This window comes from Pinus tabuliformis, chromosome 3_2 (assembly GCF_031772625.1).
Source record: "Pinus tabuliformis cultivar Carrire ecotype Pingquan chromosome 3_2, CPIR1, whole genome shotgun sequence".
NCBI classification, from domain to species: domain Eukaryota; kingdom Viridiplantae; phylum Streptophyta; class Pinopsida; order Pinales; family Pinaceae; genus Pinus; species Pinus tabuliformis.
In genome coordinates, this window is record NC_142302.1 from 248,085,474 (window position 1) to 248,157,562 (window position 72,089).

The following is a 72,089-nucleotide window of genomic DNA, read 5'->3' on the forward strand; positions in this document are numbered from 1 at the left end:
CAAACAGGGATGTGAAGTTCACTTCCAAGTTTATGAAGGAGCTATTTGCAAGTTTGGGTACATAGTTGGCCTTCAGTACAGGCTATCATCCGTAGACATATGGATAGACAAAGAGGGTCAACAAGATCTTGGAGGATATGTTGAGGATGTACGTGATGCACCAACATAAGAGATGAGATGATTATCTTCCATTGGTTGAGTTTTCATACAACAACAGTTATCAAGAGTCATTGTGGATGAGTCCTTTCAAGGCAGAGTTGTAATACTCCCATCAACTAGAGTGATCGAGTGAATAGGGTACTTATTGGACCGGATATGTTGGCAGACATGGAATAGGAAATGTAAGCTATAAAGAAGAATCTAAAGGTAGAATAGGATAGACAAAAGAGTTATGCAGACCAGCACAAGGAATGCAAGGAGTTTCATTTTGATGAGAATGTGTATTTTCACATCAATCCCAAGAAGAGCTCTTTCAAGATTAGATCATGTGCCAAGTTGGCACCACGGTATTGCGGGCCTTTTGATATCCTTGAGAAAAATGCCTATGCAGGACGATCCTATCCACCTAAGGTGTGACAGTGCCTTAGCAATAAACAGAGACAGCTATGCTGGTTTCTTCCTTTATGAAATGTGAAAGAAGAGAGATAAATAGACTTACCGGTGTCTTCCGTTTGTCCCTCGATCCGGTCTCTCTTCTCTTTGGGAGTTCACAGCTACTTTCCTTCTCACTCGCCCAGCTTCAACAGGTTCATGCAAGATCACAAGAGAACAGCTACTTGCCTTCTTGCTTGTCCAGCTTCAACGAGTTCCTGCAAGATCACAAGAGAACAACTACTTGCGACAAGAGAAGAACACTACACAAAGACAGATATTCACATTCATAACTAGTTTAGGATTAGAAATAAACCAAATACACTAATGCAATCATACATCAAAGACACATCAGTATATAGGAGAAACCAAGATAGCTTTATTGATGAATAATAAGGTTCAGGAAGAGATACAACCCAGAGGGCTCCAATCCAGCATCTCCTTCCCAGCAAATGGAATTCCTATCTTCACCCCCCTTCAAAGCATTAAGCACCCAATGATTCCAATCTCAAACCAACAGCAATTCTTTGCAATAACAAAATTCCAGCCTCTCGATCTCATGGAGGAGAGATCCATATATAGATGTTTGGAGAGAGGATGAGTCAGCTTGAGATCTGACTAGTGTCCTCTCCCTCTATCAGTTCTTGATTCCACTTGGAGATTTGGAACCTCTTACTCATCACCAGTCGAATTCCCTGAGGCAAGTGTCATTTTGGAAGCTTCTTGGGTTTGGACACCTTGAGAAATGAGCTTGCCACATGTCCACTCTCGTTCAGCGCAGGTAGCCAGTGTTCCTTTTTACATTCAACGCAGGTAGCCAGTGTTGGCTTTGACATTCAGCGCAAACAGCTAGTGTAGCCACTGAAATGATCCTGAATTGACTTGTTTTTGAGCAGTTTCTGGTGGAGAACTTCTGTGAATTGCTGTGGTTTGTTAGCCTTGTTCCTCTAGGGGTAGGAACAACATGTTTAGGGACTTTGGATCCCTTAGATTATGTACATTTCATGCTCAATGCTGTAAGGCACAAAAATGTCTATAACAGTTGCCCCCTAAAGTATGAGGCTGTTTATCGGGTGAAATGCTTTATCAGGGGGATCGGAAGTTCATCCAATGCTGAGAGGAGACATGTAATAAGATACAATACAATACATTATTTTTCATACTGCTTTCATGATCTAGCTGAGGCGGGCATTCCCATGCTCAGCTTTATAAATTCATTTTTCTGTACATAGAACAGACAATCGTCTGGTGATAGACTGATAATTTTGATGAAATTATCATCCTTTGAGTAGGATGATTATATGCTGCAATGATGTACATGTCAATGTCTTTATCTTTCCTGAATATATATCGCAGCCCGGATGGATGAAACTAGATCCGGGGTCTTCAGACTCGTTCGATCTTCACTCTAAGTACAAGTCGATCCATGTGAGAAATGTTCTGAAGTCGAACATGGAAAGACACCGCTTGATTACCGGTCAATGATGTAAACCGTTAACAAGCGCGAGAGGAATCACCGATAATGATAATGACCCTCAAGTTACTGCAGTACAATTCACGTGGTGTGAATAAAGGACTTGGCGTCGAACACCACGCAAAATCTTTCGGTCGAAGGTCATTGATGTATACCTGTCGCCGGAAGTGAGAAACTTTCCATTGAGGCATGCAAGCTTCAAAGTACTGAACGTGTTGTTCTTAGATCGACTTCTTGGATAATGAGCTGATGTCGACAAGAAGAGATCCGTCAAAGGAGGGCCTTAATGAATCCCACATCAGTGACACGGAACGGAGCTAAGGATTTTAATGGAGGTGAAAATGATCTGTGACATATGATTCAGGGTGGCGGTCATGAAAGGATGAAGGATAATGTATGGCAGTGGATGGGACACGGTTGACTTTTCTGAACGACTTCTCTTGAACATATGGCGACACTGATGCGATGGATTGGTAGCATTACCCCGAATATGGATGGTATGGCGAGACCATGGATGTGACCGGTGAATGAAACAACCCAACCCGATTGTGGTACGGAGGAAAAGTGTAATGTTCAAGAGCGACTTGCTACCATCAAAGTTTTCTTGAGTTTCTCCCAATTTTTCCCCAGTCATTGCTGACCAGTACCTCTTTATTTTTGTCAAGCTTGAGGAGGATAACATATGCTTGTTCTATAACCTGCCCTTTGGGCAAGCCCATCGCTATGTTTTAACGAGCTTAGCGATAGTGAAACTCGTTCTCGTCTAAAGACAAGTTTGTCGCTATTTAATGATTTTAACGAGTCTAACGACAAGGATGACTCGGTCCTTTTCATTTTTAAAGAGTCTGAAAAGGTACATAAAGTTAACTCTAAAAGTCCTTTTTCGTCATCTAATCCCTTAAGTCCGAAAAAGTATAAAACAATACAGAAGGGATGAGTTTTCGATAGTTTTAACGAGCCGAATAACACAAGCGCTCGATCTTTTTGTGCAATAATCCCTTAGGTCCAAAAAGATTAAAATCTAGAGGAGGGATAGCTCTTCCTGTACCTTTAACGAGCTGGAAGGCCAAGGACTCGGCAATCTTTTCATATTTTACGAGTCAGTTGAAAAGAGCTTAAAGAAGACTCGTCTTTTGAGGAACGAGTGATAAATAGGGTTAGCAGCTGATTCCAGGTACAGGTTGGAATTTTCCAATCACGGCAGTGTCACAAGGATGGCTAGGTGAAATAACTCTTCGCAGTTGTTCCTCAAAATGGGTAAACAATCATATGGAGGTGAACGATCGGCCAAATGAAAAGTGGAGGTGACGGTGCAAACACGACCAAGGCTTTAATGGCTGATGATATTACATTCACTGTGGTTATTTACCGGGATAGTTCATTTTTTAACGAGCTTAAACGCGGGTGGAAACATTTGCTCGATCTTATGTTTATTTTTTAACGAGCATGAACTATGCACTAAAACTGCTCGGATCTTGCGTTTATTTTTTAACAAGCATGAACTGTGTGCTAAAACTGCTCGATTATACCAGTCATATGATAAGAGTGTCTCATTGAGATTCTATTTTTTATGGAGCTTCATCTCACAAAGCTTTGCCCCGCATCCTTTCTTTATGCAAGTTTGGAAACGACTAATCCTACGAGTTTAAAGGGTTAGAGGTCCTAAAAATTTAAAAAAATAAATAGCCGCCCCTTGCTTGCACTCCAAAAGGTTTGCATGCCCCCAGGTATAAAGTACAATTTCAAGGTTACCTCTACTTCTTTTCCTTCAAAACAATTGTTTTAAAGAGAGAGGCTTACCTCTTTCAGGTTACCCAAAGATTGTCTCGTTAATCTTTCAAACAAAACACTTCCTCAGCAATGTCTACCGAAATAGACAAAGGTGAGCGACGATGCCCGCCAACTCACATAACTTTGACAAAAGAATCTTATTCTAGAATAACCCTCTTCCAGCATGGGCGGGGTACAGACTAGTCATATTCTCCAACGGAAACCTACCCTATACCCAAAGTTTTTCTGCCGAAGCAGACCAGGACGCATGCCCCCTGGGTTCCAGTCATATCCTCCTGGATTACTCGCGCTCATCAGGAGGACGGACCGTGGGTTGAGACACTTCTTGCGTGAATAGACCATTTAGGGATGGTATGTGACTATTTGCGATGCGTGATCCGGGAAATGAAAGTTGGTCCACGAGCTTGACCACTCTTCCTCCATGCGGAAAACACATTACTCTAAAGAGTGAGGAGACGATGGCTCCCATGCAATATATATAGTCTCATCCAAGGAGTAGGTTATAATCCAAGGGTCCTTGAACGACCATCACGTTCATTTGAACGGTCTTCCCTTTCAATGTTATGTGCACATTGGGGAGGATCCCTAAAGGTCGACTGGTTCCTTTATCAAAGCCTGATAGATTTCTCATTTCAGGCAAAAGCGCTGGCGAACCAAGCGCTTTCCAAGCAATAGAGGAAAGGATACTCACAGATGCCCCCTCATCAATGATAGTGCCAGCCATTACCATTCTGTATATTTGAACGATAATCCTGAATGGTATGCTTGCTGGCAACCGGGGTCTGCCTAGTTTGTTCCAGTCGAACGAGACAACTAGGTTGCTTGGTGGTGGGACCGAATAGACGGCCGGGTATGACTCTGACGAAGTTCCTTCCTGCGATAAAGGAATGGGCAAATTTCCCCCTTGTTCATCGGAGTCTGTGTTGATGAAGAGAATTTGGACAGTGTCGTCTTTATTCTCCTCTGTGATGGTATCATTCGAAGATAGAGCCTATGAAGGCAAAACCGGGTCAACTGCCGCCTCAACCTTTTGACTTTCGTCAGGCATGGATCCATACGGTTCATCTTCAATGATAGATGCTTCGGCTGACCACCTGGGTGGGCCAGCCAGGTTCTCAACTAGTGAAGGACTTGGCAGGAGTTTTTGATATCCAGGAGGAAGTTGCGCTCGTAAAATCGGGCGATCTTCCAGAACTCTTTTAGCCTCGTCTAAGAAGGGACAACGGTGGATGGCATGGTCGCCTTCACACAGTTTACAGGGAAATCTAGCTTTCCCTCTCTGTCCTGGGACTTCACTTTCACTAGTCGACGGTGAGCAGTCAACATGGCTATCAGAGGTTGATGCTACCGAATTGTGCAAACGGGGAGACCAGTCCCTTAGTATCCGAGGGATGCAGGGAAAATCTCTGTGGAAGTGGTCTCCCTTGCATATGACACATGGTGATTTAGGCCTGGTCAGTGCTGTGTGTGGATTTTTGTCAGACGACACACGTTTTCCCCCAGTCACTTTTGGCTCCTTCTTCTTCTTCTCTTTCTTCTTCTTTTCCTTCTTGTCCTTAGGAATTTGGTTTTTTGTTTTACCAGTTCCGTCAAGTGAAGAGGAAGGAGGAGAGGAAGAATTAGATGAAGTAGAAGGCTGGTGGGTGACTCTGGTCTGGTCTAACTGTTGACTCGACTGTTCAGGAATGGTGGTGTTCTGAACGACATTGGTTGAAAAGAGCCAGACTGGCAGGCCAATTGTCAGTCCTGGAAGCGACAATGTGGCCATATGAGGCGCACCAACATCTCCCCAAGAGGAGAAGGGACTAGGATTTCCATCAAGGGGAATTCCTTGGTTGGTGTGCTCCATTTTTTCAACCTAAAGATCAACGCAGGAATAAGGGTGATTGTTCCATTTAAAATAAATTTTTTAACGACGCTTAGACACAACTTGATTTTTCAGTTTTAAAGAGTCGAGAAAAAGCTAAAGTTGACTCTAGTCTCCTTCGATGTTTTAACGAGCCCGAAGTGACAAATGCTCGGATGGACTTTTTCCGTTATAGAGTCTGAAAAAGGCCAAAAGGAACTGCTTTGGAGTTCTAGGCAGAGGGTGTGCAAAACTTTTCGCAAAACCGCAGAATACTTTTTAGGGTACGGGCGGTCGATCTTCCTGAATGCTGTGTTCAGTGCATTACGATCAGTAGGGCGGCCGACACGGCTTCCTAAGGATAAAGGTTTTATGCCTATAGGGGTCTCCCAATATATACGCGACGGTACGTGGGAGCACAATCCGTACTGGCGCTATCGTCCCTCAGGAGGAATCACCCACCATCCACGAGATCGACAGTCACCAGGCTTAACGACGCCGGAACGCGTCTCTAGCCTAGACCTCTATGTTGTGTGTTATGTTGCAAAGCGTTGTTAAGTTCATTCAATTTATTTTAGGTTGGTCTTTTTAGAAGTTTGCCTTTCAAGGTTCACCACGATATGTATGATACAATTCCTAAATGCAGTCTAAATATGATAAGCAAGCTTTATATCTTTTCAACTTTGAAAATCCTAGCTACTAAGGGAAAAGAAAGACACCATCTTTTCTCAAAGAGCAATCAGCACACTCTAATGCACTTTTCCTAAATCAGACATGCAAACTATCAAGATGCAAATGCACAATTGTACAACTTTGAATTTGCTTTTAAATGACTAATACAAACAAGTTTACTTTTTCGAAATCAGAGAGGGTAGAAGAGATTACAACACTTAACGATTTTCAAAATGAATACTTGTTTCGACACTTAAAAGAGACAAACTCAAACCAATAAGCAAGAGTAAATGTATAATCAACTGCAAACAACCAATGAACTCTCTCCTAAGATCAAAATCAATAGATCTGAATCAAGGGCTACAGGATGACTATTTCACTCATGCAAAGGAAAACTATAAATGACGCAAAAACACATAAAAACACTCACAGTCTTTTTGTACAAAAGGAGGCGAAAATTAAGCAGAGAAAAGGAGTTATCAGACTGGTACCTATGCTGGTTACAGGCTGCAAAAATCAGAGATCAAAACAAGGCAAAACAGAGCAGAGAACCCCAGCTGCACAAGGGCAAACTGGTTCAGCGCAACCTCAACACAGGGGTTTTGACATTCAGTGCAGGTAGCCTTCACGGGACCTGTGTTGAAATGCAGAATCCCTTCACTGGGTCTGCGCTAAAGGAGAAACTCTCGTTTCCCACAGGTTCTGGGTCACAGATTGCTATTTAATTCACTGTTTCAGGCCAAATAAAAGCAACAAGCAAGGTGCAATCAAAGGGATGCTTTGAGGGGGTACTAAGATCTATCACAAAGGATCATCAAATCATTTGTGAGTCCATTGTTCAGATCATAGACAAGTACAGTGATTGGATCAAAGCAGCAACTGTCTACTTTGCATTTGGGAATAGCAGATGCAGTTCGATTGTTGTTGTCGAGTCTATGAAACAAACAATGATAGAAGCACAAATAAAATGACTAAACAAATCTCCCCATCGGAGTCGCCAATTAGTTGTGGGGAAAAATGCCTATGCAGGACGATCCTATCCACCTAAGGTGTGACAGTGCCTTAGCAACAAACAGAGATAGCTATGTTGGTTTCTTCCTTTATGAAATGTGAAAGAAGAGAGATAAATAGACTTACCGGTGTCTTCCGTTTGTCCCTCGATCCGGTCTCTCTTCTCTTTGGGAGTTCACATCTACTTGCCTTCTCACTCGCCCAACTTCAACAGGTTCATGCAAGATCACAAGAGAACAACTACTTGCCTTCTTGCTTGTCCAGCTTCAACGGGTTCCTGCAAGATCACAAGAGAACAGCTACTTGCGACAAGAGAAGAACACTACACAAAGACAGATACTCACATTCATAACTAGTTTAGGATTAGAAATAAACCAAATACACTAATGCAATCATACATCAAAGACACATTAGTATATAGGAGAAACCAAGATAGCTTTATTGATGAATAAAAAGGTTCAGGAAGAGATACAACCCAGAGGGCTCCAATCCAGCATCTCCTTCCCAGCAAATGGAATTCCTCTCTTCACCCCCCTTCAAAGCATTAAGCACCCAATGATTCCAATCTCAAACCAACAACAATTCTTTGCAATAACAAAATTCCAGCGTCTCGATCTCATGGAGGAGAGATCCATATATAGATGTTTGGAGAGAGGATGAGTCAGCTTGAGATCTGACTAGTGTCCTCTCCCTCTATCAGTTCTTGATTCCACTTGGAGGTTCTTGCTTCCACTTGGAGATTTGGAACCTCTTACTCATCACCAGTCGAATTCCCTGAGGCAAGTGTCATTTTGGAAGCTTCCTGGGTTTTGACACCTTGAGAAATGAGCTTGCCACATGTCCACTCTCGTTCAGCGCAGGTAGCCAGTGTTCCTTTTGACATTCAACGCAGGTAGCCAGTGTTGGCTTTGACATTCAGCGCAAACAGCTAGTGTAGCCACTGAAATGATCCTGAATTGACTTGTTTTTGAGTAGTTTCTGGTGGAGAACTTCTGTGAATTGCTGTGGTTTGTTAGCCTTGTTCCTCTAGGGGTAGGAACAACATGTTTAGGGACTTTGGATCCCTTAGATTATGGACATTTCATGCTCAATGCTGTAAGGCACAAAAATGTCTATAACAGTACTTATTGGACCGGATATGTTGGCAGACATGGAATAGGAAATGTAAGCTATAAAGAAGAATCTAAAGGTAGAATAGGATAGACAAAAGAGTTATGCAGACCAGCACAAGGAATGCAAGGAGTTTCATTTTGATGAGAATGTGTATTTTCACATCAATCCCAAGAAGAGCTCTTTCAAGATTAGATCATGTGCCAAGTTGGCACCACGGTATTGCAGGCCTTTTGATATCCTTGAGAGGATTGGACCAATGGCCTATCGACTTTCACTGCCTCCAACGGTGAAATTCCATGATGTTTTCCATGTTTCATTACTTAAAAGGTATATAAAAGACATTGACCATGTTATTGATTGGTATGTATTTCAGGTGGAGAAAGAAGGAGAATTCTATTTGAAGCCTCAGTGCATATTACAGTGGAAAAAATGTATGCTCATGAGTAGATCGATAGATCAAATCAAAGTGCAATGGAAGCTACATGGGATATGGCAGGTTAGATGCGGGCCATGTGTCCTTCTTTGTTTGCCGGTGGAAGAAAATAAGTTTTGGTATGATATTTGGTATATGTTTGGCATATGTTTTGCTGATTTTTTGGTATATGTACATATGCATATGGATGTAGATATCACCATGAGATAAGTTATAAAGCTCCAATAAGCGGTATGGTTGTTACCTTGTCATATTTCCATAGATGTTTTTCTTTTGAGCAGGTCATTCCTTGTAAATACTGCAGTATGTTTTCTTTTCAACGGTTTTTTTGAGGTCTTGGTGTGGTTTAACACCTATGACGGTGTTCCCCAAGGGGGAGGGGTCTGTAACAACCCCTGGTTAAAATTTCATGTAATAAAAGTTAATAGGGGAAAAATAAGACCATGATTAAGGGACACTTATTCCAAGTTTAATGTTGGGCAAAGATATCCTACTGGGCATCACTGGATATGTTTATGGCTAAGGGAAATTGGCAAAGGCAATGGCTAAGCCATTATAAAGTTAAAAAGGCATTTTGGCACATTTATTTATGAAAATAAAGGAAAATATGAGAAAAGGAAGGTGAAAGGTCACATGTTGCATGTGAGGAGGAAATTGAAAGTAAATAATGGAAAATGAAGAAAATAGATGCCTCATTGATAAAAAGGCTTATGAGGATCAGTTCAATTTTGGAGCTCTCTCATTATTCTCTCTCTCTCACACTCTTGGACACTTAGATTTTTCTTGGAGCATTCTTGCTTTCGAGCAAGGAAGGGAAAATCAAGAAAACGAAGGACAAGGAAAGAAAAGGAAAGAAAAGATCAAGCAAGGAAGAGCAAGATTAAGCAGCTTCAACAAGAATACTTGTAGGTAACATTTTTCATGTGTGATTTCCTAGCTGGTTTCGACATGCATGGCTTTGCATGTTGGTATATGGTTCTCTTGTCATTAGAGAACATTTGAGGTCTAAAATGGGCCTCCTAAGAAAAGCGTACAACCAAAATGAACTTTATAAGAACCAATAGGATTCAAGATGATGATGTCAACCATGGGGGATGATTCACCATTTTTTGGGGTAAAAAGGTAAAATGATTAATAAATAATAAAATAATAAAACTATTTTTTCAACTTGTATTTTCAACTTATCTCCCTAATGTTTTACTCAAATTTTGAGCGTGAGTACTTGTTGGATGAAAAAATTAATTCCTCATCCAAGGATTACCCATGTTGCATACTTTTGATGGACCACACTACATGAAAAATGATAAATACATGAAAAATCATGATTCCAATCACGTTTTTCATGTATATCTCATTTTTCTTGTAGCAGTGCCCATGGAAAGTATGCAACATGGGTACTCCTTGGACGAGGAATCAAATTATGCATCCAGCGAGTGTTCCCACTTGAAATTTGAGTGAACCCATAAGGATATAAGTTGAAAATACAAGTTTAAAATTTAGTTTTTTCTTTTTTCCCTCTAAAATTTAATGATGTAATGTAATATTATTTTATTATTTTCACGATTATTTTATAATTTCTTTAGGAGGCCCATTTTATACGTCAAAATTGTTGAAAATAGCAACAAGAAATGCTAAAAATAGCACTGCTATAAATAGCAGTTCAACCAGTGTTGAACATAGCAACAAGGAATGAAAAATGGAAGTGCTAAAAACAACATTCTATAAATAGCATTTTGGGATACCTTCATATTTTAGTTAGTCCCTAAACTAAAATAGAGAAGTAAAATTCGAATTTGATCTTAGCCGTTGTTTGTAAATAATTAATTAATTCATCTTGAGTTAATTAGTTAAGGAAAATCAAACATGAAGTCTTTGTGGGGACATGCAACAATTTCTCCATTAATTGAGGAATTTATCCATCAATTAAAGAGATAAGGATGAGTTGTAATATTGAGTTTTAATTAGTTGGCTCAATTAACTGAGTCAAGTCTAGTTAGATTAATTCAAATAGTTTGTTGAATTAATGAGAGTTCAGTTAGTTAATGCTTGCATGCATGTAACTGTTGCACTTCAGATAACTAAATATTCCTTCATAAATAATTCATGCATGTCAGTTCAAATAGAGACCCAGTTGAGATCAGATGGAGGGACAGTGTACTATCAGTTGCTAGAATATTCCATTGTGAATATTCCTTGCATTCAGAAGGAATTCTTTCCTTGAGGATTGCACAATTACTTCTTCAGGTTTTGTGAGTGTGATGAGGCCAATTCACACATGTGGCTTCATTGGACCCCAAGAAAAACCGCACAAGGAAATAGGAGGCTTGGAGGGCTTGAGGAGGACATATACTATGTCTATTCAGTCTGTGAGCTGTATTGTTTGATTGCAGAGAGAGCAGGATAGCTTGAGCGCTAATTCTTTTTGTAACTTGAACAAGATTTTCACTTGTATGATAATACAGAGATTGGAGTTTTAGGCTGAGGCTTTCCCCGGGTTATTTCTTCTATGTTATGTGTGATTGATTTCTCATTCTCGATTATATGTGTTCTCTTGATCTTGCTCAATTCGATTAAGCTTCCGCAAAGTGTTGTAGAAGTAGATCTTGTATTGTGTTTTAGTATATTACATAATATGTTGATCTACAGTGGGAATTTCTACAAAAATTCCCCTAATGTGTCAGTGTCATGATTTTTTTAGGTTATGACAATGGTTTTTTGCCTTCCCTTACCTTTTTCCAGATAGCCATGGTGTGATGGGATTGTTTCTCAGTTTTGAGCTTTGGAATTTTTGGATGGTTTCGAAATTCGGGGTGGAGGTGGTCTTAAGAAAATTCCCAAAGGCTTAGGAATCCCTTGAATGGTTTTGGTGAGATACATGGTAAAGCCTGAGGATGGAGTCTCGATTAGGGCCTAGTGATCCGGTGTGGATTGTGGTAAAACCCATAGACTGGAGTATTGATTAGGGCCTAGTGATTCTATATGGATTGTGGTAAGGCCCAAAGACTGGTGTATTAGTTTATGGCCTATTGATTCGATGTGGATTGCAGTAAATCCTGAGAGACAAGGAGATGGAAAATTACTCAAGGATAGTGATGGAATCCGAATGCATTCCAAGCTCGGTTTAGTTTTATGATCTTGGTGCCAGTTTTGGTGAGATCACGGTTTGGTGAGGGTGGAGGTGGTTTAACCTCTAGATTCCCTTGGTTGTTTTTGGATTGGTTTATCCATGAGATCCAACATTCATGCTTAGAATATGGCACGGGAGTGACTGGCTAAAAGAAAGGCTTGGTTCAACCATGTCTACAGTCGGGTGGTACGTGAAAGTCCTGAACCTGGTTGGCTTTGCCTATGTTTAATAAAAGCTAAGTTCTCTTTCTTTTGCACTTTTTATTATGTGGCCTTAATGGTTGTTACCTCATTTTTATTTACATGGTTTAATGTTGGTTATAAGCTTGGTTATATGACTGGTTATAATCATGGTTATTACATGTATTTACTTGTAACTGAAAGGATAATGGATGCAAGACCTAATTAATGTCAAAACAATTAAGGGAAGAGGGTGGTGATCCTTCTTATCAAGTCCCATATGATTTATGCTATGCTTTTTATTCATTTCTTGTAGATTGCATTGATGTCAAGTGTTTGAAAGAATGTCAGTCTCGGTTGGGGATGGTCAAGCCTAGTACTGGAGTCAATTTTTATTTATAAGTCTTGTCATCATGTAAATTATGGATTTTGAAAGATACAAGGGTTTCTGCTAGTGACCTAGATTATGGGCTTGAAAAGTGGCACAAATATTGGAGTCGTAGGCACACATCTGAGGAGAAAAGTCCCTAGACGCATGCATACCCATGTTGTGCATGCGTCTGGAGCTTTTTAGACACACCTTTGTCCATATCAAGGGATCATCTAGGGGTTTAGTGGTCTAAAATCTCAGTGGGATTGAGGGATTGGTGAGGGGAATGACTGGGATGCATTCTACGAGTCCTGTAGCATATGCAAAAGGTATGGAATGGTGTGTTTCGGTCGATTCCACTTCCTTAACTGAACATAGGGAGTTGAATCATATCATAGTAACTTTTCATCACATGTTTACTACAATTTCCTGATTACTTAGGTAGATGTGGGAGGAGGTGTCTTACAATGTTTAGGTTGCAAGTTCCTTTTGTGCCATGCTTTGTCTTGTTCTTTATTGATATGTTGATGGTAAATGGAGTAAAGTCAATCTCCCTCTAGTTGGTGTAGGTTTTTGAGACATTCCACTTGTACCTTTGTATTATATTTTAATATAGTCAACACGCCTTGTTCATTGTGCAATATGCCCACATAATCAATGGAAATTTATCATCTTAGTCATCTTTGTGGACATTAAAAAAATCATTAAGCCTTTAGGTAGTGTTTTGTTGAATTACTTGACAACACCATTAGCTTGTGGATGATACACAATAGTCTTACGGTGTTTGATCATAAAATTCTTTGTGAATATACTTAGGTTGTACCATTTAAAAAATTTGTTCCCCTATCATTGATAAGAACCAAGGGGAAGTCAAATCATGTTACTATGTTTTCATATATAAATCTAGTTGCTACTTCTTTAGTGAAAGACTCTATTCACTCATCTTCTGCCCACTTCGTTAGATATTCGAATGCAGTTATTATATTTCGCTCCTGTCCTCTTACCTCTTTCAGGATATGGGCCAACAAATTCGATCACCCACATCTCAAACGTTAGTGAAGGGATAACTGAGTACAATGGAATTTGGCATTTCGATAGAGGATGCCTTGTTCTTTGACATATATCACATTTTTGTACATATTGTCATCAATTGCAGAATAGTGTTGGCCACCAGAGTCCTGCTTGCATTATCTTTTGTGCAGTCATTTCTCCTTGGTAGCGTCCTCCGTCTCCCCCTTTGTGTGATTCAAAAATGATTGCTTATATTTCATGTTCTAAAGAACATCTGCAAAGTACTTCGTCAATTCCAAGCTTATACAACTATCCATTTATTAGTGTGTATGGTGTTGCTTTTATGGCAAGTTCCTTTTTCTTATTGCTTGATAAAGTGTTAGTTGTTTTTCTAGTATGTAAAAATTATGCAATTTCTGCAAGTTCTGATGGAACTACTTCAATTTTGAATAGGTTCTCCTTTGTAATGTCATCATCCATATCAATCGATTCCTCTTAAGACTCTAGTAGAGATAGATGGCCAAGACTGAAATTATGTTTTCTTGGTTATACAATAACTTCAAATTCGAATTCTTGGAATAATAATAACCATCAACAAATTTTTCCTTGATGAACTGGTTTGTTTACAATGTATTTTAACGCTTATTGATCAATGTAAAATATGAAAGGGTTTTCCAAGAGACAATGTCAAAATTTTTATAACACAAAAATCATTACTAGAGCTTCGTGTTATATCGTGGAATAGTCCTGTTAAGATTTTTTGAGATTCCAATTGTCGTAGGCATTTGGATGGTCTACCAATTCCTCATTGAGTTGTGCTAGTATTGCTCCAACTGCAACATTTGATGCATCGACATATAAGTGGAATTGTTTGGACTAGTCAGGAATCTTAAGGATTGGCGCTTAAACTAATTTCTTTTTTAACAATTGGGAAGACTAATCACGTTCAGAGTAATGCCTAATGAAATTTCTATAGTATCCTCTATGTCCCAAGAATATTTTGATTTTCTTCTAATTTACAGGAGGCTTCAGATCTAATATTACATTGATTTTTGCCATATCTACTTTAATCCCTTCCTTTGAAACGACATGACCCAACAATATTCCAATAGGTGTTGAAAAGATGCATTATTTATATTCAAAGATAAAAGTGTCTGACGAAATCTCTCAATAATTAGTCTTAGCCATTGAATATGATCTTTCAGTAATGTGTACTCTATTAAATCATCAAAGTATACTGCCATTGCTTTATAGATATACTCTTGGAATTCTTTGAAAATGATCCTTGATAATATTGTTGGAGCATTCTTCAATCCAAAAGGGATTACTGTGTAAGAAAAAGAGCCAAATTCAGTAACAAAAGTTATTTTTTCCAGGTTTTCTTCCACTATAGGTACCTGATTATAGCCCGAGAACTCAATAAAGGAATAACATTCATGTACTGCCATCTCATTTATGATTTCATCAGCAAATGGGGTCTGAAATGGATCAGTAACTGTTAATTTATTTAATCCTTGGTAATTGATGCAAATGCGTAGCCTCATTGGGTCATGCTTCTTTGGATGAATGACCATAGGGATATCCCACTCTAATGTTTCTAAAGTTTAAATAATGTTAGCGGCTAGCATTCATTCAATTTCTTTTTTCACAATGGGTTTATACTTGTGCACAAGGTTATAAGGTATTTTCTTTATTGGTTTAGCTCTTGGAATGAGATTGATTTTCATAACCCATTTTCTTAACCAATCATTTTAGGTCTTTATAATCCCCAAAAAATACATCTTGACATTCCTTAAGTAGATTGATAAATTCTATGATTTGTTTCTCCAACCAATAATCACCAAGTTGGGTGATTTTCAGTCGATCATAATTCGATATTTCCACTTCTCGTATTTTAATTTCAGCATCCATCTAGTCATGTGATTTAGATTCGTCGAGTTGTTGTTCCCTGAATTTTACTTTTTGATATGTTGGTGGAAAGTCTAATTTTTCTGGTTTCTTTTCTTCTTGTTTACTGACTTTATACACTGTTTGAATCCTTTTATAATTTTTAGGATGATTTTTGTTCAAGAAAAACTTTGATCAGTAATAGGTTCTTCTTCCATTTCTAAATGACTAGCCCTATTTTCTCCATAGGTATATGATCTATAATTACAGGTCATTGAGGCATCAATTGATTCTTGATTATTGTTCGGTTTCTCTGTGATAAAATATTTGATTTTCTAAACTGCATCCATTAAGTTTGATTCATCTGATTTGAACTTGAAATCCTTGATGAAGTTTTCCTTTAATTATTTCCATTGAAGTGATTGACCGAGCTTCTTCTAATTTGTACCTCTTATTTGGTAGGTCATCCAAAGTGTTTAGGAACATATGTGGTGAAACTCGCTCATCCTTATAGTTGATCCTTATCCATTATGATTCACATGTTTGAATATGTGCAACAGGATCTTGTATTACATTAAAAGTGGTTAAGTTTGCTTGTGAAAACAACGTTTTCCCTCTAAAGCACTTCATAAAGTATGTTGTTGCAGTCATCCATGTTTGAAGTCGAGATGAATGGGTATCCCACCATCTCATGGATTTTCCTATGAAAGTTTGCACTAGACTCTGCATTTTGCCATGTTTTCCAATGGTCTTGTTACTTGCTCTATATCATTGACAAGAGACACCCTTTCTTTAAATTGAATGATTTTACTAGAATCATTTGTTAGATCAGTTGAAAGTAGAGAAGGCGTTTCTCGACAATTTTTTATTGTACAATTGGTATTACTTTAATATAATAACATGGACGAATTTTTTATGTCAAAATGGCCTGAATTGTCCAACATTATTTTGCTTTGGATTCATAATTTTCAATTTGCCATTCATAAAGCTTTGTGTCAGAATTTTGTCTAATGGAGAGTGGTGAACCTATCAAAATTTCACCATAGGCATTCAATTCAACATTATCATGGTCTTCGTATAGTACTTGATAGATTTTTCTCATTTCAACTTCTTCATTAGAAGCTTCAACCCAAGGATTTCCTTCTCGGGGGTCTAAGGGGATGATAATCTTCTTATTGTTACCTTTTAGCTTAATTCTATCTTTTTCCAATGAAATTGCCACCTTCATTTTTTGCTCCCAAGGTCGACCGACTAATGTCGAGTATGTAGGGATTTCATTGACTAAGTTGATGACCTCAAAATTTATTATCATTGGGATCCCCATTATGGAATTTTGTACATGTCACAACATTCCTATTGGTTCAATAAATTTATGGTCGACTAGTTTAAGATAATTAGTTGTTTTGTGCAAATTCAGTCGACTCATATTAATCCATGTTTCTCTTGGAAGAATGTTTACCTACGAGCTGAAATCCACCAAAAATTGTCTCAACATTCATCCATTTATTTCTAAGTCGAATTGTGGATCGTGATCTTCTAATTGATTTCCTTGTGAGAGTTTTCGACCATTTTTCCATTTTTCTCTGTTCCCAATTTAATTTTTTAGCACATTCAACAATTTTACTAGGCAAGTAATAAAATGTTCTTCCTTTAATAGTTCAAGAAATTATTCAAAATTAGATCCTTATATACTCCTTGTTGTTCAACTTCTTTCATAAATAATTCGAAAACTTTTTTCATTTTATCATTTTGTCCTTGCATATCAGGATACTTCGTCATGTTCTTGATTGGTCAAATCACTTAGGGTCTTGATTGTTTTTATCTCTTCCTTATCCCGACCTTGTGACTACATGACATTTTTTGGAATTTAAAATCTCATGTTTAGGAACTATTTGTAATAAGTTAATTTTATTTTTTTATTTAATATTGTTTTCAATAATTTTAGGTTAATCCTCCAAAGAATGATCACTCAGGCCACACATATTGCAAAAGTGTGTTGTGGAAAATTATTTGTTTAGTTTTATAATTTCAAAATAAAACTAATAGGGAAATTGGTTTCATAAAGTTTAAAGAAAAAATCAAAGAAAATCCTTTTTCGAGATAGTCTTATCAGAGCCTTTTTATAAAATGTTACGAGGTCTTTCCCCTCCGAGACCTAATCTCCCGAGGTTCCGAGATAGTTTACTTATGTTTGAATGTTGGTGTATCAGGATTTTCTTTATCGGGACTTAATTAATTATAACTCTTATTTAAAAGAACTTACGAGATTGCTGTTCTCCAAGTTTCTTTAACATATCGACCCTTTCACACATGAGAGCCCCCACATCTCGGAACATATTATATCAAAAGCTTTCTCATCCCGTCACTCTCCTCTCGAAGCTCTCAATATCGAGAAAATAATATATTGTAACTGTATTTTAAATGTCCCTCTCATGTTTCCGTTCTGATATCCAACATGGCATGATCATGCGATCCCTTTTCCATTCAATTAAGTGATTTAAAATTTTAATTATTAACCTCGAGTGAATTAAAAATTTACATTTAATAAACTTTGGTTTTCGTAATTGATTTTTAAAAGGAATTTTATGCTCTGTTTCCATTTTATGTCATTTGTAAGTGCTGCAAAAACTTTTTGCTAAGTCTTTTCTTCTATCTCCTATAGGAAAGCTCAACTTCTCTATTTACAGAAGAAATGAAGAAATGCACTAGAGGTAAAAAGAAGGCTCCATAGTAGCAATATGTTGGTCCATTTTTGGAAGAGGTATATGATAAAGTTCCAGGAGTGGGGTTATTTGCAGATACTATGTGTACTAGAGATGCTAGAATTCCTTCATGGGAAGAAATTTATCAATAATATTAAAGTGAGAACCCCAGAGTTACTAAAAGAATATTCACAATTGATGATAGCATTTATGTTTTGGAAGCCACTACAAGCTATGATACCAACTCGTTCCTCCATAAAATTTTAGCTAGGCCACAATTACTACCTTTCACGAATATGGTCCATTGGGTGGTGGACAATCTGGACATTTATGATATACATTTTTAGACTAAGAAGGGCACAATAATTGGGTCTTTCACCAGAAAGGATTTGCAAAGCATGTATCATTTTCCAAGTCCTCAATGTACATATAATAAGGAATATTTCGATGCTTTCATTAAAAAGAATGGGTACCCCACTGATCAAATCCAACAATAGAGACACGACCCAAATAAGCATAAAGCGAAGGAAGCCAGTAAGTACTAGTTCGATTCTCTCACTGATCCTTTCTCCCAATTTGCAGCTTTCATGTGTCAATTGCATGCACTCACTAATGTGTCGAAATTCCTCAACAACTAGGTACCTTTGATTGATGGGGCTTCCCAAGGGTATATATTTGACTGGGCTACAATACTTTTTGATAACTTGGCTTCTCATATACTATATTTTTGGCAAGGTAGAATAGTTTTTGAAAATAAGTTTCCTCCTTTTTATATGTCGACCTATGTTATGGATGCTCTGTGTTTTTCTATGGATTTTCCTTATATGGGTTGGAAATGGACTATTCATGATCCTAATATTATCCATATGTACCATGATATCCTATGGGAATCTAAGTATCTTGAACATCTCTACCAGATATGTCACATGGTTATGATTCCAAAAATGAAACCATATTTGAGTCTCGACCACCAGGAATGTCTCAAGAAGCCATGGACAACCTTTGAAGAGTCAACAATTGGTTGAGATAAGAGTTATTTACCTATATCAGAGTCTGGGATAGTCTTGCTCATCCTCATGTTTTGCCTTTATACATTCCCGATAACCTAGTCAATAGAGAAGTAACTTATCATACAAAAGGTTATGGTAGCACTAAATTATTAAGAGAATCCAATACAAGGGCATGGCATATTTTTCCTGTAAAATTTGGTATATTTGAATTGCCCAATTATGGCCACGCCAAGAAAGATATTATTGTTAATCAAGCTCTAAAGTTTCCTATTGTTCACAAACAACAATGTGATCCAAATTCAGTGGTGATGAATTTTACTACATCACAAGGGATTATACATTTCATCCATGAATAGGATCAATTGGATGGTGTATTTGTACAGTCTTCTTCCTATGCTACAGTATTATGAAGAGCAGAAGAAACATTGACTATATAAGAGAAAACTCAATTTTTTCAATATAGAGATTCTCAGATAGCTAACCTTCCATTGAATTTGTTACAGTTACCTCAGGAGAAGTCATCAGTGTCAAGTGCTCGACCTGATAGTTCTACACAGTTGGTAGTTCCTCCCAAAGATCAACCAAAAGTTGTTATAATTTCTTCCCCACCCCAGGTTGAAGAGTTGATTTTTAATCCTAAATTAAATGAAGTTCAGAATGAATTTAGTATGACTATAAATCCTAATACCAAGGTTCAAGCTTCAGCTTCTCAAAGTACCACTTCTTCACAACAAGTGGAGGTTCAGGGTACTATTAAAAATGATGAACAAGAAACCAAGATAGAGGAAGTTGTTGATAAATCTTCCATTCATGGTCAAAATGATATTGAGGTTATTCCTACTTTCCCTACCTTATAGGTTACTCTCAATATAGAGGATATTCCTCCTTTATATATATTTTACGGTCCTCAACATAAGGTGGTGGTCAACAGAGGCATAAAGAAAACGAAGCTCGAGTAATCTCAATCATTAGTTCCTAACAAGATTTCTTCCTTCGAAGTTTTGTGAAAGGGTTCCTCTGTTACACTTTTTTAGGAATTGGGAAAATTGACTCAATTCATAGGACCTTATTCTTCTGCCACAATAGATAAAGTAGTATAAGTCCAAGAGCTTCCAAAAGAAAGAGAAGAAATGATAGCATCATTGGAACAATAACTCAATGCCAAGAAACAGAGAATTACTGAACAATTTCAGAATTAGATGACAGAGTTACAGTGACAATTATATGCATTGAAAATACAACATGATAAGGAGATACAGGTAAAATATGACCAACTTAAAGAGATGTAGAAAAGGATAGATAATTTGAGTGTTAATCCTCAGTGAGAAGAATTTAAAAAGGAAGCCAAAGAGTTAAATACTCTGTTAAAGAACCAGTAGAAGATATTTTGTAACAAACTCTTCTTAATTCAGGATCAATGCAAGATAGGGAATTATATGATGGATTAGTTAAATGACATGATGAACTATTTTGATGAGGTAAATGACCAACTGACTGACTTCATAACTAGCAAGAAAGTAGTGAGGGCGGAGAGGCAAATCTGCCTAAGATTGATGAGGCACAAAATTCAATAGTTTTCCGAGAGTGGGAAATTAAAATGAAAAAAGTTGAAGTTGCAGTTGCAGTCAAAAAGGCCCAAGATATTTCCAGTTCTGTCGTTGAATTATTCAATGATACTCTGTTGCAAGAAAAAATTATTTCTAACTACTCAGAAGATTCACTTCTAGATGTCAAGACCTTGATGAAGACTTGGATGGAATAGGGAAACATAATGGTTGATTGAATCGAGCGGTTATCCAAAATTGACCTTGATAATAATTGGCAGTTTCCTGTCAAGCCCCACAACCAATGGTTGGCACTTCGTTGTTTATCCAGTTTTTATAGAAATATTCTATCACTATTTTCACAAGTCATATGAGAATCAAGCCTAAACATCCTCTGGAACTCACCAGCCTACTAGACATTTACATGTTGCGATAACTCACCATTGGATAGTGGGGTACGGGATGTCGGTCACACGGCGGAGGGTGAACTATGGTGATGGTGAACGAGGACCGTTGGATTGGGAGGAATGGGTAGAGGAGATCAAACGCCAAAGGCTTGAAGTCATGGCAAGAGCAGAATAAGTCCGAGCCGTCAGATCTTAGATGGGTAGATCGAACGGCTATCGAGCAGAGGAGGTGCTCGAAGTATAATGCTCGAGAATGGTTTAATTAGGCGGAAATGGTTTATATCGAGCGGTCATCGAGTGGTAAGCGGTAAAGGTCAGAGCCCGCCCGATTCCATTCATCAGGCGCCATGTAGCAGCGGATGAGAGAGAGGAAACTGCCTCATCGGGCAGGTATCCCTCTTGCTTGTTTCTCGAGTGGTATGCGTGATAGCCGTTAGATCTGGCAGAAATGATCTATTGGTGGTGATTGGTTGAGCGTATAATGTCGGTTGGATGAAGTGCGGACCGTCAGATTAGTGGGAAGATCGACGGCGGGGGACACGAAGGTATGGGACGACCTCGAGAAATGTGCAAAGGGGCGCATATGGATGGAAAGGTAAGGTTTTCTGGGGCTTTCGTGTATTATTTCATGTTTTCATGCGCTCTGAAAATATACCATTTCCCTCCTTTAGTCTTCAAAATAGCAGCACTGCACCTCAGGGCTAACACTGGCTCCTTCTGGGGATGATAGCCTCCCTGTGAGGTTTCAAGAACTGCATACTACTGCATGTCTAGCAACAAATAAAACAAACTTATCTCCTAGTGTTCCATTGGGCATGGAGTTTATTTGCATAGAAAACAAAAACTGAAAAAGCCTATTACAATATTAAGGCCTTAAAGCCTCATATGAAGTAAAGTTTCAAAAACCGCCCATTGACTGGGCAATCAAAAACACCTTCCCCCTCCAAATTGTGCAGAATGAAAGTATTGTTCATTTGAACTTGAGAAATGACAAACGGTCTTGTCCATAAGGCATCGAATTTACCATGGTTTCCCTTCTTTTCCTTCAATGCATCCCATTTGAGAACCCAGTCACCAACCTGAAAGCTATCCATTTTTGCCTTTCTATTAAAGGTTTCTTTGATCTTCTTCTAATGAATACTTGACTTCTCAACCAATTGTTCTTTTATCTATTGTAATTCAACCAAGTTACTCATTCTCCTCGCCATGTCATTCTCTTCATCTTGTTCTTCTTGCAAGAATTTGGCCACAGGGAGAATTAGCTAGATAGGAAAAACAACATCAGCATGATAAACCAGCTTAAATGGACAATTTCCTATGGACTTCTTGTTGCTAACTTTGTCAGCCCACAGTGCAAACTTCAACTTGGAATCGCAGCTCTTTTTGTTGTCCTCCAATAGTTTTTTGATTATCCTTACAAGACTCTTGTTATATGATTCTACCAGGCCATTGCCTTGAGGATAATATGAGGTAGTATGCACCAATTGAATGCCCATGGATTCACACATGTCCACCAATTCTTCTGTCTTGAAAGCTACTACATTATCAGTGACTAGTTTGGTTGGGCAACCAAATCTAGTGAAAATATTCTCATTCAAGAACTTTATGATAACTCGATGATTAGCATTTTTAGTGGGTATAGCCTCAATCCATTTGGTGAAATAATCAGTGACTACCAAGATCCATTTGTGCTAGCCACTAGAATGTGGATTGATCTCACCTATGAATTCCAAGCCCCACTGTTGGAAGGGACCATTGGCGTGTATTGGCTTCAAGGGTAGAGATTTCAGTTGTTGTCTTCCTGCAAACCTTTGACATTTGTCACAAGACTTCACAAAAGAAAACACATCAGAGAACAGAGTAGGCCAATAATACCCAGCTCTCAGGATCTTGTGGGCTGTGGTTTTCCAATAATGATGCCCTAAACAGATGCTAGAGTGGAACTGGTGCATGACTTCCACAAATTGTCCTTTGTCTAGACATCTCAAGAGGATCCCTGATGTGTCTTTCCAATAAACTAGGTTTCTATTAATGTAGAAATTGGTTGATTTGAGCTTAATGGCCCAGGCTTGACTTGAGCTATTCCTTAGAGGGACTTCTAGCTTCTACAAAAAATTAACTACATTGGAATACCATTCGCAGGTGGCTAGATTTTCAGCCAAAGACTGATTCTGCTCTTGCTCTTCTGTTGCTTCCTATGTCCGCTCACCACCTGAATTTGAACCCATGCAATTGACGTCTAACAAACTACAATTTTCCTCAGCCATAATCTTAGCCAAGCCTTGTCCTTTGACAAGCTTTGTGGGCTTCACCTCTATGTTGAAATCTATGAATTTAGCAATCAATTTATCTCTATTTCCATCAATATCTCATTGAGTTAGGACATCTTTTACTGAGGCTGAAGGTACATACGCAACCACTTTGGAATGCAGAATATAAATTCTGAATGCCTTTAAAGATTTTATGAGAGCATAAGCTTGTTTTTCAATAAGGTCATACCTTAGTTAAGCATCCCTTAGAGTTTTGCTAAAAAAGGCCACAGGGTGCTCTACACCTTCATCATTTTTCTGCAATAGAACTGCTGCAAGTGTATCATAAGAGGCAAAAGAGAAGATATAAATTCCCTGGTATAATCTGGACTGATCAGAGTGGGAGCTTCCATGATAGCTTGTTTGATGGCTTCAAAAGAGCTTCTTGCACCATCTGTCCATTTTATTTCTGATCCTTTCTTCAGCATGGAAGTGATGTGCTTCACTAGCTCTGTAAAGTTTGGAATAAACCTCCTGACAAAGTTAATCTTACCCAGGAAAGATTGAATGTCCCTTTTTGACCTTGGGATGGACAATGTCTAAATTGCTTGAACTCTTGCTGGATCAATCTTCACACCTTCAGCAGAAACAATATGTCCCAGAAGTTTTCCTTCTTCTAGAGAAAACTGTGACTTCTTTGGGTTCACAGAAATTCCAAACCGTCTGCACTTTAGAAACACCTTCTTCAAATGCTACAAATGGTCCTTGTGACTACTGGAAAATACTGTTATGTCATCAAGGTAAATAAGGACAAACTTGTCCTTCTCTCCCACAAAGGCTATGTCCGTGGCCCTCTGAAAAGTAGCCCCAGCATTCATCACTCCAAAACGCATCTTGGAGTACATGAAAGTTCCCCAAGGAGTAGTGAAGGCGGTCTTTTCTTGATCTTTTGGATGTACATCGATATCATTGTAACTTGAAAATCCATCTAAGAAAGACATGACTCTAGCCCTTGAAACTTTTTGCAGCAAGTGTTCCATCTTAGGCAGGGGTAGTTGTCTTTTTTAGAGCATTTGTTTAGATTCCTGAAGTCAACACAAAGCCTAATTTCTCCATTCTTGTTTCTTACTACAACAAGGTTAGCTATCCACTTTGAATACCTTAGGGGAAATATGATCTTGGCATCCAATAGCTTCTTGATTTCATTTTCAGTCAAAGGCAATAAGGGAGGGTTGATAGGTCTTAATTTCTGCTTAAAAGGGATGGTGTTCTTCTCCAGTGGAATCTTATGATGGATGATGTTGGTGTCATAGGTCTTAATATCACTGTACTCCCAAGCAAAAATATCAGCAAATTGTTCATCAGGGTGCAATACTGGAACTTTGGGCAGAAGACAAGTGAGTGGATAGATTTATGTACTTTGGATGGGCTGGACTCCCTACATTATGTGTATGAACTGTAAACTCATTTTCCTTTTTGGCAGGTTTATAAGGTACATCATTATGATCAAACAGCTTCTCTAGTAGCACCAATCCTTTTGGTATATGGTTACTAGATAGCTGAACAATGCTATCCTGACCAATCTCGTCTTTTAGCTTGGACTGGTTGCATTCTTCAATGGTTTCGTTTTCTTGGTCAATGTGCATTTCATAAAATTCATTAATGACTTGTAAAAACCTATTAATTTCATCATCATCTTCGAAAACCTTCCAGTATTTGACATTGTCAGGCAGAGATGGTCTATATTTCACTTGAACTTCATAAGTCAATTTAGGAGGCAAAGGAGGAATAAACGTGCTAGCAGACACAGGAAGGGAACCAGCAAGCTAGTTCTTCATTCTAGGGATATAAGAAATGTTGAAACTATTGAAAGAACCTATGAGCTTCCATACCTCATCTCTGTATGCTTTCAGCCTTGGATGCTTTGCTTGGAAAGTTTTGTTCACCAGTTGAATGATAAGGTCTGCATCTCCAAATACCTTTATACCTTTGATGCCCATTTATTTAGCAACATTTAAGCCCAATATCAAGGCTTCGTACTCTGCTATGTTATTTGTGACCTGAAAAGTTAACTTGAAAGATAAATGAATGCATTCTTGTGTGGGGGACATAAGGACTACACCTACCCCTGCAGCTTCCTTAGAGCAAGCTCCATCAAAGAACATATCCCAAATTTGTGGGCCTTCTTCCTCTGTGATCTGGCAAACTGATTTCCTAAGCTGCATGGAGGCCAACTGGGATTCTTCACTCTGGAGAATACAGGCTCCAAAATTAGTGTTGACAACATAGCTGGGATGATTAGTGGGATTCCTTTCATCATTGATGATATAATCCAACTAAGCTTCTCTTTATAATCTCCTACTCTCACCTCCAAAAACTGGGACAATAGCATAGGACTGATCATTTTGCAATGTTCCACCTAATCTCTTAATCCAACCTCTAGAAAGTAACATGCCAAACTTGGGGGGTACATCTACCACCACAATATCCATCATCATGCTCTTCACGGGTAGCTGAGACAAGGCAGTGGCTAGGTCTTTGATTAATCCCAAACATTTCACTTTTCTAGAGTCAAAAGAAAATAGGTCATGATAAGGCTTGGTAATGACAAGACCCAACTCATCCATGATAGCTTTGGGCATTAGATTATGGTTGGCTCCTGTGTCCAGAAGGTAGTTGTGAAGGACTTTGTCATGGATAGTCAAAGAGACATAGAATGATGGGGAGCTATCATCACAGTTTTCAATCATTGGGCTGAGAAGAACAACTAGTTTGTCGTCTTGTAGATTTACATAGTCAATGGAGGCTTGGATGGGTTTAGGCTCAAGGGCCTCTAGGGTAGATCTCTTGAAGGACTCATTCTTCACTAGTTCCATCAGAGGTATAGGTATGCTTAGCTTTTGAATTTCTGATTCAAAACTAAAAGGAGAAGGAGACTTGTTAAGGCCTCTTACCGCGTGAGTTGGAGCTTTGAGGATGATGGGATCAACTAGCGGTCATTTTTTCTTATTAGCTTGCTGTATTGCAGGGACAACAGCTCTCTGAATAGGATTTTCCTTGGCATTATTCATCTTCGACCTCAAACTATATCTGTGTTGATCATTAGTTTGCAGAACAACTCCACCATCCCACTATTGGCTGATCTGGTCATTGTAATGACTTTTCATAGGCAACTAAGGTAAAAAAGGAGGCACTGTCTTTATCTTCCAGACAATGGGTCTCATCATCTTCTTCAAAGTTCTCTTCTTCCATGACTACATTCTGGAAAGGGGTCTTCACCCTTTGGTCTTCATTGGCATCTTTGATTCTTTGCAAAATTTGTAACTACTCATTAGCTCTTCTATATGGATTTGGATTTCTAGGAGCAAAGGCATTAGGAACTCTTCCCTTCCCAGGGTGCTACTCAATCTTTAATTTGGAGACTTTAGAGGCTAATGACTCTATCATCTTGGTCATTTTATTTATCTTGGGATCTAAAGATGATGAAGATTCACCCCTCTGTCTCCTTCTATCAACATTCCCCTTGAGCTTCTCTATAGCCATGAAGTTTGATTCTACTTTCAAAGTTGCATCCTGCATATCAGCCAAGGTAGCACATCGTCTCTCCCTCAACAGTACACAGAAGTCAGAATCAAAGGCACCGGCATAGGTGATTTTAGCAAAGGTAGTGGTGGGTTTTACTTCAGTTGGTATCTTGTTGTACATGCAATTAAACCTCTTATTAAAATCAGACAACAACTCACCATTTTCCCTCTTTAAGTTCCCAAAATCGGTGTGGTAGTAGATCCTTCTTATCCCCCTAATGCTTTAGGAACGTTTCATCTAAAGCCTCAATATCTTCTATAGACCTTGGGGTTAGTTCTCTGAACCATTTTCTAGAATCTCCATCTAGACTTTGGACAAAGACTCTCATCCATACATCATCTTCACTAATGTCCAAGTTATCAGCATAGCTATAGAATGCTTCAAGATGTTTCTCATCTATAACACCTTCAGTCCCATTGAACTTAGGCATATATTTTTGATATTCTTCAGTAGGCATGGCATTCAAAGGAGTGGGTAGTACTAAAGGTCCATACCTAGCAGCTATGATTCTTTCCATTTTGGTAGGTGTTGCCATAGTTGTGGTGGCTATAAGGGTACTGGAAGTCTGAATGACAGAGGGTTGACGAATGACTGATAGGACTAAAGGAGTATGATGGATAGGAGGAGAGGCTTCCTTTGGGCTTACAACAAAAGGAGAACCTAAAGAATAAGGAGCTCTATGAATCTCTAAGATTTTTTCTTCACTGCTAGTATTAGATGCTATAGTCTCAACATGCATTTGTTCTATTACAGGATTTTCTTGAATAGATATAGAATATTGTTTAGAGCTACCTGAACCTGATGCTCCTTTCTGCAATTCCTTTATTTCTTTAATGAATTTTTCAGGGTCAGGTACTGGGTCAGCTCGTGGCTTCTGAGGATTTCTCTGAGTATGCCTCACAAACTAAGCCAGAACTATGGGTTGGAGTCGCCAAGAGGTTCATCCTCCAGTAGAGTCACCAGATAGATGACTAAAATCCAAATAGTGTCCAGACTTTGTCTATCATCAAAGCTAGATCTGTGTCATCCCCCAGGGAAGCTGAGCTTCAGTATCCTCTCCCCGGCAATGGTGCCAATTATGTTAGCACTCCAGGAAACTCTCCTAGGTTGTAACTTGAAGATTCTTGGAAAAATATAAATCTTCAATATTGTTCTCTGAACTATTGGAATGGATTAGGGTTTGGATCAAGTCAAATGACTGTTTCAACTCTGTTTTCACTCAAGACATGCATGAACACCCTTAGCTTGACAAGGCTTTCGACCACTAATGCTCAATAGTTTATAGATTCAATGAATAGATGGAGTATCCTAATTGTACCAATAGATACATACATAAACACATATGAATGGCTAGCTAGAGAAAGTAAATGAAGCTTACAAATCTAATTTATCAATGCAAAGATAAGATGATAGTTATCTGGTGTTCAACACAGAAGAAAACATGAATAACCTATTCAAGTGCAAGCTTAGAACAGAGGAGAAGATGGCGATTGAACATGTAACAGCAAAAGAAGCTTGTATTACTGGAATGAAGATGAGATGCTAGGAGGAACAGAGTATCCACAGTCTCCAAAAGTTGAACCCCTATTCATTTGAACGTTCAGCCATTTATAGGATTTTTACAATACTCTCGAACTCTCTAAGGCTCGAGATATCTTAATCTATCCCCTCTGTCTTCTAACTACTTGATGCCATAACTAGAAAAACATGAGTTCAAAGGGCTCTGTTTCTAACAAACATGGTAATCAAATTCTTTTAATTTCGTCGCGCTGTCAGGTGGCTCACTCGTGCCAGCGATGTTCCATGATTATTTCTATTGGTTCGGCTGCATCATGTTATTGTTTTTTCCCCTTTTGGCCATGTATTTCATTATTTCAGTTCAACTGTCCAACTATCAAAAACACTGACAGAGCCAACAAATCCCCCCCCCCTCCCGGGTGACTGATGGGAAGTGGCGTACGGGGGCACTTGGGCCATTGGATGGTGTGGATCGGTGGTCGGGATGTCAGTGAAGCGGCGGAGGGTGAATTATGGTGATGGTGAACGAGGGCCATTGGATCAGGAGTAATGGGAGGAGGAGATCAATCGCGAATGGCTTGAAGTCGTGGCAGGACTGGAATAAATCTAAGCCGTCAGATCTCAGATGGGTAGATCGAATGGCTATCGGGCGGAGGAGGTGCTTGAAGGATAAGTCCCAGGAGCAGTTTACTTAGGCAAAAATGGTTTATATCGGGCGGTCACTGGGTGGTAAGCGGTAAAGGTCGAAGCCCACCCGATTCCATTCATTGGGTGCCACGTAGCAGCGGAGGAGAGAGAGGAAACCGCCTTATCAGGCGGGTATCCCTCTCACTTGTTTCCCTAGAAATATGTGCGATATCCATTAGATCTGGTGGAAATGATCTAACGGTGGTGATTGGTTGAGCGTATAACGTCGGTCGGATGAAGCACAGACCATCAAATTAGTGGGAAGATCGAGGGTGAGGGACACGAAGGTATGGGATGACCTCAAGAAATGTGAAAAGGGGTGCATATGGATGGAAAGGTAAGGTTTTCGAGGGCTTTCATGCATTAGTGCATGTTTTCATGCACTCTGAAAACATACCATTTCCCTCCTTTAGTCTTCAAAATAGCAGCCCTGCACCTTAGGGCTAACAGAACCATCATCAAAGTCTCCTAGCCTTGTTACAAAATTAGCTAGTCCAACCTCTGAACACATACCACTTCAGAGCAACCTATTGAAGCACTAGAACTTCAAACTCTCATACAAGAATTGGAAGGGATTTCCATTTCTGGAGAACAGCCTGCTCAACCGGAACCTTCTGAGGGTAGTGTTACTTCATCACTAAATTCTACTGGAGTCCTTACCAGATCACAAAGTGAGAAACTTGGAGTCAAACCTTTTGAAATCCATTACCAACTCACAAGAAAAAGAAACATATTTCTGGTGCTGAATCCTCAACTAGTGAGAAAGTTTATTCCTCTCCACCTCATACTCCTACTATTCATCCTACTTCTTCACATCCTTCTTTACCATCCCCGTATCACATTTTGGCATATTGATCCACCCATATCTCTTCCCTCTAACCAACCAACTCTATTATTGTCAGCAGTTTTGTTGGGGAAATTTCTACAATTATTAATACTTCAACAACTCCTTCATCAAGTACATCTACTTATGGATCTTCCTCCTCAACCATTGGTCATATTGTTAATCCCAGGATGGAAAATAGACCATGGAATAATCCAGGATTAGTTGCAATGACTCCTCCTTTACACCCTGTTTCTAAGCATCCAAAGAAATGGTTGCCTAAATAGAATCTAGATGAAGTATTTCATGTCAAAGAACATCTACATAATTTTATGTTATCAATTAATCTTAACGGAGTTTCCAAAGAGGATGTAGTGTGTAGAATATTTCCTTATATGTTTGAGAGATCAACGGTTTCCTAGTATTTTTCATTACCATCTAGATCAATTACTGAATGGGATACATTCAAAGAACAATTCCTAAAGAAATTAAAAGATGGTAGAATAATAACAACATTAATTAATGAATTTTAAAATCTTAAAATCTCACCTAATGAGAAATTTAAATATTCCAATTCAATATTTAATAAGCTTTTGAGTAAGATCCCTACTACATCTAGACCTGATGTTGATGTTCATATTGAATGGTATATCAACGCCCTATAGTCAAATGGCGCATTGTTCGTTGGCAGAGCTCAAAAGGCAGTGTTAAGTTATAATATGAAAGAAGCTATGGTTGTGGAAAAAAGGGTATTATCCCTCGATAAGAAAGTCACCATTGAAGAAAGAAAAAAAGGTGAAAAAGTAAATTTTAAAGAAGAATCTAAAAACAAAACTCCCAAACACCCTTTTGATCTAGAAGGTCTACAAAAGGTTCTCAAAACAATGTCCAATGAAATGGTATAATTAAAGAAGCAAGTGGCTAAAACATCAATGAGAAGACCTTTCAGATCCATAAAAGGGAATCTAACTTTTCAATCTCAACCACCTGCTCAAATATCTAATGCAGATTCAGGTGAAGAAGAGGAAGAAGAAGGAACAATATCAACATAAGAAGTAGAAGGTGAAGAAATAACCGAAGCAAATGTCCTATGGGATTTTATCTTTACTACTTTAGAGACTGAAGAAGAAGAGGAGGCCCTCCCTGTTAGCATACAAAGCAAAGGACCTACATAAACAACACAAAAAAATAAAAACAGTACAAACAACTCATCGAATTAAATAGGTACATCCAAAAAGTATTCTAATCAATTTTGGCAGTCCACATCGAGTACTCCTAAAACATCACCTGCTACCTCTCCTACATCAAAAAAATTAATAGTCTCGGATACCATTGAGTATAACATAGTTGAGGATATGAAGAAAACTAAGGCTAATATTTCCCTATATGAGGTCAGTAAGCTAAAGAAACAACATAAATTATTACTTAATGAGTTAAATGTTGTTCATGTTTCTTCATTACCTTCAGTTGCTATTACCAGTCAAACCTCTAAAGGAAAAAATAAGCCTACTCCTACCCCTTCTGATAAGCTCAATTATTCTGATGCGATTATGACTAGAGAAAGATCTAATTCACATACTCCTCCTTTCCTCTTAACTTTTGAAATTTTCAACAAAAATGTTCAAAATTATCTAGTAGATTATGTGGAATCCTCTAATATTATGAATTATTATGTTGATTTAAAATTGAATGTAAAGCCCTAGAAATCCATTGTACAAATAGTTCAACTAGATTGAACAAAAGTTAAAGTTCTAGGAGAAATGAACGATGTCTTAATTAGATTATCTTCCAATTCGAAGGTGTTTCAAATTATAGACATTTTGGTGGTTGATATCCCTGAATTTTATGGTCTTATTTTAAGTAGGGATTGGTTTGAAAACTTACATGGCTATTTTGCTACAAATTAGTCTCATCTTTGGCTCCCTTATAATGGAAAACCTAATCAAATCAGAGTTGTTCGAGAGAAACATATGAAATATACTGCCACTGATCTTGAGGAAGAAAATGAGCCTGTAGCTTTTACTAATAATATCTTGGGAAATTATTCTTTTGATTCTTTCTTTGCCAATTTTCCTGCTTCATTTTCCCCTTTTCTTGTTGAATCTATATTATCACAGATTGAAAATTTTTCACAAACAAATTCATCAATTTGTGTAAATATTGTTGAATTATCTGTAAATAACTCTCATAATTTATTTTGGACTCTTTATTTTGATGGATCTAAGTTCAATGATGGTGCGGGAGTTGGTTTCATTTTAGTAAAGTCCAAATGGTGAAAATACCATGTTGGCCCGTAGACTTGAGTTTGAATGCACGAATAATGTGGCTAGATATGAATCATTTGTTGATCTAAATATGATCTGAGGTTGTCATTTATGTCAACCCAAGCAACACTAGTGGCTACCCTGATCTTGCAAGGGAATTTTGAGTTGACAACTTACTCTATTTTGAGTCGAGTATCTTCTAGATAGATTCTACTCGTCGAGATGTTTTTGTTGATATATGGCACACCAAGTAATTCTTGATGGTTTGAGAGACATTCACGTTTGAAGTTAGTAACCCCATTTAGTGGGCTAAAACCCTATGGGGTTGTGGCATGGCACTCATAATTGGTTTTGGTCATTGAATAGTCATTAATTAATACTTTTTAAAGCTCCTAAAATCCCTCCAACATTCTCTATAGAAGCCCCTCTCAACTTTATAAAAAGAAATCTCATATATCCTCCAAATGTAGTGATCGTGGAATGTTCGCTATAATTTCATTTATGCGACGTCTTAGATTCTGAAATGAAAACCCATTTTATTTGCAATCCTGATGAACATCGTGACCGAATTTCAGATCTTGGTTCGCTACATTTTTTGAGATATGATCTGTGGAAGTTAGGGTTTTTGCACGCTCCTGAATTTCATCTCAAAGAAGTGACCTTGGGAAAATAGTCATAACTCTCTCTCTGAGAAGAGAATTGGAATTATGTAAAAAGTGGCAAATAGTTCACGAACTGTAGTTTTCTATTTTTCAATTTCAAAGCCAAAGGAGGAAACAGTGACACATGGCGCACCATACAAGTTCGCTCTACTGAATTAGTCCATAATTAGGTCATTGTGAGAGATTGGGTATAACTTTGTCTTGAAGGGTCCAAATCGGGTCAAACCTATGCCATTAGAAAGAAGGCTCAGAGGGATAATACAGGACCGAAGATCACATATTGGGGATCTGAAATCACATAGATACATCAGATTAAATATCGCGATCCTAGAAGGCGAGAAAAAATAGATCAAGTGATGTCAAGGAGCGCAAAGGACCAGACTTTCTAGGGAAGCAAAGAACAAGGTGCAGTAAAATCATGCAGCAGAGGTAAGCTACAGGTAAGTATCTTTTTTATGTGCATTTTCATTTCTTAATTGCATTAGGTTCTTTGTATTCTAATTTGTTGTTTTTGTTTAGCACTGACATATGCTCTACAGGATGAGGTCAGTTTTTCTATTATCATGTCATGGGTATTTCCTTGAATAATTTTTGTAGGTATTATATATTCATCAAGATAAGACTCAATGCATAATCTAATGTTCTGAAGAGTGAGAAATGGTAGCATGACAAGAGTAACAATCAAGGTGCAGAACAACAACAAGAAGTTCACCATGTGAAGTCTTCAAGTGGGAAGCACTGCATACAATCATTGTAAAAGTATAATTGTACAGAGTCATTGTAAAAGTTGCACAAGTGTCTATCTGCCAAGAGTTGAAGAGGTAGTGTTGGGAGGTCTAGCACCATCATTAGGTGGTTTTTTCATAGTTGGGTTTATGGTCTAGTGCGTCTTCTTCTTATACATCATTCTATATCATTATAAAGTGGACCATTTTCCCTAGTACAAGAGTCCATTCTTCTTTTATTCTTCTATAGGGTGGTAGGGTGGTGCTAGGCTGGTGCATGAAGTCACCAACAGGTTCAAGCTTGTGAAAACTTCAGGGTGCTAGGGCGAGTTGTAGCTCATTGGGTGTTGGGGCATCCGTTAAGTTGACTACTAAAGAATCTTGGGCGATGGAGCATCCATCCAGTGGGAGCTGGAGAAGAATGATTTTCTAGAATTCTAGGAAGTTGTTGCTTTCATTTTAGTTGGGGCTGAAGATTAAAGAATTTAATAGAAAAGCGTTCGGTGGTTTTTGACTCGGAGGGGGCTTTCCACCTAAAATATTTGTGTATGCTGGTTCTTTTATTTACTGTTATTACTACATAAACGTTAATAATAATTGAAGATTAACTAATGCTCTGAAAATATTTAAAAGTGCTAATTGCTAAGCAATATTGATTCAACCCCCCCAGTACTTTCCAACAATTGGTATCATAGATTGGTTCCTTCAGTAACAACTTAAACACTGGAAGTCAGTTTTCAAAGCATAGAGATGGGAAAGTCAAAGAAGCAGGTTACCAGGATTTCAAGGGAAGGTACAGGGACAACAAAATCTCAAGAAAGTGAGTATTGTGTATCAACCCCTGATTTTTATGCAGATAATTACTAGATATGGGAATCTAAGATGGAAGTATCTTTGCAGGCACATGGAGTATTAGGATCAATTATTTCTGGAGACACGTCTACCGACGAAGCTAAAAGGTACAATTCAAAGGCCATGAATGTAATTTTGAATGTTTTGCCAAATTTTGTGAAAAAAAAAGTTGGTCAATGTTCAAGAGCTAAAGCTCTTTTGGAAAAGCTTCATAATCTCTATTCAACAAAGAAATCAGGTCAAGATGTTACTGAAAACTCGTATACTTCTGAGTATGATGAAGAAGGGTTCACCATAGAAGAATTTTCTAAGGAGGCAATCAAGCTTATAAAAGAGCTCAAGGCTGAGAAGATCCATTCCAATACTCTTGAAGAACAAGTTCAAGGTCTCAAAATTGAAGTTTAAGAAAACGAATGTATTGAAGAGTCACTTCAAAAGAAGTTGGAAGAAATCAATAATATAGTGACACCAGACCTCAAGAGAGAAGTCCAATAGAAGCAACAAGAACTCAACACAACATTTCTAGAGATTAGCAGGATCACACAACAGACGTAGGAAGCAGAAATTAAAAGGAAGGAATCTTATCAAAGATACATATCCGGCATTTACCAAAATAAAAATGAATTAGAAACATCTTCAATAGAAATAAGTAGGCTCAGGATTGAAAATGAGAAGCAGAAGGAACAGATATAGGTTCTCAATAGAGAAGTAGAGAAGACAACTCTTCTCAAGCTACAGGTTGAGGAGGCAGAAAAAGAAGGAAGATCTTGAAAGATGGTTTCAAGAATATCTTGCTCAAAAGCAAGAAGAACTTGATGCAACTCGTGATGAGATCAACAAACTCAGGGGATCGCAAAAAGAATACTTACAAGATAAGATAGATGAAGAAGCGAAAATGAAGGCATTTAAAGATGGTAAAGCTCCAGTCGATGAAGGTACAAGCTCCACAGCTTTGCAAAATGATTCTAAGAAGGAAGTTGATCAAAGTGAAAAGAAAAATAAGAATGTTTCAACTGCAAAGAACAAGACCAAAGCAATAAAGAACAAAGGACCACAATAAAATACTACACCGTCTCCAAAGAAGAATGAAAAACCTTCCAGGTATGTTCGTTTATTTAATGGTTATTGATTTTTATGTGCTAACTATGGACATTTGGCTAGGGATTGTGAAGTTTTTGATAGGTACAATCATTATCTGCAAAAACCTAGAATCAAGTTTGCAGGATCACGAGACAGGTTCCACGATGATTTTGTCAGAAGAGAATACGTGCTAGATGGGCCAAATACTGAATGTTTCAAATGCCATAACTATGGTCATAGCACTCATGGTTGCAGATATCAGATGGAATCACCTATGGAAAATATTTAATGCTTCAAGTGTCATAACTATGGGCACATGGATCTAGATTACATGAATAAGAAGGTCTGGAAAAGGAAACAAGTATAGGAAGACAAAGCAGATAACAAGGTTTCAGCAGTTATGCTTTCAGGATTTGTAAAACCAAAAGGTCATGATAATTAGTAGTTGTTTCAGATAATGACTCAAGTCAAGATGGCCCGTTAGGTGACTCACTATTTTGAACAATTTGGCTTGTTGACTCCTTAATTGTGAGGATTCTATGCAGTAGTATATGGCACAAGTCTACAATTGACAGGAAGGTAGTTTGAACAAGATGGTAGTTTCATTAAAGTTTCAAGGGAAGCAAAATAGTTGAAGGATTACAGGTTACTAGGAACAAGACAATATTAGCCTGCAAAGGATATGCACAAGTGGAAGGAATTGATTTTGACGAAACATTTGCACCAGTTGCCAGAATGGAATCCATCCATATGTTTCTCGCCTATGCATGTTCAAAAAAAATAAAAGTATACCAAATGGATGTTAAGTCAACATTTCTGAATGGAGAATTAGAAGAAGAAGTTTACATCAAACAACCTGAAGGTTTTTTACTATCAGAAAAACAAGACTATGTTTGCAAGTTTAAAAAGTCTCTCTATGGTCTCAAGTAGGTTCCCAAAGCATGGTATGCTCGTCTTGATGTATATCTACGTTAAAAAGGGTTCAAGAAAGGTGTTATTGATAGCAATCTTTATGTACAAATAAATAAAGATAATTTAACAATTGTTGATGTATATGTGGATGGTATAATCTTTGGTAGCAATGATGATTGACTAAGTAATAACTTTTCTACAAAGATGCAAAGTGAGTTCGAGATGTCTTTACTTGGTGAGTTGACATACTTCGTAGGGCTTCAAATATCTCAGAAAGAGAAAGGAATATTTATATGTCAAGCCAAGTACATCAAGGAAATGCTCAAAAAATTCAAAATGGAAGATTGCAAACCTGTCCTTACTCCGATGGTAACAGGTCACAAATTGAGCATAGAAGACACATCTAAGGATGTGGATTAGAGGTTGTACAGATCTATGATTAGTATTCTTTTATATGTAACCACATCCGAACCAAATGCTATGCAAGTAGTTGGAAAAGTAGCAAGATTCCAAGGAGCACCAAAAGAATCACATATTATTATCATCAAAAGAATTCTTCGATATCTAAATGGCACAATAGAATATGGCTTGTTGTATCCCGGGGGAAAAAATCTCATTATTCAAGCCTTTACAAATGTAGATTGGGCAGGAAGCATTGATGATTGTAAGAGTACTAGTGGAGCAACATTCTATCTAGGTGGTTGTCTCGTATCATGGTTCAGAAAAAAGCAAACCTCAATCTTGTTATCTATAGTGGAATAAGAATACATTGCAGCGGCAGCTTGTTGTACTCAAGTCCTTTGGATGAAACAAATTTTTCAAGATCTTCAAGTATAATTCAGTGAGGCTATTCCCTTCTTCTGTGATAACACTAGTGCCATCAGCATCTCCAAGAATCTTGTCATGCGTTCAAAAACAAAACACATTCTGATAAAATATCATTTTGTTAGAGAACAAATCACTGAAAAGAATATCAAACTTGAATATGTTGGTACAAAAGAATAAATTGTTGATATCTTCTCTAAACCTTTACCTCGTGAAGCATTTTAATATCTTCACGAAAAGCTTGGGATTCTCCCAAGTTCTAATTAGATTTTCCTTATTCAGAAAATAAAGGGGGAGTGGAAGTGTGTATAGGTCCACAGGATGGTTGTGTGTCAGGGGCAGTTACCCTTTGCCATTGATGTCAAAGGGGGAGAGAAGGTAGTAGGAAGAGGTGCCCTGATCGTAGGGGGAGTGCTTGTGTTTCCATCAATGCCAAAGGGGGAGATTGTTGATCTAAATATTATCTGAGGTTGTCATTGATGTCAACCCAAGTAGCACAAGGGCTACCCTGATCTTGCAAGGGAATTTTTACTTGACAACTTACTCTATTTTGAGTCAAGGATCTTCTAGATAGATTCTACTTGTCGAGATGTTTCCGTTGATATATGGCATGCCAAGTAACCTTATGGGGTTGTGGCATGGCACTCATAATTGGTTTTGGTCATTTAATAGTCATTAATTAATAATTTTTTAAGCTTCTAAAATCCCTCCAACATTCTCTATAGAAGCCCCTCTCAACTCTATAAAAAGAAATCTCATATATCCTCCAAATGTAGTGATCGTGGAATTTTCACTATAACTTCATTTATGTGACGTCTTAGATTTTGAAATGAAAACCCATTTTATTCGCAATCCTGATGAATGTCATGATCAAATTTCAGATCTTGGTCTGGTACATGTTCGGAGATATGATCTGTGGAAGTTAGGATTTTTTGCAGGCTCATGAATTTCATCTCAAAGAAGTGACCTTGGGAAAATAGTCATAACTCTCTCTCTGAGAAGAGGATTGGAATTATGTAAAACGTGGAAGATAATGCTTGAACTGTAGTTTTCTATGTATCAATTTCAGAGCCGAAGGATGAAACAGTGACATGTGGCATGCCGTACAAGTTCACTCTACTGAACTAGTCCATAACTAGGTCATTGTGAGAGACTGGTCATAATTTTGTCTTGAAGATTCCAAATCGGGTCAGACCTATGGCATTGGAAAGAAGACTCAGAGGGATAATATAGGATGGAAGATCACATATTGGGGATCTGAAATCACATAGATACATCAAATTAAATATTGTGCTCGTAGAAGGCGAGAAAAACTAGATCAAGTGATGTCAAGGGGTGCAAAGGACCAGATTTTCTAGGGCAGCAAAGAGCAAGGTGCAACAAAATCATGCAGCAGAGGTGAGCTATAGGTAAGTATATTTTGTATATGCATGTTCATTTCTTAATTGAATTAGGTTCTTTGTATTCTAATTTGTTGTTTTTGTTTAGCACTGACATATGCTCTACAGGATGAGGTAAGTTTTGCTATTATCATGTCATGGGTATTTCCTTAAAGACTTTTTGCATGTATTATATATCCATCAAGAGAAGACTCAATGCATAATCTAATGTTCTAAAGAGTGAGAAAGGGTAGCATGACAAGAGTAGCAATCAAGGTGCGGAACAACAACAAGAAGTTCACCATATGAAGTCTTCAAGTGGGAAGCATTGCATATAATCATTGTAAAAGTATCATTGTACAAATTCATTGTAAAAGCATCATTGTAAAAGTTGTACAAGTGTCTATCTACCAAGAGTTGAAGAGGCATTATTGAGAGGTCTAGGATCATCATTAGGTGGTTGTGTCATAGTTGGGGTTATGGTCTAGTGTGTCTTCTTCTTCTACATCATTCTATATCATTCTAAAGTGGACCATTTTCCCTGGTACGGTAGTCCATCCTTCTTTTATTCTTATATAGGGTGGTAGGGTGGTGCTAGTATGGTGCATGAAGTCACCAACAAGTTCAAGCCTATGAAAAATTCAGGGTGGTAGGGTGGTGCTAGGGTGAGTTGTAGCTCATTGGGTGTTGGGGCATCTGTTCAATTGACTACTGAAGAATCTCGGGCATTGGAGCATCCATCCAGTGGGAGTTGGAGAAGAATGCTCTTCTAGAATTCTAGTAAGTTGCTGCTTTCATTTCAGTTGGGGCTGAAGATTAAAGAATTTATTAGAAAAGCGTTTGGTGGTTTTTGACTTGGAGGGGGTTTTCCACCTAAAATTTTTGTGCCTCCTGGGTTCTTTTATTTACTGTTATTACTGCATAAATGTTAATAATAATTGAAGATTAACTAATGCTATAAAAATATTTAAAGTGATAATTTCTAAGGAATATTGATTCACACACCCCCCCCCCCCCCCCCTTAGTACTTTCCAACAATTGGTATTAGAGATTGGTTCCTTCAGTAACAACTTAATTGCTGGAAGTCAATTTTCAGAGCATAGAGATGGGAAAGTCAAACAAGTAGGTTACAAGGATTTCAAAGGAAGGTACGAGTACAACAAAATCTCAAGAAAGTGAGTATTGTGTACCAACCCCTGATTTTTATGCAGATAATTACTAGATATGGTAATCCAAGATGGAAGTATCTTTGCTAGCACATGGAGTATGGGAACCAATTGTTTTTGGAGACACATCTACCAATGAAGATAAAAGGTAGAATTCAAAGGCCATGAATGTAATTTTGAATGTTTTTCCAAATTCTTTGAAAACAAAAGTTGGTCAATGTTCAAGAGCTAAAGCTCTTTCAGAAAAGCTTCATAATCTCTATTCAACAAAGAAATCGGGTCAAGATGTTATTGAAAACTCGGATCCTTTTGAGTATGATGAAGAAGGGTTGACCATAGAAGAATTTTCTAAGGCAATCAAGCTTATAAAAGAGCTCAAGGCTAAGAAGATATGTTCCAATACTCTTAAAGAACAAGTTTAAGGTCTCAAAATTGAAGTTGAAAAACACAAATATATTGAAGCATCACTTCAAAAGAAGTTGGAAGAAATCAATAATACAGTGACACGATACCTCAAGAGAGAAGTCCAACAGAAGCAACAAGAACTCAACATAGCATTTGCAGAGATTAGCAGGATCACACAACAGATGCAAGAAGCAGAAATTGAAAGGAAGAAATCTTATCAAAGATACATATCTGTCGTTTACCAAAATAAAAAGGAATGAGAAACATCTTCAATAGAAATAAGCAGGCTCAGGATTGAAAATGAGAAGCAGAAGGAACAGATATAGGTTCTCAACAGAGAAGTAGAGAAGACCACTCTTCTCAAGCTACAGGTTGAGGAGGCAGAAAAAAGAAGGAAGATCTTGAAAAGATGGTTTCAAGAAGATCTTGCTCAAAATCAAGAAGAACTTGATGCAACTCATGATGAGATCAAAAAACTCAAGGGATCACAAAAATAATAATTACAAGATAAGACAGATTAAGAAGTGAAAATGAAGGAAATTAAAGATGGTAAAGCTCCAGTTGATGAAGGTACAAGCTCCATAGCTTCACAGGATGATTCTAAGAAGGAAGTTGATCAAAGTGAAAAGAAAAATAAGAATGTTACAACTGCAAAGAACAAGACCAAAGCAATGAAGAACAAAGGACCACAATAAAATACAACACCGCCTCCAAAAAAGAATGAAAAAGCTTCCAGTTTATTTAATGGTTATGCTTTTTATGTGCTAACTATGGAAATTTGGCTAGGGATTGTGAATTTTTTGACAAGTACAATCATTATCTACAAAATCCTAGAAGCAAGTTTGCAGGATCACGAGACAAGTTCCACGATGATTTTTTCAGAAGAGAATACATGCTAGATGGGCCAAATATTGAATGTTTCAAATGCCATCACTATGAACATAGCACTCGTGGTTGCAAATATCAGATGGAATCGCCTATGGAAAACATTTAATGCTTCAAGTGTCATAACTATGGGCACATGGCTCGAGATCACAGGAATAAGAAGGTCTAGAAAATGAAACATATATAGGAAGACAAAGCAGATAACAAGGTTTTAGTAGTTATGCTTTCAGGATTTGTAAAAGCAAAAGGTCATGAGGAATTAACAGTTGTTTCAGATAATAACTCAATTCAATATGGCCCATTAGGTGACTCACAATTTTGAACAATCTGACTTGTTGACTCCTTAATGTTTGTATAAGAGAAGTCTATGCAACAATATGCACAAGTCTACGATTGACAGAAAGGTAGTTTCAACAAGATGGTGGTCTCATTAAAGGTTCAGGGGGAGCAAAATAGTTGAAGGATTACAAGTTACCAGGAACAAGACAAGATTAGTCTACAAAGGATATGCACAAGTGGAAGGAATTTATTTCGACAAAACATTTGCACCAGTTGCCAGAATGGAATCCATCTGGATGTTTCTCGCCTATGCATGTTCAAGAGAAATAAAAGTCTACCAAATGGATGTTAAGTCAAAATTTATGAATGGATAATTAGAATAAGAAGTTTACATCGAACAACCTGAAGGTCTTTTAGTATCAGAAAAAGAATACTATGTTTGCAGGTTAAAAAGGCTCTCTATGGTCTCAAGCAAGCTCCCAGAGCATGGTATGCTAATCTTGACGGATATCTATGTCAACAAGGGTTCAAGAAAGGTACTGCTAATAGAAATATTTACGTACAAATAGATAAAGATAATTTAACATTCGTTGATGTATATGTGGATGGTATAATCTTTGGTAGCAATGATGATCGACTAAGTAATAAATTTGCTACAAAGATGCAAAGTAAGTTCGAGATGCCTTTACTTGGTGAGTTGACATACTTCTTAGGGCCTCAAATATCTTAGCAAGAGAAAGGAATATTTATATTTCAAACCAAGTACATCAAGGAAATGCTCAAGAAATTCAAAATGGAAGATTGCAAACCTGTCCTTACTTCGATGGTAACAGGTCGCAAATTGAGCATTGACGACACATCTAAGGATGTGGATCAGAGGTTGTACATATCTATGATTGGTAGTCTTCTATATGTAACAGTCTCCCGACTAGATGTTATGCAAGTAGTTGGACAAGTAGCAAGATTCCAAGCAACACTAAAAGAATCACATATGATTATCGTCAAAAGAATTCTTCGATATCTAAAGGGCACAATAGAATATTGGTTATGGTATCCGAAGGGCAACAATCTCATTATTCAAGCCTTGAAAGATGCAGATTGGGCAGGAAGCATTGATGATCGTAAGAGTACTAGTGGAGCAACATTCTATCTAGGTGGTTGTCTCATATCATGGTTGAGAAAAATGCAAACCTCAATCTCGTTATCTACATTGGAATAAGAATACATTGCAGTGGAAACTTTTTGTACTCAAGTCCTTTGGATGAAAAAAAATTGCAAGATATTCAAGTAAAATTCAGTGAGGCTAGTCCCATCTTCCGTGATAACACCAGTGCCATCAACATCTCCAAGAATCCTATCATGCATTCAAAAACAAAACACATTCTGATAAAATATCATTTTGTTAGATAACAAATCACTGAGAAGAATATCAAACTTAAATATGTTGGTACAAAAGAACAAATCGCTGATATCTTCATGAAGCCTTTACCTCATGAAGCATTTGAATATCTTCGCTAGAAGCTTTGGATTCTCCCAAGTTCTCATTAGATTTTCCTTATTCAGAAAATAAAGGGGGAGTGGAAGTGTGTACAAGTCCGTTGGATGGTTGTGTGTCAGGGGGAGTTACCATTTGCCATTGATGTCAAAGGGGTGAGAAGGCCGTAGGAAGAGGTGCCCTAATCGCAGGGGGAGTACTTGTGTTTCCATCAATGCCAAAGGGGGAGATTATTGATCTAAAGATGATCTGAGGTTGTCATTGATGTCAACCTAAGCAGCAACAGGGGATACCCTGATTTTGCAAGGGAATTTTGACTTGACAACTTAATCTATTTTGAGTCAAGGATATTCTAGATAGATTCTACTTGTCGAGATATTTCTGTTGATATATGGCATGCCAAGTAACCCTATGGGGTTGTGGCATGGCACTCATAATTGGTTTTGGTCATTGAATAGTCATTAATTAATAATTTTTTAAGCTCCTAAAATCCCTTCAACATAATTTCCCTATAGAAGCCCCTCTCAACTCTATTAAAAGAAATCTCATATATCCTCCAAATGTAGCAATCATGGAATTTTCGCTATAACTTAATTTATGCAATGTCTTAGATTCTGAAATGAAAAACAATTTTATTTGCAATCCCGATGAATGTCATGACCAAATTTCAGATCTTGGTTCACTACATTTTTGGAGATGTGATCTGTGGAAGTTGGGGTTTTTGCAGGCTCCCGAATTTCATCTCATGGAAGTGACCTTGGGAAAATAGTCATAACTCTCTCTCTGACAAGAGGATTGGAATTATGTAAAAAGTGGAAAATAGTGCACAAACTGTAGTTTTCGGTGTATCAATTTCAGAGCCAAAGGAAGAAACAGTGACATGTGGCACGCCATACAAGTTCACTCTACTGAACTAGTCCATAATTAGGTCATTGTGAGAGATTGGGCATAACTTTGTCTTGAAGAGTCCAAATCGAGTTAGACCTGTGGCATTGGAAAGAAGACTCAGAGGGACAATACAAGACCAAGTATCACATATTGGGGATTTTGAATCACATAGATACATCAGATTAAATATCATGCTCCTAGAAGGCGAGAAAAAATAGATCAAGTGATGTCAAGGGGTGCAAAGGACCAGACTTTCTAGGGCAGCAAAGAGCAAGGTGCAGCAAAATCATGTAGCATAGGTAAGCTACATGTAAGTATATTTTGTATATGCATGTTCATTGCTTAATTTCATTAGGTTTTTTGTATTCTAATTTGTTGTTTTTGTTTTGTAGGTTTTAACCCTGTACAAAAATTACCTGCATACGAATTCTAAAACACAGAAAATAAATAATGCGAGAGCAGAACACATAAAACACATATACACAGAGATTTTCCCTTGGATCCCAAAACCAGGACTACCAGTTTGATTTTTCATTATTTTCCTTTCAATGTTATAATACATATTTATACATGCTGAAGCATCCAATACCATGGACCGAAAACCATCGCGTCCAAAAAACATGTGTGAAAATCATGCACAAAACCATAGGTGGGTCCGCCCAACCTAACATAGGGTCCAAAACCAAAATTTTCTGGGGCGCTACCCCGAACCCCATAAAGCGGGGTTATGGGCGCCCCTCAAACCCCCTGTTAACTACGTGGAAAGAATATAACACAACCCAACATTCTCCCACTTGTCGTTTTCTTTCCACAGGGGGCCACAAGAGAGCTTAGTCATTTTTTCAGCCCTGAAATGCCCATTGTCTCTCTACACCAAGAGAACTTCTCAGAGCTCACAGATTTTGTTAACGCATCTGCAGTATTCTTCAAAGTGTCCACCTTTACCACCAACACCTTTTTTTCTTCTATCATATCCCTCACAAAGTGATACTGAACATCAATGTGCTTTGTCTTTGAATGATATGCGGGGTTCTTTGCCAAGAAAATTGCACTTTGGCTATCACAGTCTATCCTTATAGCTTCCTGTACTAACCCCATAATTGAACACAATCTCTGCAACCAAACTACTTCCTTTCTTGCATGAATGGCTGCCATTTATTCTACCTCTATAGTTGACACTGCCACTACAGATTGTTTCTTACTCACCCAACTGATTGCACCTCCAAATAGGTTAAACACATACCCACTTGTAGATCTTCTCTTATCCAGATCTCCAACCTAGTCTGCATCAACAAAGCCCTGAATATCCAACACTCTGTCTAATCCTGGTCTTCCTTGGTAGCACAAACCATAATCACTAGTGCCACGGAAATACCTGAAAACCCGCTTCACTGTTGTCCAGTGCTCCTTCCCTGGTTTTGACATAAACCTACACAATACTCCCACTGCATGTGCAATGTCTGGTCTAGTACAGACCATTGCATACATCAGGCTACCGACTGCACTTGCATATGGAACATGGGACATGTCCTCTTCCTCTTCTTGTGTCTTGGGACACTGTTCAGCAGATAACCTCACACCTACAGGAATAGGAACCTTCACCGGTTTACTATCCTGCATATTAAACCTCTGCAATATTGTCTCGACATACTTCCTATGGTTTAACCAGAGCTTCCTCTTTTCCCGATCTTTTTTAATTTCCATGCCCAAAATATAGTTTGTAGCACCAATATCTTTCATGTCGAATTTGGAGGACAGTTGGGTCTTCAAATTCTGGATAACTTCTTTGTCATTTCCAACCAACAACATATCATCCACATACAAGACCAAATAAATAACATGGTCACCAATTAATTTAAAATACACACAGTGATCTACTTTAGTTCTGGTGAACCCAAGTCCCTGTATAAATGTATCAAATTTATGATACCACATCCTTGGTGACTGTTTTAACCCATATAGAGACTTCTTTAACTTACATACCAGTTCTTTCTTACCCTTCACCGCAAAGGCTTTAGGTTACTTCATGTAGATCTCCTCTTCTAGATCCCCATGAAGAAATGTTGTCTTCACATCCATCTGTTCTACCTCAAAATCAAAAGAAACAGCAATAGATAAAAGTAATCTAATAGAAGTTACCTTGGAAACAGGAGAAAAAATATCACCAAAATCAATTCCCGACACCTGGGAATAACCTTTTGCTACCAACCGAGCTTTGTATTTCTCCACTTTTCCTTCTGCATTTGTCTTCTTTTTGAACACCCATTTGCTGCCAATGGGTTTCCTTCCAGCCAGCAACTCCACCAGATCCCAAGCCTCATTTTTGTGCAAAGATACCATTTCATCAACCAAGGCCTCTTTCCAGAGTTTTCCATCCTCTGAATCCACTGCTTCCTTCATAGTTCTCGGATCATCATCAGTAATAGACAAAGCAAAATTTGAACAGAAAGCATATGGACTATACCTTTCTGGCTACCTTCTTTCTCGAACTAATCTTCTCATAGCCGGAGTTTGTGGCTCTTCATATTCTGATTCCTCCTCTGTTGTAGAGTCTAATTCTTCCTCCTTCAGCTCAAACTCTATCTTCTCAAGTTTCTTTGGTTGGACTTCATGTTTAATAACATCTTTCACCTCTCTGAACACCACATCTTGGTTGTACATAACCTTCCTTGTTACTGGATTCCAAAGCTTATAACCCTTTAACCCATCCTTATACCCAATAAAGATGCACCTTTCAAATTTACGATCCAAATTTGTTCTTTTCTCCTTTGGAACATGTACATATGCATCACATACAAATACCCTCAGATGTGGAAGAGAGGGTTTCTTACCAGTCCATACATCTTGTGGAGTCTTGTCCTCCAACGTTGATGAAGGCGACCTGTTGACTAGGTAACATGCAGTATCCATCGCCTCTACCCAGAATTCCTATCCTAACCTGGCACCACTGAGCATGCTTCTTGCGCTTTCCATCAACATCTTGTTCATTCTTTTTGCAACTCCATTTTGCTGAGGTGTATATGGAGTAGTCTTCTGCCGTGCTATACCACACTTCTTGCAGAATTCTTCAAATTCCTTACTGCAAAACTCTCCACCATTATCAGTCCTCAGCACCTTTATCTTCTTCTCTGTCTGGTTTTCCACTAAAGCCTTAAATTCTTTAAACCTATCAAAGACTTCAGATTTCTTCTTAAGGAAATATATCCATGTATTTTTTGAGAAGTCATCTATAAATGATACATAGTACATAGACTTACCCAGTGATGGAACCTTCATAGGTCTGAACACATCACTATGCACAAGCTCTAATATATGTTTCACCCTCTTACCACCAGAGGGGAAACTCACCCGATTCTGCTTCCCGTATACACAATTTTCATAGAAATCAAAATCCAGAGAGCTATTACCCATGCCTTCTACCATACCTTTACCATGAAGTATTCGAAGGCCCTTCTCTCCAATATGTCCAAGCCTTTGATGCCACAACATGGTATTTTCTCTAGAGACCACTAGATTTTTTGCTCCACTTTTAGGAACCACGGAACTGTTGCACCCATCAACAACAATGCTACCTTGCAACTTGTACAAAGTTCCAATCCAAACTCCCTGCATCAATACCAGTGCTCCTCGAACCATCTTGCAGGTATCCTTCTCAAACACTGTTTTTACACCTGCATCATCCAGCTTACTAACAGAAATCAAATTTCTGGCTAATTCAGGAATATGTAGAACACCCGGAAGTGTTCTAACCCTTCCACCTTGCAGCTTCAACTTTACCTTTCCAAAACCAATGATTCTGGCATTCCTGTCATCCCCCAAGAATACATCACCACCATTATATTTCTCATACTCACAGAACCACTCTCTATGGGGAGTGAAGTGAAAGGATGCACCTGAGTCAATCAAACATGCCTCATGATCTACATGTGTACTTGAAGAAGCCAAGTACACATCCCCACCTTCATCTGAGGTGGTTTTTGCCTCTATAGAAGGAGCCTCATCAGATCCCTTTCCTTTGTCAGGAGCTTTAGATTTACAATCCCTTTTGAAGTGGCCTTCCTTTCTGCATTTCCAGCGTACCACCTTTACAGGTTTTCCTTGAGATTTATATCCCTCTCTAGATTTAGATCTCCCACTCGATGACTTATTTTTGTTTCTATTCTGGGACCATCCTCATACAGACAAGGCATCACCACTTTGGCTCTCCATATTTTTCCGTCTCATCTCCTCCGTCAACAAGGCTAAGACTATTTCATCAAACTGCAAGGCAGTTGCACTGCTACCTATTACAATAATAGACTATCCCACAAATCTGGTAGAGAACACAACAAACTCATGCAATTATCTTCATCTGAAATTTTAATATCAACAGATGCTAACTGACTTACCACAGTATTAAATGCTTTTAGATGCTCTGTCACTGAGTCTCCATCTTTCATCCTCGAGTTATACAGCTTCTTCCGCAGGAACAATTTATTCACCAGAGACTTAGATTGGTACAAAGTCCCTAACTTGTCCCACAAAGCCTTTGCTGTAGCTTCCCCTGATACATTCAGCAATACTGAATCTAAGACACACAATCGTATTGTGCTCTTTGCCATCCGACCCAACTTCTTCCATTCTTCATCGGACACTCCCATTGGTTTAGTACCCAGATCTACTGATCCACTGATATTTATCCACCAACAGATCCTCCATCTTGAGTTTCCACAACTCAAAACTCTGACCATTAAATTTCTCGATCTCTATCTTTCCACTGCTCGCCATCTTCTTTCACCACCAGAATCAATCTAGCAGATCTCCCACTAAACAGGGTCTACCACAGGCCCGAGTGAAACCCCTCAGCAACAAAGACGTCCCCTTGAAGCCAAATCTGCTCCGATACCAAATGTAGGTTTTAACCCCATACAGAAATTACCTGCATACAAATTATAAAACATAGAAAATAAATAATGTGAGAGCACAACACATAAAACACATATACATAGAGATTTTCCCCTAGATCCCAAAACCGGGACTACCAGCTTGATTTTTCATTATTTTCCTTTCAATGTTATAATAAATATTTATACATGCCGAAGCATCCAATACCATGGACTGAAGACCATCGCGTCCAATACCATGGGCTAAAAACCATCGCGTCCAAAAAACGTGTGCGAAAATCATGCACAAAACCATAGGTGGGTTCGCCCAACCTAACATAGGATCCAAAACCAAAATTTTCCGGGGTGTTGCCCTAGACCCCATAAAGTGGGGTTATGGGTGCCCCTCAAACCTCCTGTTAACTATGTGGAAAGAATATAACACAACCCAACATGTTTAGCACTAGCATATGCTCTGCAGGATGAAGTAAGTTTTGCTATTATCATGTCATGGGTATTTCCTTAAAGACTTTTTGCATGTATTATATATCCATCAAGAGAAGACTCAATGCATAATCTAATGTTTTGAAGAGTGAGAAAGGGTAGCATGACAAGAGAAGCAATCAAGGTGCAAAACAGCAGCAAGAAGTTCACCATATGAAGTCTTCAAGTGGGAAGCATCGTATACAATCATTGTAAAAGTATCATTGTACAATGTCATTGTAAAAGCATCATTCTAAAAGTTGTACAAGTGTCTATCTGCCAAGAGTTGAAGAGGCAATGTTGGGAGGTCTAGGATCATCATTAGGTGGTTGTGTCATAGTTGGGGTTATGGTCTAGTGTGTCTTCTTCTTCTACATCATTCTATATCATTGTAAAGTGGACCATTTTCCCTGGTATGGGAGTTCATTCTTCTTTTATTCTTCTATAGGGTGGTAGGGTGGTGCTAGGATGGTGCATGAAATCACCAACAGGTTCAAGCCTATGAAAAATTTAGAATGGTAGGGTGGTGCTAGGGTGAGTTGTAGCTCATTGGGTTTTGGGGCATCTGTTCAGTTGACTACTGAATAATCTCGGGCGCTGGAGCGTCCATCCAGTGGGAGCTGGAGAAGAATGATTTTCTAGAATTCTAGGAAGTTGTTGCTTTCATTTCAGTTGAGGCTGAAGATTAAAGAATTTATTAGAAAAGCGTTCGGTGGTTTTTGACCCGGAGGGGGTTTTCCACCTAAAATATTTGTGCCTCCTGGGTTCTTTTATTTACTATTATTATTGCATAAATTTTAATAATAATTGAATATTAACTAATGCTATGAAAATATTTAAAAGTGCTAATTGCTAAGGAACACTAATTCACCCCCCCGCTCAGTATGTTCCAACAATATTGGTCCAAGGATTATAGAAGGTTATAAGCCTTGATGTTAAATTTCTCAAAGTTTTCGGTGATTATGAAATTGTGGTTAAACAGGTACAAATAATATTCATTGTGCCTCAAATCACTTAAAACATTATCAATTTTTTATCCAAGACTTAACTTCTCATTTCTCACCATTTAATATATCTCCTATCCCTAGAATAAAAAATGCCAGTAAGATATAGTAGCCAACATTGCTTCTAAGCTCATGCCTCCTAAGGACTTTAGTCCTAATAGACTTTCCATAGAATTTATTTTTCGACCCTTTATCCTCGATAATATTACTAACTGGAGATTTTTTAATGATGATGTTCATATTTTGAGTTTTCTTACTTCACAAGGAAAATACACAGGACAAATTATTGATGAGGATGGACATGATAGAAATATTAATATGGCCTCAGATGAAAGTTCATTGCCAAAACCTGTGGTGAAGTTGGAAGATTTGTATGAATTGAAAGATAGATTTAAAAAACTATCTAATTGTAAACTCCAAAGAAGTGCCATAAGAATTGAACTCATCAATTTAGGGTCTAAAGAAAAACCCCAAAACATTAATCTAGGACACATACTCTCTCCTGATGAAAGGCTTTATTTTATACATTTATTAAGAAGATACAAAGATGTCTTCGCTCGGAGTTATGATGAATTGAAAACTTATGACACTTTTATCGTTCAACATAAAATACCCATGTTTCTAGATGTAGAACTTCTTCAACAGAAGCTCAACAATATTCATCCCAAACTTGAAGGACAAATTAAAACTGAATTGAATAAATTACTCAATTTTAAAACCATCTTTCTAGCTAGGCATTCCAAATTGGTGTCAAACCTTATTCCGGTTAGGAAAAATAATGGGGATATTAGAATTTGTATAGATTTCAGAAACTTGAATAAAGCATATGAGGAGGACATCTTTCCACTACCTCCTATGGAACAAATATTAAAATTAGTTGCAAGTTCTGAATTAATGTCTTTTTATATGGATTTTATGGATATAACCAAGTTTTGGTTCATCCCACAGACAGGTTAAAAACAATGTTCAAAACCAAATGGGGAACATATGCAGATGAAAAAATGCCTTTTAGTCTGATAAATGCAAGATAAACATTTCAAAGAGCCATGGACATAACTTTCAGAGGTCTAATAAATAAATCAGTAGTGGTTTACTTGGATGATATTACAATTTATTCTAAAAAGAGAAGTAATCATCTTCATGACCTAAAACAAATCTTTGAAAGATGTAGGAAGTTCGAAATACCACTTAATCCAAAAAAATCATTATTTGCCTTGACAGGAGGAAATATTTTATGATTTATTGTTTCTAAAGATGGAATTTCTATAGATCCTAAAAGGCTAAAAGCTTATTATGAGATTATTATGCCTCATAATAAAAATCCAATGCAATCATTTCTTGGACAAATAAATTTTGGTAAACGATTTGTCCTTACTTCTCACAAATTGTTATACCACTTCTGAATATAATTAAAAAAAAGGAAAATTATAAGTGGGGTTAGTCTAAGAAAACATATTTTGAATCCATCAAACAAACTATCATTAATGCTACTTCATTTTCTTCTCCTGGTGTTTCCAGAGAATTTATTTTATATACTTTTGTCTTTGATCACTCTTATGCAACAATGTTGAATCAAAATAATCAAGAACAAGTTGAAGCTCCAATTGATTTTTACAGTTCAACATTACACGGAGTAGAATTAAATTGCTCAGAATTTCAAAAACAAGCATTCACAGTCTTTAAATTGATCAAACACTTTAGGCCTTTTCTCTTGAAATCACATACAAAAGTAATTGTACAATTCCTTGTTGTTAGACAATTACTGATTCAAAGAGAATTAGGTGAAAAATGAGCCAATTGGGTCACAACCTTACAAAAATATGATCTTGAAATTAAGCCTTCTAAAATTATTAGAGGTCAAGGTTTTTGCAGATTCGTAGTTGGTGCATCCGAGGATACTTCTGAAACTAACACAGGTGAAAATACTGAAGTTATAGAGGTATGTCTCATTAATACTAGATCCTAATATGCATATCTCATTTTATATTTGAAAAATGGTTATGCAACAATTGAACTTGATTCCAAAAAGAAAAGAGCATTAATATTGAAATCAAATCAATATCAACTTGTAAATGATATTTTATTTAGAAAGAATTATGATTCTGTCCTGCTTAGATGTCTCAAAAAATCTAAAGTAGAAAATGTTTTTCAGGAAATGCATGATGGACTAGCTGGTGGAAACTATAGTGGAGATATTGTTGCTCATAAAATCCTCCATGCCAGGTATTACTAACCAACCTTATTTAAGGATGCACATGTATATGTCAAATGATGCAAAACCTGTCAAATTGCTTCAGGAAAGGAAAAGAAAGTAGCCTTACCATTACAACCAGTGAATATTGAACAACCGTTCGAACAATGGGTGTTAGATATTATAGGTGAGATTGTTTGTCACTCATATAAGAAACATAAATACATTCTCACTGCTACTGATTACTTCACCAAGTGGGTGGAGGCAGTTCCTTTAAAGATGGTTAATTCTGAGATTGGAGTTGATTTCATTGATCAACATATTATTACTAGGTTTTGCCTTCCCAATGCTCTCGTGTTTGAAAATGCATCTTATTTTTCAAGCAATTTAATCACTGAATTTTCTTTAAAAAGGGGTTTCAAGATTAAATATTTTGCAAATTATTATCCCGGGGGAATGGTTTAGCAGAATCTACAAATAAAAACCTCTTGCGAATAATAAAATGGACCATAGAGGAAAATAAAAAAATGGGCATAAAGCTTTAATATTTGCTCTATGGGCAAACATGATAACTCATAAAGCTTCCTTAGGAACTTCTCCTTACTATTTAGTTTATGGAAAAGAAGTTGTTCTTCCCCCCTAATGTTGTTTTTCCCTCATTAGCCTTAGTTCAATCAATTGAAGAGAAACATTATTCTTCCCTTCAATTGAGATTATCTAAATTACTAAAATTAGAAGAGGGGAGGGATAAAGAAAAACGTACTTATGCTAAATATCAAAACACTTTTAAATCATGGTTCGATGAAAGTTCCACTAGAAACAAAAATTTTGAAATCAGTGATCTTGTACTGAAATGGGACAAAGCCCATGAGGAAAGAGGTAAACATACTAAATTTTAGAAACTCTGGTTAGGACAATTTCAAATTGAGGAGAAACTTGACCCATCTAATTTCATCCTTCAAGGCCTACTGGGAAGGAAGGAATCCCTTCCAGTAAATGGGATCATCCTTAAGAAATACTTTTCTTAAAATTCATGCCATTTTTTTTGTAAATATGTAAATAATCATATGTATAAATCAGTTTATCTTTTGCATATTTTTGTTGAATGTTACTCTTTTGGTTTCGTACTTCGGTGATATGTAATCATTTCTATGAAATTCATTCTTAATAGGACAATAATCAATAAGATCATAATTATGATATTGTTTCAGTATTTTAAAGATATTAAAATATCTGATTCTATCCTTGTTATTTTGTGAACTAATCACAACCTACGGTTTACAAAAGGGTATTTTTTCTCATAATAAGTCATGCCTTTAAACAACTATTGTAATAAGTAAAGAATATGAAAATAGTTTAGATTCGTATAACTCTATATGTCATCCTTGGCTCTTAAGGAGAAGAATTACCTCCCTATCCACTAATTAAATATTTTTAGAGTGTAATTTAGAAACATTAAACTTGAAAGATAAGGGGTCTCATTAAGATCCATCTTACCATGATCATGTGTACTAATGATATTGATATTATCGAATCTGGTCACCAATCCAAGATAATGACTTATAGCCAAAAGTTGTAAGACAAGAGGTCTCATCATGAGCCGACTTGTTCACTATCATTAATACTTGTGAATGGCATTGTCATTATCTGGTCACCAAGCCATGACAATGAATTTCAAGAAAAAAAATAAATAATATAAGTCTGAACTAAAATCCTCTAAAATCTATACATGTGGATGGGATACTGGTTTTTCTTTGGTTAAAAGGTAACCCTGTTGAGGTTATGGATGCCTGCTGGCAGCAGTGGCACTACCTGTGACATCATGAGTTTACCTTAATGCTAAACTTATAAGTAGTCCTTACCTAATCAATATAGATGATTTTAACAACTGGCTATCAGAGATAAATTAAGTTCCTCGTATGAATAGGTAGTGAGGTTTGCAAATAACAAACTTTCGTTTTCCAGAGAGATATTTTTATATAAAATTTGAACTCTATCATTTTGATTTTTTCTTATTTGTTCCTTTTTCCTTTGAATTTTATTAATTTATTTAGAGATAATTGTTTTAACCAGTGCCTCCCCAATTGTTATGGAAAACAACAACACGTGATTTGTTTCCTTTTCTTTAGGTTATAATAAATAATGGGGACCCTTTATTTTTGTTTTAGTTTTATCATTTCAAAATAAAACTAATAGGTAAAATGATTTCATAAAGTTTAAAGAGAAAATAAAAGAAAACCCTTTTCGGGATAATATTATCAAAGCCTTCTTATAGAATGATATGAGTTCTTTCCAATCCGAGACCTGATCTCCCGAGGTTCCGAGATAGTTTACTTATGTTTGAATGTTGGTGTATCGAGCTTTCCTTTTTTCGGATTTAATTCATCTAAACTATTATTTAAAAGAACTTAGGATATTCATGTTCTCTGAGATACTTTAACGTATCAACCCTTTTGGATATCGGAGCCCCCACATCATAACATATTATATCGAAAGATGTCTCATCTCGGTGCTCTCCTCTCAGATCTCTCCATATCGGGAAATAATATATTGTAACTTTAGTCTAAATGTCCCTGTTATTTCCATTCCGATATACAATGTGGCATAATCATGTTGTCCCTTTTCCGTTTGATTAAGTGATTTAACATTTTAATTATAATCCTTGAGTGAATTAAAACTTTATATTTAATAAACTTTGGTTTTCGTAATTGATTTTTAAAAGGACTTTTACGCTCTGTTTCCATTTTACGTCGTTTTGGAGTCTTACAAATATTTTTTTCACTAAATATCTGCTTCTATCTCTTATAGGTAAGCTCGACTTTTCAATTTACAGAAGAAATTAACAAAAGTATTAAAGGTAAAAAGAAGGCTCCACAATAGTAATCTGTTTGTCCATTTCTAGAAGAGGTAGATGATAAATTTCCAGGAGCAAGCTTATTTTAAGATATTATGTGTACCATAAATGTTGAACATATTTCATGGGAAGCAATTTATCAATACTTTGAAAGCCATAACCCTAGAGTTACTAAAAGAATAGTCACAACTAATGACAACATTTCTGTTTTGGAGGCCACAACAAGCGATGTTTCCAAATCTTTCCTCCACAAAATTGCAGCCAGACCAAGATTACTACCTTACACAGATATGGTCCCTTGGGTGGTGGAAAGTTTGGACGTTTATGATAGACATTTTCATACTAAGAAGGCGATAGTAATTGGGCATTCCACTAGCAAGGATTTACAACGAATGTACCATTTGCCAAATCCTTAGTATACATATAATAAATAATATGTCGAGGCATTCATTAAAGAGCATGGGCACCCCGCTGATCAAATCCAAAAATGGAGACATTACCCAAATAATCATAAAGCAGAGGAAAACGGTAAGTACTCGATCAATTCTCTCGTTGCTCCTTTCTCCCAAGTTGTAGCTATGATGTGTCAAATGCATGTACTCCCTAAAGTGTCGAAATTCCCGACACCTTAGTACCTCTGGTTGATGGGGCTTTCGAAGGGTATATATTTGACTAGGCTACCATACTTTCTGATAACTTGGCTTCTCATATACTAGCTTTTCAGAAGGGTAAAATAGTTTTGGAAAAACAAGTTGCCTCCTTTTTACATGTCATCCTATGTTATGGATGCTCTGTGTTTTTCTATGGATTTTACTTCTATGGGTTGGAAATGGACTATTTAGGATCCTAAGCTTATCCATATCTACCATGATATCCCATGATATCCCATGGAAATCCAAGTATCTTGAGCATCTCTACCACATATTTCACAAGGTTATGATTCCAATATATGAAACCATATTTGAGTCTCGACCACCAAGAATGTCTTAAGAAGCCATGGATGACCTTCAGAGAGTCAATAATTGGTTCAAAGAAGATTTATTTACGTACATCAGATTCTAGGGTAGTCTTTGTCATCCTCGTGTTTTCCCTTTATACATTCTCGATAAGCTAGCCAACAGAGAAGTAGCTTATTAGACAGTAGGTTATGGTATCACTAAGGTATTAAGAGAATCCATAAAAGGGCATGATCTGTTTTTTTGGTAAAAGTTGGTATATTTTCTTTGGCCAATTATCACCACGCCAAGAAAGATATTATTACTGTTAAAGCTCTAAAGTTTTCTACTATTCCCAACCGACAATATGACCTAGATTTAGTGGTGAAGAATTTTACTACATCACAAGGGATCAAGCAGTTTATCCATGTAGAGGGTAAATTGGATGATGTATTTGTACAATATTCTTCCCTCACTACAGTGCTGCAAAGAGTGGAAGAACAATTGATTATAGAAGAGAAAACCCAATTTTTTTAATACAAGGATTCTCGAATAGCCAACCTTCCATTAAATTTGTTACAATTGCCTCAGGAGAAGTCATTCGTGTCAATCGCTCATCTTGATAGTTCTGCACAGTCGTTAGATTCCTCCCAAATATTAGCTAGAAGTTGCTATAATTTCTTCCCCACCCCAGGTTGAAGATTTTATTTTTAATCCTGAAGTAAATGAAGCTTGGAATGAATTCAGTACAACTATAAATCCTACGACCAAGGTTCAAGCTTCAGCTTCTCAAACTACCAATTCTTCACAATAAATGGAGGTTCAGGGTATAACTATTAAAATGTTGAACAAGAAACCAAGACAGAGGAAGTTGTTGATAAATATTCCATTCATGGTCAAAAGGATATTGAGGTTATTCCTGCTTTCCCTACCTCAGAGGTTACTCTCAATATAGAGGAGATTCCTCATTTAGATATATTTTACATTCCTCAGCATAAGGAAGTGGTCAAGAGAGGCAGAAATAAAAGGAAGCTCCAGCAATCTCATTCACTAGTTCCTAACAAGCTTTCTTCCTTCAAAGTTTTGTGGAAGGTTTCCCTTGCTACACCTTCTAAGGAATTGGGAAAATTGACTCAATTCACAGGAGAATATGCTTATGCCATAATAGATAAGTTAGTTGAAGTCCAAGAGATTCTAAAAGAAAGAGAAGAAACAATAACATCATTGGAACAAGAACTCAATGTGAGAAACAAAGAATTACTGAACATTGTCATAATCAGATGGCAAAGTTAAAATAGTAATTAGATGCATTGAAAATACCCAATGATAAGAAGATACATGTAAATGATGACCAACTTAAAGAGATGCATAAAATGATAGAGCAGTTGAGTTTTAATCCTCAACTGGCAGAATTTAAAAAGGAAGCCAAAGAGTTAAATACTATGTCAAAGAACCAACATAAGATCTTTTGCAACAAAACCTTGTTAATTCAAGATCAATGCAAGATGGGAATTCTCTAATGGATCACTTAAATGATATGATGAACTATTTTGATGAGGTAAATGATCAGCTGACTGATTTCATAACCTAGAAAGAAATTAGAGAGGGCAGAGAGGAAAATATGTCTAAGATTGATGAAGCACAAAATAAATAATTTTTCGAGAGTGGAAAATTAAAATAAAACAAGTTGAAGTTACAGTCAATGAGGCCAGAGATATTTCCAGTTCTATCATTCAGTCATTCAACGATACTCTGTTGCAATAAAATCTGATTTCTAATTTCCCATAATATTCACTTCTAGATGCCAAGACATTAATGAAGACTTGGATGAAACAGGGCAACATAATGGTTGAAAGAATCGAGCGATTATCCAAAATTGACCTTGAGAATCATTGGTAGTTTCTTGTCAATCCCCACAGCCAATGGTTGGCACTTTATTGTTTATCCAATGTTTCTACACAACTGTTATCATCGTTAAAGTCAAATATTTTTACCATTCACATTAGAATCAAGCCTAAACATGTTCTAGAGCTCACCATCCTGTTGGACATTTACTTGTTGTAGAAACTCACCATTGGATAGTCCTCATCCTAAATTTAAAAGTTGTTGTAACAATTTCTTGTTATGTTTTTACTATTTATTTTTGTTGATATATTTAAGGATAAGTTGTTTTTACTTTATTTGTATTAATACTATAAATTCTCCTCTCCGAGATGGAGATGGGGGTTTTGAATTTTGAAAAGAGAGGACTTGAAATTGCACTATTGTATTTTAAGTTTTTCTTAATATAAGTTGAACCACTTGCAGTTCCAGTATGAGAAAATCTACGATTTATCAGGTACTATTATCCTATGTTGTTGTGTTTTTGCTTTGAAAGGAATTGTTATATGATATTGTTCACATATATATATATATATATATATATATATATATATATATATATATATATATATATATATATATATATATATATATATATATATATATATATATATATATATATATATATATATACTTTCATGGTCACTATGGCATGTTTGATTGAAATTTAATGTTATATTGTGAACAATGAATTTTTTATCATATGTGATGCTTTAATCAAATTAATTTAATTAACTATTTAATTAAATTAATTTTCTTTCATCGAATTAATATCATAATTGCATATTGATCTACATTATTGTATTTATTACAACATCCTTCTAGCACATATGTTATAAGATTTCATGGGTATTATAATAAGTTTTAGTGATATATAACTAGATTAGCGTAATTTATTAGTTTTGCTTAATAAATAAATTATCGCCACCATTTATCCCATTCTACATATTTTAATTAAGGGAAATTGGTCCCATAATTCCAATTAGAGTCACCATTCCAAATGAAAAAAGGTCTAATTGGGACCCTAACTGGGTGGTTTTCCCCCAATGTTGATGAGGTCAGTTTCGACCATCAACAAAGTGTAAATCAATTTTATCTTTCAAGGGGAATTTTGTAGCAATGTGCCCTTCCTTCTAGCAGGTATAGAAATAAAATCTTTGTTGACCTCGAACACAACCACATCCCCTACCATTGTAACCTCTTCATCATCCACGATAGCCACCCCAGCCTCGTCAACTTCTACTGAAAGTTCATGGTTCACTAAATTGGTTGGTAGGCTGAGTATGATAGACATCATGGTAATTGGGTTTAATTTTTCCATTGAGTGGGAATGCACGTTGTCCTCACAGATAGCACACCACTTCGATTTTAAGTTTCATAGGTTGTATTGACTATATTTAGTTGAGTGGTTAGAGGCAACTTGCTAGATATCAAAATATACATCAGGTTGTATTCTTCAAATAACTTGATCAAAAGAATCTACAAACTTACAAGTATATTTCGTATCTACTTCCATGTGATAATTAGTACACAAAAGATGGTTTTTTTGGAGTGCCAATTACATTAGAGAGTTTTTTAAATGGTCTAGTTTGTCTTCAAGTTTTTTGTCAGTCGATGAGATATTCGACTGGCCTTCGTCATCCCACTCAATGTGTTGTGCTAATTTCAGTGCCTCCTCACAATTTGTAACTTCATGCATTCGAAGCAGTCTTCATATGTTTTGAGGTAAACCAACCACTTACCAATGAACTAAAATATTTTTGTCGATGGTATATGGAATATGGCTCAATAAATCTTTGAATCATTTTTCATATTCACGTACAAATTCATTTGGTCTTTTCTTGATTTCCTCTAAATTATGCGTTGTCAAATGCTTTACATCTTGTGCTTTAAAAAATGTAAGAAAACTAGTTTTAATTTTCCTTTTTGACTTAGGTTGTTTCTATGATAGGTTCATAAACCATGTTAATGCACATTTTCTTAAAGCCACAATAAACTACGCCATTCACTTGTCTTCATTGTTAATATCCTTCACAGTACGAATTATTTTTGCTGACAAAACAATGCCTTTTCAGGTCTTCGTCACCTTCATAGATGGGTATGTGGTTCAGACCCATTTTGATTGAATGATGTGTTGACAATCAAGATGTTAGATTATTACTTAAATGGTTTTTATTTTCAGGCTCATCATTGGATTTCATATTCATGTCTTCTTCTTTATCGTTTTTAACTTATGACTATGATTCATCGGTCTAACACACCCTATCTATATATTTTTTGAATCAACTTCCTGAAGGTCATGACTCTTCATCAACCAATTTTGTACTTTTGGTTTCTTCAATGGATACTAGCTACGACAAGGGGGGGAACGATCATGAGATTGATCAATTGGAGAAGTAATTTCTCTAATTCATTATTTTTTTTATTGATCTTGATCTTAATTTTATCTTTCTTGATGATATCTTTTCTCTTGTCCATTATGCCAGACTACAAGTATTTTTGAATAATTTCATGACTATAGAAATTCTCAAATGTTGGGACTTTCTATTGCTATAGTCGGAGTTCTTCTTATTGTTGGACCAGAGTCATCAATTTCCATAATGTATACTTGTTCTCTTGGGGTTATAAGTAGACCATTGTTCTCTATCGATGTGGGAGGTGCTATGCCTCTCGACTCCATTGAGAAGTCCCATGCATCTTCGCTCTCACACTCTCAATTTTGCATTATTTTTCTCTTGTATTCTTACTCTCCAATTTTCTCCCATTTCCATTGTTTTTTGCCCCTTTCCATTTTTCTATGTCAGTTTACTGCTTGTATTCTTGGTCGCTATTAGGTCGGTTGCTCTCTTGTTTTTTCTTCTTGACAGTCGACTTTCTCCCTTCCATTTTTTTTGGTTACATGTAGTTTTCCAACTTTATTTTCTTTCTTTTCATTTTTCTTATTTATTTCTCACGATCTGTTACCCCCCCCCCCCCCCATGCCGACCCTACTTAGTTTCAGTTCGTAGGGAAGTATCTATTGGCCATGATTATTTTCTTAAGAAATAATCCCACACTTCCTTTATATATTTACACTGAGCATCAATAAATTTTTGCCACTTGGTTTGATCTTTCTTCTAATAAATATTGGCTATTATCTGTAATGGTGATCGGTACTCAACAATATGTTTTGCACCTTTTTCAAGAATGAACTTGTGTAAAAAGGTAGGGATTTTGCAAAAGAAGTTGTCATGCAGGTCGTCATAAAATTTGGTCTTAATACGTTCAATTGAAGTCTAGTCTTCTACTGCTTTCTCTTCGCAATAGTATTCAAAAATCAACTCAAGCCATTCATGTAGATTAGTTCAACCACTGTTCGATAGTTTCAATAATAGTTAAGTGTCAATTTCGTTTTGAGGTTTTTTCATGGGGGAAGCGATTGAGGAAATTATTCATTTCGACTGGGGAACCTTCTATGGATTTTTCATGTGCTACTATAAAGAAGTTGGACCTAGCTTCTACAATTGTTAGACGATTTCTACGTGTGTAGTTCTTTAAATAATTATTGATATTTTCCTCCCACCATAATTGTATCTCTTCTAATGTTAATATTTATGCCTGCATAATATGTGACTCAGATTTTTCCTACCAACAATAGAACCAATGTTGTAATCTAGAGAAAATCATGCATTGTTACTAGTATATAGACATCAAGTAATCACATGACAAGCATAGGTAAAGACAAAAAGAGACACACTAATGGAGGACCAATAAAAGACCACAATATATATATATATATATATATATATATATATATATATATATATATATATATATATATATATATATATATATGTATATATGTATATATGTATATATGTATATATGTATGACTATTAACTTGCCTTGGGCTAGTCGACTGAGCCGAATAGCCCTCTTTGCATCAGGCTAGTTAGCTAGACTATTTAGTTCCTCCAACACCTTTGAATATCAATATCCAAGGCCATACCTTTATCCTGTATCACTCATTGGAAACTCAAAAAAAATTGAGCATATTATCAATCAACATCTGAGCAAGAGCTAAACTGTGTGAATGGAAATTACACTGTGTGAGAAAGAAACCTTCAGATAACATAGGAAAATTGCTCTCTTTGACATCAATAACAAGAATACCATTAAATTTTGAGTGAATAAATGGGAAACCAAGAAAGGCACACAAATCAAAAACCTCTAACTAATTGGGTATCTAAGAAAAAGTACACTCCTTCCTTGGAAACATCTTAAAGTAGAAAAGAAGGAAACATCTAGAAAAACTAGGAAAGAAGGAAACATCATAATGTATTTTCTTTACCTAAAAATGTATTTGATTTTTATACAATATATTTTGTAATTACAGAATAAATCAGGGGAATGTTTGGATTGTTTATAAAATTATCATCTCTCCCTCATAATAAGATTGTGATATTGTTTCCATGACTTCCGTGTTATTCTGTTTTCTTGCATCTATATTTTTATGTGATTCTCTAGATCAAATTTAAATCTGCAGGTAGATAAATGCATCAATTGTAGCTTATGCAAACACAAAAAAACTACAACACCCTTTTCCATCAATGAAAACTTTACCAACAATCTCCCCCTTTAGCATTGATGGAAACACTAGCAACGCTAATTAGATCCTCCCCCTTTGGTTTTGAGAATAATTTATCCTTACCTCCCCATTTGACATTAATGGCAAGGGCATCCCAAGTGGAGTCACTAAAACTCAACACAACTCAACACTTATTTTTCCTTACCCTCTTGCCTTATGTGCACATTTGAATGACATTCTTGGTTTAGTATTTGAATGAATAGATCTTGTTGAACTTTTCTTCAGTCCAGTAGTTTCTTCAAAATAGGTGCCAACAATGGTGCTAGCAAAGTTAAAATAGATGTAAGTGTTGACATAAGCTACTACAAGATATATCCATCCAATATTTCATAGGAATGTAATAATTATTTCAAGTAAAATCTGAAAATTGTCCCTTTTTACCACTTGCCAAGTACATAATGTTGTTCTATTATGTCCCTCGTGAAATATTGGCATCACAAGATGATATATCAGTGCTTTATCGGTAGGTATGTATCATGGGAATGTGAATCACAGGCACATATCAACCAACGGGGAATTAGATCTTACTTTCTTAGGCACATAATTTCTTTGAAAATTTTCATCCATACGTTTGTCAACCCATGTAGTGTCATTAGCTACTACTCTAACTATATGATATCTAGTGAAAATTTTCCAATCAAGTAATGGTTGTTGATATTGTTTATTCATAGTTTTTGCACAGTTGGAGGCTTCCTGAAATAATTTGTTATGAATAAAATCTTTCACAAGTAATACATACATGCCACGGTTATTGCTTATGGGGGATAATTTTGTTCCCATCTTCAATATTTTAGAACCAATTACCTTCATGTTGAAGACAATACTCCCATCTAAGTATATTTGAGGCACAAATATTTCACTATCCAAGATCATGAAAAGGGCATCCAACTTGTCAATAGTGGATATTCGAAATTTCCAAACTAGATATTTCATTGGAAATACCGCAATGAACAAGCAACAATGCACCTTCTAGAGAAATAAGTGCAAAAATCCATGCAGAACCAACTATGACACTATGAATATGCATTAGCCAACTGTTGTCTCCAATCACCAAGATAGACATAGATATGCAACTAAAATTACCTCCTCCTCAATTCTATCCACCATTTGTTTGATGCAAGAAATTTCTTATTCTTCTAAAGGCTACATAGCCCCCTCAGATTGTTCTTTCCAAGAATTATAAGATAATATTGATGTAACCTTATACTTGGGTCAAAATGTTTGAACTTGGAAGGCCCACATGTGAACATGTATAGATTCCACGGTCTTGACAGCCTTTAACGCCTTGTCAATTCATTAAAAATTATTCTTATCTATTTAGTTCATGGAAAAAAGCCAAAGAGAATAATTTTCATGTCCTTACCTACAACTTGAAGGAGACATCAAGTGGGAGTTCTATCCCCTTGATGTGAAATAGGAGTTACTCGTACCTATTCACTAAATTTCTCAATAATAGCCAGTGGTTTTGTCCTGAGTGGAATCAACTTCATTGGTCCTTCACTCACAAAAATCAAGTAGAAATTAGTTACTAGTAATATTCCAACAACATCCATTTTCACCAAAATAACACCATGAACTTCTATGATAACATCCTTGGCTGGTAGAAGAAATTTTTCCATTCCATGGGAAAATGTCTTTGGAACTCTCTCGATGGATTCCATTATAGAGAATCCTAGCTACCTTCTCTCCATATTTTGTAATTTTTTTCTAGAAAAAATAATATTAAAAAAAATTAAACAATATATTATGATTCTGGGGGAGCACATAGGGTCTTCATTTTATAGGTGGCTTAAGAGAAAAAAAAATGGGTATAAAAACTAGCTCAATTTAATGCTCCTTTTGATTGGCCACATTTCCTTTCTACAAAGGTTAAAACATTACCACCAATTCACTTAACTTAGATTTCTTATGCTAGGAAATCTTGAATGCATAAAGAGGCTAGGGTTTCTTCCGGCTTGCATATTTCTCTAGTCATTTGTTTGATTCCTTTTAAATGATTCCTCTAACTCTATTAATGGAATGTATATTCATGCTAGTTCCATTAGTAATGTTGTGCGATAAATATCCCACTGCCAGAGTAAATAACATTCATACCGACAGACTGAAAAATTCTCTCACTATCACAACACTCAAGTCTACTTGGCCACAGATGATGAGGATTGCCAGTTTATGTTAAGAAGTAGAGTGTGTAATCATTATCATGTTGGTAACATAGGGAATAATTGATATAATATCTGCAGACCTTAGGTAACTATTATGGCATCCTCTAGTATGTAACGTATGTTGGCACACAACATTCCACACTAGTCTGCTTCAGGTTCTGTCATAACACATCCTTCAGTAACACATGATAGGTAACATTATATTACATCCATTGCTCTAACATGGCATATTTATACATCATATACACCTTCTACACATTCCATCTCCTTTTCTCTCAAACCTTGATTTCGATGAGACAAAGGTTCATCAACATCACCAAATATATCCTGAGCTTCTTGTAAAGTTGAAGATGAAATCCTCGATGCTTTCCTGGGAATTATTTTCTTTATATTCATCCTCCTCATATGTATACCATTTTCATCGACTTCTTCTTCATTGACTATGAAACACTCATCATATTCATAGGTTTCTCATCACTCTTCTTTAACTTCATCATCTTCTTCTCTAGGTTTCTCATCCTTTTCTACAACATCTTCTAGGGACACTCCTTCATAATCAATAAACATGCTACTCTTCATTTTTTCTTCAAAATTCTTTCCAACTTTCTTTAGATGCTTAAATTTCTTGCTACCATATTTAGGGTGGTGTAAGCTAGTCTATCACTTTATGCTCTGGCGAAACTCTTTTCCAGCTTCCTTCCACTGTATTTGCAATAATAAACCCTTGTAATCCCCTTTGATTTCATGGAACAATATTTGTGTGGTAGTGCGTTGATTGATTGATACCTTAGTTGTGTAAAACATATTATCTTTATGGTATTCAAATTTATTTTAATGTTCCTCTATCGATCTTAAAGTTATTTATCTTGATATTTTTCAGGTGTCAACTTCTATGATTAAGGTAATATATATTCATTGATATATCTTATGTTAGGAGAGCTATTTGTTCCAATTTTTGTAAGAAAGAATGTCATCACATCTTCTGGCTTTATGTACATCATTCTGCAGGGATCCATAAGATTGACAAATACTGGCTTTTTGGTACCCTCATAACAAACACTTGTCACTAGCAATATAGCACACCCTCCAACATGCATAAAGAACTGAGACAATGTTTCCAACTCAACAACAACAACAAAAATTAGGGAGATGGTTTTGTTGGAAATGGTAGTGTCAAGTATGAATACAGGTAGTGCATTCCAGTGTTAGCTACACTAAATGTATTAAACGGATCATTAGAGAACAATCTAAATGAACTGGAGCAAGCTTGACTCTAATTAGAACATAATATCATTATGAGAAAAATGTTGTCAATCCTCTTTATTTTTCTTTATGAAAGTCAACCTCACTTTCATGCAACTATGTGTAGCTAATTTTGGCTTCAACTATGTGTTAATTAATGATTCATTGTTTTTATAATTGTAGGGTATCATGCATCAATAGCTAATACAGGCACTAAAAGACACCAATTGCTCTTTCTACATTTTATCATGCAAATTATTGTTAACACTTGTCAATTCTTTTTCTTAAGTTCAGAACATGTTCTTGTCTTTAGATTCAGGATTGCACTTGTATCTTCAAAAATACTGCTGTGACTACTCTCCCCCTAAGTGGTTTTACACCATATGGTTGTTTCTCTAATAATTAGCTGACTAGATTCTTCTTTCTTTCCTTAAGCAACTCCCCCTAAGGACATGCTAACCTCAAATTTTTGTTGAAGTCACTAGTTTTTGTTTCTTCTTATTTTCTCAAACTTTAGTGGGTTTCCTTTCACCATGTGCATCTCCTTCTGCTTTCTTGTATAATTTTATTTTAATGAAATCTTTCATTTGTCAAGTTTTCTTTAAAGAACTGTGCAACTTGCAATCTTTCGTCATGCGGCCAAGATTGTCACATAAGTAGCATTGTGTGTGACTTAGAAAGGGAGGAAGAAACTTATGTCTTCTCATGTTGTTATCCTCATATGAATTTCCCAATGCACTCATATTATTCTTTGGATATGGTTTGCAATTGATGACAGAGGGAAAATCGAAGGTGAATTGAGCTCCAAAACGAAGCGCGGGAAATTTGGCTATAGGTGTTGCGAAATATTTTTGTAGTGCTTCCAGAACTTTGTTTTCATGATTTTAGGGAAGGTGAATTGACTTTCCCTCTGCAAGTTATCTCTCCATAGTCTTAACATGTCTCCCACGCTTAGGGAATGATTTCCTCCTGCCTCTTCTCTTTCTCCCTTATCGAGTTAACGAGTCGCACTCTAGTAAAAAAAGCATGTCACTGCCTGTAAAATAGAGGAACTGCAAAATATTCAAAGGTCATAGTAAAAGAATGTGCATAGAAAACCATTTTTCTCATAAACTAAGTGTTTACAAGCACATAAAGTTAAATGTTTGGTCACTTGAATTATGAAATGCACACATAGTTCAAACCAGAGATAAGAGGATGCAGATTTATCAAAACATGTGCTACACACAACTTCTTTTTCATTTAATTCAACTATATAGACTCGGAGGCAGGAGAAGAGCTCTCTCCTCCCCATTCAATGCCCCTCTTTTATTCACAAACTCAAACAAATGATTTGTTTCTCCTTCCCTCCAAATGCAAGGAGTTGAAAAGACAACTAGTGAGATGGAAAATAAATCCCTAACTCAAACTCTTCGACTTACTCTAATTATATATTTACATCAAGTATTTAAAATTTCAACAAAGGTAACAAAATCAATTTTCCAGTTTAACCTATGGCCAGTCGACCATATTTTCAATCCCCCTCCATTTCTTCATCATGAGCTCAGTCTAATGCTACTACATTAGACTCTATAGGAAGGAAAACTCATCATCTCCTACTCATAAGGTCATCTATAGAGCAACATGTTGTCTATAGAGTTGCAGTACTCACCCATGTAGAATCCTCCATTGGACGATCCATCCACTTCACCAAAAAAATATGGGTACTCTTTCCCCCTGATGTGCTTTGCAACACTGGTGTCCAAGATTCTCTCAACCTCCATATCCTTTGCCATTGGCATTTGCTTCATCCAACTCTATTCACTAACTTTTCCACTACTCCCATTTGTTGTAGTAACACCTTCATCACCAACTTGATAAGAATACAAGTTAGCAACATTGAAGAGAGGTGAGAAACCTATGCCCATAGGTGACTCCAAATCATAAGCATTTGTAGAAAATTTCTTGAGTACCCTGCAAGGTCCTATTTTCTTCATTATGAGTTTGTTATATTTTCCTCTTATGAATGTATCCTTCCTCAAGTGGGCTAAGACCATGTCCCCCACTTCAAAGTTTACCTATCTTCTTCTTAAATATAATCTTTGTTTTTATTTGTGGTTGTTGTCCTGTAGCTTCTATTTTTTCTCCTCATGTAAGTCACTCATTGTTGCTACAAAATTCTCCCCATCGTCACTCTTGTGCTGAAGTTTTCCCAAATATCTCAGCTCACAAACTCCTCTAGGATGCATTCCATAAGATCTAAAATAGACTCTTCCTTGTGCTTCTATTTGGTGAACCATTTTATGCAAACTCACCTTGATCTAACACACAATCCCACTACTTAGGATGCTTTCCCACAAGGCTCCTCAATATGTTTCCGAGACTCTTTTTCACAACTTCCATTTTCCCATCAGATTGTGGAAGATAGGTTGAGCTGAAGTTCAATTTTGTTCCAATTTTCTTCCTCCAAGTCCTCCAAACATGTCCTGTGAACCTGGTGTCCTTATCAGAGATTATACACCTTAGAAAGCCATGCAATTACACAATCTCATTGAAAACAAAATGAGCCACATGTGTAGCATCACTAGTCTTGCAACATGGGATAAATGATCATCTTCATAAATTTGTCCACAACTACAAGTATAGAGTCCTTACCTTTTTTTGTTCTTGGTAAACCCAAAAACATACCATGGAAGAGGCCACATAGCCTTATTTAGGCACGTGGTCGATGTTGTAGGCTCATGCGAAAGATTGAATAATACATGACCTACATGTTGTTCATCTACACGCTTTGAGGGCACCCAATGCACTAGTGTGCCATGCTACCTAGAAAATCTATTCATTCTCTTTCTCATTTGGTCACAGAGATAGACCATGTTTTCAATCACTTTAACCATAAAGCACTCGATCAAGAAATTATGAAATTATGAAAAGCACCCTATGAATCTGTTGATCAATTTTACACACGCATTTGTAATCTTGCGTATGGATTTCCCAAAGATGAAATTGATTGGGGATTTCTTTATGGAAGATTTAAGTATCTTCTTCACATATCCAAACCCTACTCAGCGCACTTCGGTGATGGAGTTATGCAATCGTAGGAATGCACAGTTGTTATCATAAGTGACTGTCCACCTACACCTCATCAAACAACTCCACAACTGCGGAGTCATGTGGGAGATCATGCACACACATCTGTTGAAATGTCACATCCTCCCACCCCACCTGCTCTTAATATATGTGAATATTTGGCTTGCAAGCCTGTTGGTTTTCACATAAATTCGTTCCCTCAACCTCCATCCCCACGTTTTGTTGATCCTCTGGATTGTACTATCTTGTGTTCTCCCATTTCGGACTCCTCACATATTGTTAATGAGGATCAAGTTGTCGATAGAGTTGGTGTTATGCAGCGAACTTGCACCATAATTCATGATGAGTGTGTGTGAGAATCTAAAGAAGAACCCGTGGTGAAGGATGATTCCCTTCTAGCCACACCTCATCTGCTTTATCCTGAAACCCCTTATGATTCTTCCACTACAGATTTCCCTTGTGAAAACTCATTTCTGGATGTTTCTACTTTCGATTGTTCACAGGACATGTCAGATGTCAATCTGTCATTAAAGTGCAGTGAGGACACATCTTCCTCCAGAAATTTGTCCAATCTGTCATCTGTCATTTCTGAAAACATAGAGGGTGAAAATCATTGCTTCTCATCTACCCCTTTACGCAATTCATCAAATCATGAGGATGCCGAAAAACATCCTGAATTTTCTAATCTTGGTTGTCGTGATCTCTCTACTTCCTCATCTGATCACGATATTGATTCAATCATTGTTAATATGTCTAAGACATTGGTCTACGATGATCTATTTGTCAACAAAGTCGAAACCCCCCAGACTGTCGAGGCACTTCAGCTTGAGCTGATGGTTATGTTAGGCCCTCACTATCCTTAGGTTGGTTTCACTCCCGATCAGGAAATTTTTGAAACATGTAAGGATCCTCATCACTCTATGCTTTGCATTGAAGATCAACCAAACACTCAGATTTCACTCCCTCCACTTGAACTACATGATCATGCATTGGAGGAATCTTACACAGCAAGCACACTTGCACAACGTAAGTGGTCAACCTTTCTCATGTTTGCTTGCATGTCACAATCAAGAGAATGCATACACTCCACATCTACATGCAGTGTAGCACAACACCATGGTAAGTCCATAGAGTGCATGTCATGCGCTTTAACTCATTTTTGTTCTCTGGACGCTTGTGAGCTTGGAGTGTGTTTGTCTTCATTGTTGTATCTTTCACATTTGCTCGTGCACACAACTGGGTTGCTCGCAGACCAAGCCTTCACTAACATGGGTCAACCAATGCATCAGTGGTTGCATTGGAAATATCACTTCACGTGATTAGGCCCATGCACCACTAGCTTAGGAGTAGGAGTAGTGTTTTCTTTTAGTTTACTTGCTTGCATGCTTGTTTGCTTTCTTTCTTTTTTTGCTTGTTTGTTTGCTTTCTTGTTTGCTTACTGACGTTGCTTTTGCATTTACTTCTGCTTCTGCTTTTATTTGATTTTTTTTTCTTGTTTTCGTCCGTATGTTAGTTTCGCATGAAACCATGAATGACTTTTAAAACAAGCTGGGTAAAGTACAAGAGGCCTTGTGCAGCTATCACTAATTGGTTATCTAACATCCTTCCTATGTATGAAGAACTTGTTACTTTTATTCCATGATAAGTCAATGGAAAATACGTACTGTTCAAAATGAACCTTTGTGAAAACACATCGCTTGTGTGCTAACTAGTGTCACCTACTCTAGTCGGTTGTTTTTTGGTTAACCCTTGGCAGCTCAGTCAAGTAGAGTAAGGTGAGGGGGAAAACCTTAACAGGCATGTCAGAGGTATATAATAAACTAATTCTATAAAGGGACAACCTATTTTCTCTCAATAGTTTGGGATCCCTCTTCCACCTCTAAAATGAATAAGTTCTATGCACAGTTATGAAAAAATGAAAAGTGAAAAATGAAAAAATAAAAAATGAATAAGGCGAAGGAAGAGAAAGGCTTCTTGTGTAGATAGGCGATGCTCTCAATAATTCAGGGTACTGACCAGGCTCGCTGGCAGTGGAGCAATGCTTGTGATCCTCCTTGACTCTATCGGGGTGTTGTCCAGGCCTATTGGCAGCAGAGAAACACCAGAGATGAAACTAAGACTCTGACGACTATACTGCTTGTGCACCAATATACCCCTCAATCTCAATCGAAAAAAATGTGTTGAATTGGCATGGAATGTGTGTTAATCAACCAAGAGCTTGGTAGATGCTACATATTACGATCAAGCAAGGGTGGAAACCAAGACGAACTGAGAAATGAACAATACTTACGAAGTTGTTAGACTTTATTTTCATGAAAAATGGTCCATTAAGAGAGTTGGAGTTCTACCAGTGTGTCACCAAGTGTTGTAGCGACTACAACCACCATCCAAATTTTTTCCTTAGCTTCGTTTTAGAGCCTCCCTACCAACATTTCACAGCAACATGTCTTTCCTTTTTAAGTACACAAGTTTCAATGATTTTCTTACAGAATTATAGCATGTGCATCAGAGCTTGTTGCATCCCCCTCAAAAGGTGTTTCACCAGACTTGGTCTAGCTGCAGGCTGAGCAGCTCCCTCAATAAATTGCACAATTCTTAAGAGGAACTATCCTTCCCTCCAGAAATTGCACAATTCTGTCTGACAGCCTGCTAGGCTCCAGAATTGTGCAAATCTGCATATCACTGTTCACTAGAAAAATTGCGTAATTCCTCCCAGTAGGACCACTCAACCCAAAAATTGAGCAATTTTCAGCAACAGCCAGCTGCTCTGCCCAGAAATTGCGTAATCCCTCTAGGCAGCTAGCCGAGATCCCTCCTAGAAATGCACATTTTTTCCTTTCTGCTGAGCAAACTGTTGCATGTGCAGTTGAGTTGACCAATTCCCTCCGGGATCGAGAAAAATTGGTTTGCATGCATGGGCTACTCCTCCCAA